The following is a 72,089-nucleotide window of genomic DNA, read 5'->3' as shown; positions in this document are numbered from 1 at the left end:
TTATATGAGTGTCATATACTTTCTCATGTGGCTATTAGTATGACTATTAGTCCTTAGACCTGAAGTCACCATGGATCCCTACATAAGGAGTTATGTACTTTAGTTTCGTCAAACGTCACCCGTAACAGGGTGGACTATAAACGCGATTACTGGGTATATAACAAATTATGCAGAGGGATATGAGTGATGTAGATGGGATCTATCCCTCCTATATGATGGGAGAGACATCGATATTCTTGATAGAGTGAGACCACGAAGTGTATGGTCATACCCAAATGAGTCAATATGAGATATTGAGCTCATTTGATTGAGTGAGTCTACTCGGAGTTCAAGATTTAGATTGGTCAGAGGATGACACGGTCTATGCCTCACATTGATCAATCTAGATGTCTAGGATAGAAGGACACTTGTCATATATTGTGAGGAGTCACAATTAATAGTCATAAGGTGATGTTGGATCTCAACATTTCTTGTAACTTGGGTAGCAATGATGTATTGCTAGATGCCGCTCATTGCTTATGTTTCTAAAGGAGTTTAGAAACATTGCCAACGTTACAAGAACCTATTGGGTCACACACAAAGAACATGTGCATGGAGATTAGGTTCATATGATGAACCAATAGGATTAGATTCATATGATGAATCAAAGATTTGATTCAAATTAGACTTATTGAGTTAGACTCAATTAGATTCAATTGTTGAATGAGTCTAATTTAAATTTGATTCATGAGTCAATTTATATTAATGAATTGAGATTCATTAAATTAAAATTGACTTGAATCAAATCTTGGATTTAACTCAACTAGGAAGAGCATTGGTCAAGTTTGACTTGACCAAATAGAGGTTGACACATCAAGTTTTGACTTGATGAATTGACACATCATGAGGATGACTCATCCTACATGGCATGCCACATCATCCCCTTATATAATGGTGTGCCACCTCATGGAGGTTACACACCATTAATCCTCTTAATGTGGCCGGCCACATTAATGTGGGGGTTACACATGTGGTGGCCGGCCACACTAAGAGAGGAGAGGGTTTCATTTGGTGGCAATTGAATGGTGTTCAATGTTTCTTCTTCCTTGGGTGCTTCTCCCTCTCTCTAGCTTGCTGATGGTCGTGGCTTCATGGTGGAGAAGAAGTGAGAGTTGATTCCAAGCAACTAGGTGGTGTGAAGGTCACAAAAGGAGAGTACCTAGAGGAGTGTATGAGTTCCTTTTTCCCTTCTCTCCTTTCTCACCTTTTAGATCCAATCCGAGAGCCCTAGAAAGTGCTAGCACACTTGTGGGTTCTCCTCTCCATCTTTGAGTGGTAGAAGACCACTCCTTGTTCGTGTGGATACCGCTAGAGGACCGTTCGCTTGACGGTCTCAAGATCCGGCTACCTTTGGACGTTGCAGGATTGCGAAGGGCACGCATCAAGGGTAAATGTTTTTCCCTCATAGATCTAAGAGTCGATCGTGTTTTAAACTCGTACTCGTATTTTTCGTTCGGTTTTACCTTGCACGAGATCCGTGGCTTGGGCGATTCGGGGTTTCCGCGACGCGAAAAGCGATTTTCGCGGCCCGAAAAACCCAACACCCAACTTGGTATTTCTCTAGGTTTTCCTAACTTGTGCCAATAAAGATTAAAGTCGATATAATTTTTTTTTAAATATGGCACAATTTACTCTTCAAGGAGTAAATGATAAATCCATTTCATTTTCAAGGATTCACAAAACCTTGAAAATGTTCCTTGAGTGTCAATTTCCTCATAGTTGGGTTAACTACCCTTCTAATCGGAGTTGACACTCTCTAACCCATCTATGGGGTAGAGAAGATGCTCCTAGGAACCCAATACCTATTATAGCTCATTGGGTTCACTAAATATTCACTAGGGATAACTTCCCTACAACCCTCCTAATGACCCTCTTAGGCTTTAAAGTCTTGGCCATTTGGGACTCATCAAGATCAACTCTAGGAGTGACTCCCCTTGTGACCTTGGTGTTGGTCTTCCTAGCCTTAGGTTTTGTTCCATAATCGAATGGAACATTATGATAGGTGGGCTTGACCATTTGGGACTTAGGTTTGTGACCCAAACCTTTCTTGTCCTTGGGCTTTGAAATTTGACCCTTAGACCCTAGAGTTGACTTCTCTAAATTCTTTAGGGCCTTTTCTAGAGTGTCAAGTCTTGACCTCAAGACTTGATTTTCTTTCTCTAAAACCTCAAGTTTTAATTTATCATTCTTTCTTGAGGTGTTCCTAGGCATATGTCTAGTTGTCTTGGGGTTTCTACCTAGGTTCTCCTTAGCCTTAGATGAGTTAGTCCTAGGGTTGGCTTTCCTAGTGTTATCCTTATCTAGGTTAACATGTTTGGCACCTAAGCATGTATATTGATTCCTATAATTAACATGCTTATCATTCTTGACAATAGCAATAAGGCTACTAGCATGTATCCTACTAGAATTGCAAGAATGTGCCTTAGACATTACCTTAGGGTTTGCCCTAGCTCCCCCTATACATATGCTCGATCTCTTGTCCTTGTGAGATTGCCTCCCCCTCGGACATTGGCTCCGATAGTGTCCCCTTTGCTTGCATTGGAAGCACACCACGTGCTCCTTGCTCTTGCGTATCGGGACTCCGGCTTCCTTGATCTTTGGCACCGGTGGAGTCTTTCTAATCCTCTTTAGACACTTACTCTTGTAGTGCCCAAATTCCCTACACTCAAAGCACATTATGTGTAATTTGCTAGAAACTAAATGGCTTGAATTACCTAGAGGTGAGGATGGATGAACGCTCTCTCCTTCATCCCTTCCGGAGGTAGAAGCTTCTTCTTGCTCCGAACTTGAAGAAGAACTCTCCTCCTCTTCTTCTTTAGATGTTGAGTGGCCCTCAACTTCTAAATCCACATCTTCATGAAGTGAGCTACTTAGCTCACTTGACTCCTCTTCATGACTTGAAGTGGAGCTCCCCTCATGGAACTTGACCAAATTGTTCCACAATTCCTTGGCATTGTTGTAACTATCTATCTTACATAAAATGTCATTAGGTAAAGAAAATTCAATGATTTTCGTTACCTCATCATTGATGGTTGATTGGTGGATTTGCTCCTTGGTCCACTCCTTCTTCTCTAGGGTTTCTCCTTTCTTGTCCATCGGAGACTTGAAACCTAATTGAACACAACTCCAATTTTCAAGGTTAGTCATAAGAAAATACCTCATTCTTACCTTCCAATACGCGAAGTCGCAGCACTCGTAGAATGGTGGAAACGTGATGTCTTCTCCGAGTCGATCCATTCTCTAGCTTGTGCTCCCCCGGGTGTTAATCCGACGAAGAGCAACCTTGCTCTGATACCACTTGTTAGGATCGATGATCGCGGCTAGAGAGGGGGGTGTGAATAGCCGCCCCAAATTTTCGCGTTTCTTTCTACAATTAGGGTTAGCGCAGCGGAAATAAAACGAATAGAAACGAAGGGGAAAGAAGACAAACCTCAAACAAACCGATGTAACGAGGTTCAGAGATAAACTCCTACTCCTCGGCATGTCCGTAAGGTGGACGAAGCCTATCAATCCGTCGGTGGATGAGTCCCCGGAGAACCGGCTAATAGATGCTCCTTGTGGGTGGAGAAACCTCGCCACAATACTTGTAACAACAAGAAAGGAGTACAAGGAAAGCAAGAAGCAAATACAAACAACAATATGAATGCAACACTCGCTTGCCTTCTCTGTCGACCTGAGGCGATGAAGCAGCAACTTCACAACCCAACTGCAGCAGCTGATCGACGACTGGAAGCTCACGCGAAGCTTCGGAAACGAGCTCAACAAAGCTCAGAACCTCAGAGCACAGAAGCAGAAGCTTCAATCCAAGGAAGAAGAAGAAGTAGAAACCAATGTAGAAGCTCTCAGCCTCCTTTTATACCTGCGGAGAAAGAAGCACAGAATCTAGCCGTTGCGTCGCAACGGCTAGTGCCTTGATCGGTCTGTGGACCGATCAGGGAACCTACTGATCGGTCCACAGACCGATCAGGGAACTTCCTGATCGGTCCGGGGGACCGATCAGGCTTTGTGCTGATCGGTCCCCAGACCGATCAGCCCCTCTTACGCCTCGCTCCTGTTCGGCTTCTGATCGACTCCTGATCGGTCACCAGACCGATCAGTTATCACACAGTATGCTACTGATGTGTTACTGATCGGTCACCAGACCGATCAGAATATTCGCAGTATCACTGGATCGATCACCAGATCGATCCAGCTCATGGTTTTCGCCCAAACCAAGTCCAAACCAACATCCGGTCAATCTTGACCTGTTGGTACTGTGCCCTAAGCATCCGATCACCCTTGACTTGCTAGGACTCCCCGCAAGTGTCAGGTCAATCCCTTTGACCCACTTAGACTTTTCTCTCCGTACCAAGTATCCGGTCAATCCTATGACCTACTTGGACTTCCCATCACCAGATGTCCGATCACCCTTGATCCATCTGGATTTTCCCTTGCCCGGCTTCACTCACCAGGACTTTCACCTAGCTTCACTCACTAGGGTTTTCACCTGGCTTCACTCACCAGGATTTCCAATCTGCCTGGCTTCACTCACCAGGATTTCCCAACTGCCTAGCTTCACTCACCAGGACTTTTTCCAACTGCCTGGCTTCACTCACCAGGACTTTCTAACTGCCTGGCTTCACTCACCAGGACTTTCCCGTCTGCCTGGCTTCACTCACCAGGACTTTCTAGATCCGGTCCAGAGAACGAGCTACCGAGCCCTCTCTGACCACAGTCCAGAGAACGAGCTTCCGAGCCCTCTCCGACTTCCCATGTGCCAAGCTTCCATACTTGGACTTCTCCGTGTCAAGTCTCCATACTTGGACTTTTCCCATGCCAAGCTCCCTGCTTGGATTTTTCCGAGTCAGGTCAACTCACCTCGGGTCAACCAGGTCAACCTTGACCACAGGTTGCACCCACAATCTCCCAAGCTTGTATCCTTGTCAAACATAACTCGTCAAACATCAAAACACAACTCGAGTCAAGTCAACTCGAGTCTTGTCAACCAGGTCAACCTTGACCTAAGGTTGCACCAACAACCACCCCCTAGAACCTAAGGTTACCACCCCTAGGGTTTTCCACCTACCTAACTGCAGTTAGGACTTTTGCCTAAATACACTTAGGACTTTCCTGCAATCTTATCAAACTTTTTAGATAACAAGACAACCTAACTTTGAACCCTTTGACATAATCAAAACACAGGTTCGACTATCAGATGCTTCCTGCATCAAAAATCTCTCCCTTTTTGATTATGACAAAACGGTTCAAAGTTAAGTAAAACATAAAAATAAAATTAAGGAATTTAAGCATAAGTATCATGAGCATAAATAATAAAAACTTTGTGCTCCCCCTTACTTGTGTTTCCCCTTTTATAAAAATTATGTTTAAATTCTTAACTTTCTTAACTCTGACTTCTCTCTCCCCCTTTGACATAAATCAAAAAGCATACTAACACTACAACAAAAAAGCTAATAGACAACGCTTTTAAAGCGTTGTCTTTGTGCCTGAAAAAGCGTTATTAAAGGCACTGTTGTTAAAAGTCTGCTCAACGACAACGCTTTTAAAGCGTTGTCATTTGTACCAAAGACAACGCTTTTGCAACGCTTTAAAAGCGTTGTCGTTTTATGCAAAGGCAACGTTTTGCAACGCTTTTAAAGCGTTGTTTTTGGTAGAAAAGACAACGCTTTTGCAACGCTTTAAAAGCGTAGTCATATTTTGCAAAGACAACACTATTACAACGCTTTAAAAGCGTTGTTGTTTTTTTACAAAGACAACACTTTTTACAACGCTTTAAAAGTGTTGTCGTTTTAAAGAAAAAAATTTTAAAAAAAATTATTTAAAAATCATTATTTTTATATTTACGAAACTATTATTTTTCTTTTACCATGTCTAGATTCGAATTTTACATATAATCAACTCAGTTAATGATTTCAAACTCATCAAAATAATAGAAATCTGACGTTGAAGTAATATTAGTATTTAATTACATGAGAAGCTAGTAAATATCAAAATTAACACTAATTCTGTTTTAAAGTATATAGTGATATTCACATATAAAACAAAAGAGCACAAAAAATCTGTTTTGAACAGCAACAATCTATTTACTGAATACTGAAGTAGCCAACAATCTGTTTACTCAAAATAGTACAGTAGTTACTGAATCCAGACGCTTAGTGTACTGATCAATTATTGAATCCAGACGCTCCTTAGTGTACTGATCTCGACTGTCTTGTATCCACCTACAAAAGTAGCAATAATATGTTTCAAGTCCATACATGAGCATTACTGATGGCTCTCAAAAGAAACAAAACAATCATCATGACTTTCTACCTACCAAACACACGCAATATCTTAATGAAGATTTTCTGTAGCTATTTTGTGCAGTTAGTGCTTCCCATTTAATTATTCAAGTATAATATGGTTTCATGGAAATTCTATTCCATCAAAAGAATCCCCTCTAAGAGCTTCTGATTCTAATGAAAATCCCTCTCTTCCTAATGTTTCTGTTAGTCTAAATGCCCATAGAACCATCAAAGAAAATATGCAAAGCAACATTAAGAAACAATAGACACGTAAAGTACATAGAAAGAGTGCTAAAATAAACATGTAGATTGTTAAAAAGATAAAACAAAAATGCTACTATTCAGAATAAACTAATAAATGATATAATAAGAGAAACTATGTTAAGTAGAATAACAGTGCTAATAGATAACAAACAAATTTTGTGATTAGACAAGTTGAAATATCAGAGTTGAAGGGGTGAGGGATAGCACGAGATAAAAGAAACTCCAGTTAACATAGTAAAAAATGAATTACGATACATTGACATGACGAAGAGTCATGAAAACACATTAACAATCAGACAATTCCTTCCAAAACAACTAGTTAGGAATCAAACAATCAAGACAGTGAAAACAAGGTAATTTCAGCCTTTATGTTCTTGACATACTTTAAATCACCAAATAATATTACTCTCCTCACGCAATCCTCAATTAATTTGAAGCTAAAATAAGAGAGATTTTGAGAAACATAAAGAAAATAATAATGTGGAACCGAGAGCCATCTAGTTACCAGTCACCAATATTGAAGGTTCAGACTATCAGGGAGACTTCTGTGACCAACCTAAAAGCGTTCACAATGATGCATTTACTCAGAAACAAAATGGACCACTAAGGCTGCATTTCCAAAAATTTTTAGATGTCAGTTGAAGTGCCTGCAAGTATTTACCAATGGGTCATATGGCTATTACTCTTTAGTGATAATGAGCATTGGACAACACAAGTCAGTACTGTCAGACATGCTAGTATGAGACCATATTTCAAAATATGGCACCAAAGCATCAGAGGTAAGGCAATTTTCATACTTTATGTTCAACACATCATTCAACCATTACTAAAGTAATTATTTTCGCATCCATTTGCAGGTAACAAGAGAGTAACTAAGGTCTCACCAAACCAATTGCAGATCAAGATGTCCAAAATAATACTGTCCCACCAGCACTCATTGAAATTTGGCAACATGTGGCGAAAAGTAAACTGCAATTGTTAGCAAATGAACTAAAAAAAACATTATTTAAGTAATTTTTGCAAAAAAAAGAAAAAAAAAAAGAAAAAAGAGGTAAAACAATGAAATTGAACCTCCATCAATTCGAAGCCAATTGACAACACCCACAGAAGGGGCTGGTTTCGTATCATTATTGCCTTACCCCGCCATCCAAAAATATGAGCAAGAACAAACTCATCAAATAATGTATTCTGCAATAAACTAACACAAATTAGTGATGACAAGATCTAAAAAGGTATAGGTTCCTTGAAAGATCCAAGCAATATAAACTGAATGACAAAAGGTTGATGAATGAAGGAATCATACATAAACATTGATAAACCTGTTTTTTGGATTCTCTGGGACATAAATACGGCAATCAGCTCCATATGATCTTTCAGGTAATTCTGGAATGCACAAACAAAGATTCTGTTAATTTCTTTATCTATGAATATGCTATTTTCTGGAGGAAACCATAAAGCACCTAAATCAAGTGTTTACCAACTCCCAGAGCAGGATGGAGATATTTCATAAACTGCCTAGCATCATCACGATTCTGGAAATGAGAAAAAGAAACCAGAGGAACATTTGTCAAATTCACAGCAGAATTATTAGATGACTTTATTGATTATTTGAGGTCTAGATTCTACCAAAATCACAATAACAGATGAAACAACAAAAACCTCAGCAGCAAAAAGTTTGAAGTACGAATCTTCTATATGTGAATTTTCATGAGAAATTAAAGCTGATGAAGTATCCAGCATCACATACTATTAGAATTATTACTCTTGGCTCAAATTTTATCCTATTTGAATCAATGGCAACAATTACTAAAGCACAATAAATAGGAAAATGGTTTCCAAAAACAACAAATGGAAAAGAATGAAACTGAATCAGATGCGCTTGATAATCATTCTAATTAAAAGATAGAAACACACAAACCTGGAAAAGCAAAAATGTTAGGGCAACAAGGTACACAACAGCCATTCCATGAACTAAGCACCAAATTGCAGGATGTGGCCTTATAAGAACCCTGAATAAAATAGAGTTTCATGCTTACAGGTGCATAAATGTTAGGGCAACAAACTGCAGTTTCATACTTACAGGTGCATAAATATTATGCGGATACCACACTTGCACATGAAAATTTTCATGGATACAGAGAAAACTAAAACCCAGAACTATGACCTAAATCCCAAATAAAATAATAAAATCACGAAAACTGGAAGCCTCCTCCAAATAAAATTTCGTGATGCGGCAATCCCTTGGACACAAGAAACCCAAAATCCAGCCAAAAAAGCTTGAAAAAGTGTTCCCTTTAACGAGGAACAGCGCGAAGGGGAGTGGAGAAAAGCGAAGACGCGAGGAATTGGGCATAAAGCAAACTATACCGTTGCGCAAGCCTATGCTGGATTCCTCGGTGTTGATGTTGTAGAGGATGCCCTCGTATATGATCTCGCTCTTGGAGGTCAAGCTTATGAGGCTCCCGATGTAGGAGTCCGCCGACGCCCCGGATCTGGAGGCCAGAGAGGAGTTTGCCGGAGAGAGTTGGATGGAGAAGGTGCGTGAGATGAGGAATTGGGAGAAGGGTTCGGGATAAAAAAAATGATCGGAAGATCGAAGTTGGGAGAAGGGTTCGGGTTTTCTCCTCCTTACCTAGATCCAACGGTTTGTATTAATCAAGATTTAGATGAGATTTTAAACATAGACAACACTTTTTATAAAACGTTGTTGTAGACACTAAAAATCAGTCTAATAGACAACGCTTTTTACGAAGCATTGTCTTTGACCCTTAAAAATCACTAATAGACAACGGTTTTTAGAAAAGCGATGTCTATTAATAAGAAAATAATGAAATAGACAACGCTTTTCACTAAAACGTTGTTAAAAAAAAATAGACAACGCTTTTTATAAAAAGCGTTGTCTTTTAAGTGTTGTAGAATCCCAATTTTCTTGTAGTGTAAGTAGAGAGAGGGTTGTAAAAAAAATTAATTCTTTTTAACTTCAAGCTCCCCCTGAAGGGTAGCACTCAGCGAAATTTAGCTTTGAAAATAATTTCTTTTAAAAAACTTAGCTAAAGTAGAGATTTTTTTTTTTTTTGAAAATACTTAACTATTTAAAAAACTTAGATAAACGTAAGATTTGAAACTGTCATAGTTTTTCCAAAAAAAACTTAGCTAAATTTTTATATTTGAAAAAACTTAGATTAAAAAATACTTTGATAAATTTAGTACTTTGCTTTCAAAACTTAGCTTTTAAAAAGACTTTGATAGATTTAGTACTTAGCTTTCAAAACTTAGCTTTTAAAAAACTTTGATAAATTTAGTACTTAGCTTTCAAAACTTAGCTTTTAAAAATATTTTATCGTAAAAATACTTAGCTAAGTAAATGATTTTTTTATTCCAAAAATAGTTTAAAAATAAACTTTTTTTCAGAAATATTTGAATCCCTTTTTTTTTTAAAGAAAACTTTAAGAAAAAAAAAACTTAACATGACTCCCTTCATTCCCCCTTGATTAATGCCTTAAAATTTTTGAGGATCCTAGAGTCTAAGCATGTAAATAAATAAAAAAAAGTTATTATTTTCCTGATTTTTCATCTCACCTATTCTAGGTTATCAAACATGTTTAGCTTATGAGTGTTTGAGAGATGAAGTTAACTTTATTTAAAAACTATTGAAATATAAGTTTGAATTTTCAATGAGTTTGAATTTCAAGTTTTAAAATATGAGTAAACATTTAAAATTTTAAAGATTTTGAAAATAAATTAAAAGTTAATTATGTTTAAAATTATAATCTTACATATTAAATATGATTTTAAAATTAATTAGCATTTAGAAATAATTAAGATTTTGAAAATCTAAGAATTAATAATTTTAAATTTAATTATGATTTAAAGATTAATAATCAAATACTTTTATTAAAATTAATTATGATTTTGAAATTATAATTTTGAAATTAATCATAATTTAAAAATAATTATAATTTAATTATGATTTAAAAATAATTAACATTTTGAAATTAAGATTAACATTTTAAAATTAATATTAACATTTTGAAATTAATTAATTTGGGTATGATTAACTATTTTAAACCTAGGTCCATCTCATCATTTTCTAGATTTTCAATCACGGGGCCTTAATAGATTTGTGAGATGATTAATTTAATTTTTAATTTAAATTATCATCTAAAGATTAATATACATTTGAGTTAGACTCAAGTTTTATAGTTAGTCAATTAAATAACTATTTCAATGATTGACTTCCAAGCTGTGGCGAGATACTAGGTCTTCTTGGATATGAGATCATCCGCCACTTCTAGACAAAGTCTTTCAAATAAATTAGATATCTAATTTTCTTTTTGAAACCCCTAGGTCTAACTAGTCAAGTGTGAATCAAGCCTAGGTCCTTATCTAACCATTCTGGATTATACAATTAATAATCATGATCGACATTTATCAATTTAGCATATGCATGGTCATGGTAATTTGCATGGATCAACCAAGTCAAGCAATTTTTAGTTAAGTTAACAAGTTTAAGTAAACTTTTGAATTTTAATTTGATTTAGTTTAGATCTAAGTTAATTGAATTTAAGGTTAGATTAGATTTTAGTTTATTTTATAATTAAAAGGTACTTGATTATAACTTGGTTTGTAGGGTTTATGTTTTACCTTAGACTTGTAACCCAAGTCTAGATCTTGTGGATTAGTTAAAATATTAATAATCTTTTCTAACTTATATATTTTACCTTTTAAAATATTACTTTGTTTCTCTAATTTTCTAAAAGTTAATTTCTTATGTTTATTAAATAATTTTGAGTTATTCTTATTTAGATTTGAATCAAATTTATTCATTGCATTATTAGCATGCATATCTAATTTTCTAGATAAATTTGTACTAGAGTAAGCAGAATTAGTAAGGGGACAAACATGCATTGCAAAAATTGGATTTTCATGTAATGTAAATTTACTTACCTTGATTTCTCCCCTTGGATTTTTGGGTATTCTTTATGGACATTTACTTTTGCAGTGACACATTCATTTGCACTGGAGCATTCAATTTGCTTCTTCCCTTTCCGGATTAATTTCTCCTTCTTCTTCGATTGTGCCGGCCGAATATTACGAGTAGGGCACTTGTTTCTATAGTGCCCCTTCTCCCTACACTTAAAATAGGTTATGTGAAATTTACAATTTTACCTTTTAGATCCATGATAGGATTCTCCCTCTTGACTGCTGCCATCTCGAATTCAGACTCAGATTCAACTATCTCTTCTTTGGCCATCAGTGCTATGAAATTGGTCTGATCCGATTCTTTTGAGTCTAGTTCGAAGGTTAACTCTGGAGATTCATACTCTGATTCAAACTCAGGTTTGACTTGGTCTTCTGGTTCTGAAGGAATCTCATGAACCCTCTTTGCATGGGCCAATCTTTGGCCAAGAGCAAAGTGCCACCTCCACGCTCACCCATCACTTTGATGCCATCACCATTGGAGAGAGGGAGTGGCCGATCTCTCTGTCACACATTCATCACGTGCCCTAGAAATTGTTCACCTACCATACCTTACGATCGTGTCTTGTATGGTGTTCGACTCAACTACACCATTGTCGTTCGATGATCTAGGGCACCCGATCGGACTTGAAACTTGGAGAGAAGGATGAACATCAAAGCATTGTCTTCTCTGCGGATTCGAGGAGGAGAGCACAAGTTCTACATAGTGACCTCTAGGATCTCCATCGATCAACAGTGGTTCCGAGTGGGGAACTCCTTTTTCTACACTGTTGCATTAGGAGCCCTTCACCAGGTGGCCGTAGATAAAATTAAGGTAAGCTATGATGGTTTTGGAGTGATTAAGATTATGTGAATTGGTTTGGAATGTGTGCAGTTATTAGATCAGCTATTGTAGCTCTAGCTCTATTTCCAGCAGTAGCTTCTTAGGATCTTCCTTCAGGGGCTATGGGTTTAAGTGGTTTCCTCTTTATCGTAGCAACCTCTGGTTTCTTTATCGAGTGACTACAGTTCTGGATTGAGATAAGATATGTATTGAATTGGATTAATACTGAATTAAATCCATTTTTTTGTTTTGCTTCATTAAATCGATTCCAGTTCTGAAATTAGAAGTGTTAATTATGAGCAAAGGATTGGTTCATTTATGGAATTGAGGTTATTAGTCTGTGTAGCTTGGTTAATGAGTGATTAATGGTTTTAAGACATGGATTAAATGATGGTGTTAAATAGAATTATTAACTGATTGGATTTGGTAAGTGATTCATGATAGTTATTTGATTTAATGATTGTTATTTGGAGCATAGAATTGATTACCAAATGTGGCGGTTTAATTTTTGGATTAGAGATGATTTATTTATAAATCTAATCTAATGAGGAGAATGGATGTGAAGGAAAAAGGGGATTAATTGAAGTTAATCATTAATTAGAGTTAATTAATGATCGTATTTTAACTGGGTTACCTTAAATAGGTTTGGAGATTTGATTTAGCTATTTAATTCATATGTAATTAGCTAAATTTATATTTTATGTAATTGCAGGACTTTGATTCGATATGCGTGTCTTGACGTCGGATTGGTTTATTATGATCGATAGATAAAGGCAAGTATTTCTTAAACTTAGTGTATGGTTGTTTTTGATTGATGGATTAGGTTGCTTTACCTTAAATCTATCCATATTATTATCCTGCTTGATACTTCTGCTTGATCTTATAGATGATCTATTTATTTCATATACAGTCTTGACTTTTGAATATCTATACTCTGTTGTGTACACACATTTAGAGTATATACCATAGGGGATGACTTGTTGACTGAGTTATCATGCTGATTATGCATATGATATTGGTGTACACATGATTGGTATGTGTTGCAAGAGTTTATGAGGTTGATTGTTCATTTGCATGTGTGTGCGCATGTGTCTGGTTATACAATTGGAGGAAATATGTCGATAGTACCGATGTTGGTGATCATATGTGTTAGGTGTGATATTAAAGGTATCATGTTGATTATACCTATGTTGTAGGGTGTGTATGTGTATGGTGTGTATGTGTTTAGAGGTGGTTCTTATTGTTTATGTGGTTTAGTAGATACTAGTTGGATTTAACTATACCTATAAATATAGGTGTTAGATGGATCATTGTATTGGAGGTATTTATGATGATTAGGAGGTTGCCTTGATGATGATCATTTCAGTATCATAATTATTACATCATGTTCATCATTACACTATATGCTGACGACCATTTGCTCCCTTATCGTATAAGATAGTCGCCAGTCATATATATATATGCATGTTGATGTCCACTTGCTCTCCTTTAGTATGAGCTAGTCATCAGATATGTTAGTTGCCCATTCGACCACTGTGAGAGAGTGGTATCTAGGAGTGGAGCTAGTCCTGTCGTGCTCACTTGGCCACTCAGTGTTATACACTGCTAGTCTCGGTCACTCATGAGTAGTGGTATCTGGAGGGTACAGTAGTCAAGGGGCTAGAGATATGAGTAGTCAGAGACCCTAATGCTATGTAGCTAGATAGCTACTTAGCAAACTGTCCATCTCGATCGCTATATAGTGGTATCTAGAGGGTAGTACTGTCACACCCCTAGAGGAGTCTCTACCGATAAAATTTTGATAGCATCTCCCCTGTACCGATGACAATATGAAGCAATATACATACACAAACAGGATAATAATATATTCATCAGCCCACACGGTTGGAACACACATAACCACGTAGTTTATATAATACAGTCTACTCGGCTGGAACAAAACAACAACACCTACGCAGTTTAAAACACTAACAGCCCACATGGCTACACTGAAAACATAGCGGAATAACGGAAAGAAAACCCACAAATGCCAAGTCCACAAAACAAGTATCAAAATATAGTTAGTTCTTATAGCACCAAATCCAACGAATACGAAAAGCAAGTAAAGAGAAACAAAACCAAAATCATTCCTCGGATATGACACAGGACTGGCAGACAACATCTCTTCAAGCATCCATGACTCATCTACCTGCTACCTGGCGAAAGGAAAACTAATTTGTGGGGTGGTGAGTATTGGGGCTCAGCGGGTAAAGGAAAGATAGTGCAAGAACTTAATATCCAAATAGAGAGTACCAACAGTATATAGTCACATAAAGAAAATAGCAGATACTAAAATAAAATCATAATAAATGTTCATACCTGAAATCATATCCTAAGCTAGGTAATAGAAGGTCAGGGGTGGCATGAATCTGCTACAGTACTGCTTATAACTACAGAGGTAATAAGTGAGAGGTATCCACTTTACCAATAAATAAACTAGAGTCTAAACCCCTACAACGAGTGTATATCTCAACATAGCAAGCATGACAGTGAACAACAATAAGTGAACAACAACAGTAAGCGACGGCAGCATAAGTATACCACAACAACATAAGTAAGCAATAACAACATATGTAAACAGCAGCAGCTAAAATAAGTATAATAACAACGTATGCATGGATGGTCACACCCGCCCACCACTCTGCACCATGACCCCTGTATGGTCGAGAGGCTGGGTCAGTGACAGACTGTACACCACTCCAACTACCACTCTCTCAAGTGGCTGAGGGGACAGTTGCATAGTAGCTAACTAGCTATGTCTGCGACGGGGGTCCCTACTGCTCGCAACTCCAGCTATCACTACCTATGAGTGACCGAGTGGAAGCACGACAGGACAAGCAACATCAACTCCAGCTACTACTCTCTCGAGTGATCGAGGATGCAACCCTGGTCAACGACTCTCTCGACCACAAGGGGGAATTTGTCGTTGACATGCACGTCATGATATAATGCGCCAAATGCAACAGTCATCATACAAATATAAGCAAAAATTAGGTATGCTACATGAAGCTAGTATGCTCAATATGATACATAAATAAACAATAGTCATTATACCAATATAAGCAAAAATTAGGTATGCTACATGAAGCCAGCATACTCAATATAGTACATAAATAAACAACAGTCAAATCATACAACCATGGTATCTAGTATCTGCTACCTATCATGAACAATGAGAGACTGTATAGATATGGAAACGAGTTTCTCAAAGATCGCGTGGAAGTATCAAAGGCAGGAAAATAAGAGTGGAGTCAAGGTAAAAATGGTTTCTATCCAAAGATAGCTCATGCACCAAGTTCAAAGAACTACATAATCAAGGTAAGAAGTACCCACCTTTAATATGTAGTTCGAGCTAAACAATCCCCACGTCGGAGTGCTCATCTCGAAATAACATCCTGCAAATCATATACTATACAATTTAGCTAATTTCATAAGCAAAAACTAACCAAACCCAAACCCAACTTCATTAGGAAAAAACCCTAATCGAAACAATCATTAATTAACCCTAATTAATGATAATCCAATAATCCTCAATCAAACGATTGTTTCATCTTCCAATCCAAATTCCTATTTAGTAATTCATATATAGATGGACCTAACATCGAAATCAACTCAACAATACAAGAATAACATCTTGACTTCAAATAGACAAATCAAATCAGAAATTCCAAATCTGACCCGAAATTCCAACATCGGGAACCCATCACAGCTTCAAACTCGTCTCATAATTTCCCAAATCCGTTCATGAAATTTCCAACATTCTTCATAAAACTACCACCACTTAATCCATCCCTGAATCAAAACTATTAAGAGGAGACAACACCAGGCACCGAGAACAAAACAAGATCCCTCTATTGCGGAGCAACAGATCAAAAAAATGTTGTGCTAGAACAAAACATGTCACACCCCAGGTAGTCCCTGCCAGAGAAAATTTCGACAGCATCTCCATTGTACGGGTGACAATATAAAATTTCCTACAATGCCCTCAGGGCCACATATACCTCGACCAACACGGTCGGAACAATAATAATATATAACAGTACAAATATAGCAAACATCCACGCAGTTTAATAGTAACAGCAAAACGTAAGCAGAGATAAGGAAATCATCGCAAAAATCCAACTCAACTACACCCATAAAACACAAATCCGATATTCTACTCAACTATACTCATAAAACACAAATCTGATATCCTATTCAACTACACTCATAAAACACAAAACTCCAGCATACATCCGAATTAAAACCCATTGTCAAATAACAAAATGTACAAGATCCAAATGTCAAGCTATAAGTCTGAAAATCATAGTCTAACACAATAAGAAAAACCCAAACGGTGTGACCTCATCGCGACGCGCAATGGTGGGGGACTAGCGACTGGAACCTCCTGAACAGCCTCAACCTAAAAATAGAAATAACGGGGTGTGAGCCTAACACTCAGCGAATACCTAGTTGATATGCATAGTAAACTATAACAAATAGTAATAACTATGTGTACAGTCTCCTGATATAACATATAGAAAGTGCAAAACTGTAAGATAAGGAGTAACTATACTAACCAGAACCTAGGTATAGGGATATCAAGGCCGTCAGTCCCAAAGTATCATAAATCGTGTATGCATGTCAAACAATGCATCCATCCAATATGCAACATATAAAGTGCAACAAACACAAGCAATAAGTGCAAATAATGCATATGATGCCAATAACATGTCCTGGTCACCCCTGACGCCAGTCACCATCTCACACACGATGGTAAGACCAAATGGGTAGGGCTGTGACAACCATGCACTCTTTTATCACTGCTCCTAATGAGTGACCGAGTGAGCGTGATGCTGTCGGAGTACACCTATCCTCCTACCCCAAATCATAAGTGGGGGAGCTTAATGCTCTCATCTCCCTGAGACAATTCAGTGGAGGGACCCCTGACGTGCTACCACGCTACGTCACATTACCTATGAGTGGACCAGCGGAGCACTGACAGAGCCAGCACTACACCCTATCTGATATACCACTAATCCGTGAGTGGTGGTGTGTGCAGATCCATGTAACTGGCGATGCGCTCAACAATAATGGAACCGACTATCGCGCAGCAATGCAATCATGCGAGATGGTGCATGACACTAAGCTTAGAAATATCCTGATCCTATCTACCTCCATAAAAACATGTACCATATACGTGGATCAAATAATATGATCCATGTACACATGTCAAGTATGGTATCTAACCAATCTGGTATATCATAAACCATGACATGTCACTACCTCCATAACATAAATAATAAACAGGGCATGAACGACAAACAAGTAACAAAAAAATCATGCTCGGAAACAAATAGTGACATGCCGATGTAGATATAAACATAATTATTGCTACTTGCTAAAATCTACTAAACATATCAACAAGACATATCAACATAGATAGGTTAAGGTACCCGCCTCAAATAGAAGGTCCAATCAAGCAATCCAAAGTCGAGACGCCCGTCTCGAATCAGAGTCCTGCGTCAAACAATATATAAATATTTAATTTAGCTAAAATCATAAGAATTGCTAAATAAAATCCCTAAGACTAATTTAGGGTAAAACCCTAATCAGTACAAACATCAATCTACCAAATTAAATCTAACGGTTAATTAGGGTTAGTTACCTAATCCCTAATCACCTATTAGATTAGAAATCCAAGCCTAAATTAATCTACACATAAACAACTAATTATAACCTTTAATTTAAAACATGATCTACCACATGTTCTAAACTAAATTCAATTCAAACATAATTCAACACATAACCCTAATTCAAATCTAACATCACAAGATTCCCACCCAACACATAATCTACAACATGTATCAACTATTAAAATAATCAAATTACACTATGATCTACAACTATGATAAAAAACCCAATACCTTACCTTAATTCCTAGCACTGTTGTTGCTGGATGGATTTACTGCCGGAACCAGAAAGTCCACAGAATAGCCTTTCCTGTTAGAATCCTTCGGATAAAGAAGAAAAGATCAGAATTCAACACAATAATGTATCACCAACTCAAGTTTAATTCGACCTCCTTACCACATATCTGTGTCAACAGTGCAAGGACCAACGGTGGCAGCGATCGAGCAGCAACAATCGGACAGAAGAGAATGCAGACAAGAAGATACAAGATTGATAGGGGAAGCTAGTGGTTAAGCCACGGAAGGGGGGGGGGACCTCTTGTCCAGAAAACTGATCACCACTGCTTTGTTCGAAACCCGACAGCAAGAGGAAATCTAGGGCACGGGAACAGGAAATCTCCAGCGATGGTCGACGCTGCTCCGTGCGGCGATGACCATGAATCATGAACTAGAGCACGACGCGAAGAGGAAACCGGTTGGTGTTGGCAAGATTGGGGCAGAGGCGAAGAGGAGCTTTGAGGTCACGGAAGCCAAAGGGGAAGAGGAAGAGAAAAGGTTGCAAAAACCCTTGGCCACGACTTTTGTACCGGAGGGAGGAGAAACGGCGGGGAAGGGTCGCGCGTCGATTTGGGGAAGAAGAGGCGTCGCGAAGAGGAAGAGAAGAGGTCGATCGGGTTGGGGGAGATGGCGTCGGGAGAAAAAGGGGAAGAAGAAAGGGCTCGCGGTGGGGAAAAAAGAAAATAAAGAAAAAGGAAAACAAAAGGAAAAATCAAACTTTTCCTCACTAAAATGGGGTAGCCTAAACAGGCTTTCCCGATGCCCATTATTTATCCCCGTAAACTCATCCATACGGTCTTTGAAAAATTCCTAGAAAATTTCTAAGAATTCCGAAAAATTCCCTTATGGTTATTCGCCTTTTTTCGGTATTTTACATTCTCCCCTACTAATAAAAATTTGGTCTCCAAATTTTCGTTATCTACGATCAACAAATACTAATAGCAGATAAAGAATATAAATGTTGAACGGTAAATTAACCCACATTCCTCAAGTGAAAAGGTGGGGGTATCAAGCTCGGATCATATCCTCGAGCTCCCAGGTAGCCTCCTTGTCCGAATGATGCCACCATCCGACTTTAACCAGTCGGATAGTCTTGTCTCACAACTGGCACTCTTTTCGGTCCAAGATCCGTACCGGAACCTCCTCGTAGGTGGCGTCAGGCTGAAGGGAAACAGTATATCAGACAACACATGAGCTGGGTCTGCTATGTATCTCCTTAGCATAGATACACGAAATACGTCATGCACGCCTACTAGAGCCGGTGGTAGCGCCAGGCGATAATCTACTGCTCCAATCCTCTCCAGGATTTGGAAAGGGTCAATGTATCGTGGAGCTAGCTTACCTCTGAGGCCAAATCTCTTCACCCCTTTCGTGGGTGAAACTCGCAGAAAAACATGGTCGCCAGTAGAGAACTCCAGGGGTCTACATCTCCGATCAGCATAACTCTTCTAGCGATCCTGTGCCTCAGACATCCTCCATCTGATAGTACGGACCAACTCTGCCTCCTACTGAGCTCTATGAGGTCCTAACAACTGGGCCTCCCCAACCTCCTCCCAGAGGGTGGGTGTCTAACATGGCCTACCATATAACGCTTCAAACGGTGCCATCTGGATAGCCGAATGAAAGCTGTTGTTGTAGGCAAACTCTACCAATGGCAAATGGTCCTCCCAACTGCCTTCGAAATCCAATACACAAGACCTCAGCAAGTCCTCTAGAGTTTGAATGGTCTGCTCTGACTGTCCATCTATCTGCGGATGGAAAGCTGTACTGAAATAAAGCTAAGTGCCCAAGGCTTGCTGCAGACTCTGCCAGAATCGAGACGTGAACCGAAGTTCTCTATCCGAAATAATACTCAAATGAACACCATGTAATCTGATGATTTCCCGGCAATACCGATCTGCCAATCGATCCAGGGAATTAGTCTTCCGAATTGCTATGAAGTGTGTGGATTTGGTTAATCGATCAACGATTGCCCAAATCGCATCATGGCCTCATCGTGTCCTAGACAAACCCACCACAAAGTCCATGGTAATGTGTTCCCATTTCCACTCAGGAATAGGAATCCGCTGAAGTAACCCGGCAGGTCTTTGGTGCTCAGCCTTCACCTGCTAACAGACAAGACATCTAGCTATGAATTCTGCGATATCTTTCTTCATACCGTTCCACCAGTAGGAACGCCTCAAATCTCGATACATGCGTGTCCCTCCTGGGTGGATCACAAATCGAGAGCAATGAGCCTCTTGAAGTAGCTCCTGTAAGACCGGGTGCGACTGAGGTATGCATAATATGCCTCAGAAGTATATAATACCCTCCTCATCTCAAGTAAACTCGGTCTGCTGCCCGGAAGCTATCTGGCTGCCAATGAACTGAAAATGCTGATCACCGGCCTGGGCCTCTCGGATCCTCATCCTGATCGACGACTGAGCAACCATGATAACAAGAATACCCTACTCTGTCTGCCCTTACTCCTCAAGGCCTAACTTAGAGAAACCCGGAATCAAGTCCGTGACTGAAGCTTGGAAGCAAGCCAAAGTCCCTCTGGACTTCTTGCTGAGTGCATCGACAACCACATTAGATTTCCCCGGGTGATAGCTAATGGTACAATCGTACTCCTTCAAGAACTCCATCCATATCCTTTGTCAGAGATTAAGTTCCTTCTGGGTGAAAATATATTTGAGACTCTTATGATCTGTAAGAATCTCAAAGGTAATGTCGTACTGATGATGCCGCCAAATATTCAAAGCAAAGATGATAGAGGCTAACTCCAAATCATGTACAGGATAGTTCTTCTCATGCTCCTTCAATTGACGAGACACATAGGAGACTACTCTGGCGTGCTGCATCAGAACAGTACCCAAACACTGAAGAGATGCATCAGATCCAGTCCTCTCCATAGGGCAAAAACCGAACTAGAACCGACACTAATCTCCGCTTCAGCTCCTGGAAGCTGGTCTCGCAGGCTTCTACCCATGTGAACTTCAAATATAGATGTTTCCGTCGAAACATCTCTAGAAGTATGTGAAGGGGGTGTATGTGATTCTCCTCGGATCAGAAATAGATTACAACATTGTCAACAAAGAAAATGAAAACCGATTCAAACAACCTATGAATACCGAAATCCTCGAGTCCATGAAAACATCTAGGGCTTTGTAAGCCTAAATGGTAAAACCTAGAACTCATAATGCCCGTACAACAGTCATACTCAACTATAAGATCCCTGACAACAAGTCTGAAATCTGATCACTAGCTACAAATCACCAAAGAAATACATCATCGAATGTGAGAGCAACGCTCTATTACAAGAAATACTACATATGTGGGAGCAACGCTCTACCACCATCAATGCAACCTATATGGGAGCAACGCTCCTCTACAAGCAATCTACAATATGTGGGAGCAACGCTCCACCACAACAATCCAAAACATGTGGGAGCAACACTCCACCACAACAATCCATAATATGTGGGAGCAATGCTCCACCACAACAATCCATAACATGTGGGAGTAACACTCCACCACAAACAATCCATAATATATGGGAGCAATGCTCCACCACAACAATCCATAACATGTGGGAGTAACACTCCACCACAAACAATCCATAATACTGCTGGAGCATTAGTAAGCCCAAATGGCATTACCAAAAACTTATAATGGCCGGAATGTGATCACCCTCATCTGGCAATCAACAGTGGCATGATATGCTGACAAACAATCCAGGCCAAGAATAATATCAAAGTCGACCATTTCTAATACTAAAAGATCTATCGTAAGTATCATGTTGCCAAAGTCTAATGGGCAACCTCTGATCTCCTGAGTGATGTCCAATGTATCACCGGACGGTAGGGAGATGGTCAGTCGCTGCGGTCTAAGAGTAGGTAGTCTACCTATGCCCCTGATAAAGGCACGGGAAATAAAAGAATGTAAGCTACCAGTATCTATCAGCATATCAGCGGATAATGCATAAAGTAAAATCATACCGCGGAAAATGGATCCGTCGGCCCGCTGTGCATCCTCTCTGGTAACCACATGAATATGTACAGTCTCTGCCGGTGGTGGAGGTGGTAGTGCTGCCAAAGGCTACTGTGCCTGAGTCTGAGCCTGCCACTACGACGGTGTAGGGTACTGAGCCAGAGACGGATAGGTAGGTTGCGACTGATACTGGACCAGTGGCTGGGGTTGTGACTGGTACTGGACTAGTGGACGTGGCTGATACTGGCCTTGAGTCAGATACCGTGGTCCCTGAATAAAGGTCTATGGTACTATGAGGGCACCAGAGTGCTCTTGTCCATGCATGCCAAATGCAGCTACTGCAGGGGAAGCTGCCCTCTGTTGACGATGTGAGGATTAGGCTCTCCGCCCTCCATGAAAAGCTCCTGTCTGAATGGCCTGTCCTCCATGACCAGACACTCTGGAAGCCATATGTTGAGCCTTTAGCAGACAATCTCTACTCTAGTGCCCAGGCAGTTTGCAATAATAGCAAACCGACTGTCCCAGGGAGTAGGCTGTGGTGACATGGTCTCTGGACCCACATCTGGTGTAGTGAGTGTCGCTGGCGGGTTGTTTCCGGTTCTGCTGAGAAGACCAGGAATGTCCTGATGAAGATCGCCCTGACTTTTGAGGCTGACCAGATGCCCCAAAAGTACCCTGATCTGGTCGACTGCGACCACTCTACTATTGTCCAGTCGCTTGTGCCTGCTGGATCTGGCCTGATGTCTGACCCATCTGCTTCCTTCTCCTGTCCGGAAACGCTCTCTGCTGAGTTGATTCAATCATGAGGGCTCTATCCAACATCTCTAAATAAGATGAACTCCCAAAATCGACAAGCTTTACTTGCAGATGCCCATCCAATCCCTGGACAAACTATAGCATGCAGGATCTTTCCTCAGTAGCCAATTCTGGACAAAGTCTGGCCAACCGATTAAATTCGGCATTGTACTCTGTCACGGTGCGATTGTTCTGCCGAAGGTTCAGAAAATCCTGTCGACGAGTCGTCTGATATGCTTGTGACAAGTAGCGGCTCTCAAAAGCCTCTCTGAATCTGGCCTAGGTATTGTTTAGCTCGCCTATGATGGAACACTGCGTAATCCACCAGGTATCGGCCTCATCCCGTAAATGGAAAGCAGTCAACTCTGCTTTCTCCCACTCATAGCAAGCCATGTAGAAGAAGGTCCGCTCCATGGTCTCTATCCAGGACTAAGCTACACTCATATCAGTCTCTCCTCGGAAGAGTGTGAATCGACTCTTCATCGACTCTGCTAGTGTTGGGACCTGGGCCTGTGCCGCAACAATATCAGTGTGGTGAGTAGGGACGGCTGCAGGAATTGGCGGAACCATTGGAGCTGGTGCTACAGGTAGTACCGCTGGATAGACCGGGGGAGGTACTCCCGGTGCTACTGCATAAGCCGGAGTAGGTGTCGCTGGTGGCACTGCAGGGTTAACATAGGTGCCCGTGGCTGGAGGTACGGTGGGAGGTACCGAATGTGGAGCAACTACTGCTGTCAGTGTGAGTGTCGGGTGTGTAGTAGGCACCGGTGGCGGTGGTACCATAAATACGGTAGGGGTGGGTACAGCGGGTGTCGCCGAGGTAGGTACCTATAAAGGAGCCATCGGGGTCTGGGAGCCCGACGCGCCCGCAACATCATCAAAAGTCTATCCCTGACCGACAGGCTCAACCCCAGTAGGGATCTCTGGAGAGTCCACTGCAGAGATTCCAAAGTCCTCTTACGTGGCCTTCCAGCACCACGTCTCGGCACGGAAGAACGTGCACCTCACCTCATATATGTTGAATTATAACACACAAATATTACTACAAGTATCACACTATAAAATTAAACATCATACCTATATACCGTCTGGAGATGTTCAGTCGCTGTCCAGTCCCCCTTTATGACCTCAGAATCTTGTGTGAGAAAATTGACAGAAACCCGTACAAATCCAAAACAGAATTCCAAAACATACATATAATGGAAATCCGTACAAATCTGAAAGTACTAGTTTGACTCACAAACCTCGCTCTGATACCAAAAATATTGTCACGCCCCAGGTAGTCCCTACCAGAGAAAATTTCGACAACATCTCCCCTGTACGGGTGACAATATAAAATTTTCTACAATGCCCTCAGGGCCACATATACCTCGGCCAACACGGCCGGAACAATAATAATATATAACAGTACAAATATAGCAAACATCCACGCAGTTTAATAGTAACAACTAAACATAAGCAGAGATAAGGATATCATCGTAAAAATCCTACTCAACTACACCCATAAAACACAAATCCGATATCCTACTCAACTACACTCATAAAACACAAACCTGATATCCTATTCAACTACACCAATGAAACACAAAACTCCAGCATACATCCGAATGTAAACCCATCATCAAATAACAAAACGTACAAGATCCAAATGTCAAGCTATAAGTCTGAAAAACATAGTCTAACACAATAAGAAAAACCCAAACGGTGCGAACTCATCGCGACACACAGTGGTGGGGGACTAGTGACTGGAACCTCCTGAACAACTTCAAACTGAAAATAGAAATAAAAGGGTGTGAGTCCAACACTCAGCGAATACCTAGTTGATATGCATAGTAAACTATAACAAATAACAATAACTATGCGTACAGTCTCCTGATATAACATATAGAAAGTGCAAAACTGTAAGATAAGGAGTAACTGTACTAACCAAAACCTGGGTATAGGGATATCAAGGCCGTCAGACCCAAATTATCATAAATCCTATATGCATGTCAAACAATGCATCCATCCAATATGCAGCATATAAAGTGCAACAAACACACACAATAAGTACAAATAATGCATATGATGCCAATAACATGTCCTGGTCATCCCTAAAGCCAGTCAGCCATCTCACACATAAAGGTAAGACCGAGTGGGTAGGGCTGTGACAACTGTGCACTTTGTCATCACTGCTCCTGATGAGTGACCGAGTAGACGGGATGCTGTCGGAGTATACCTATCCTCCTACCCCAAATCATAAGTGGGGGAGCTCAATGCTCTTATCTCCCTGAGACAATCCAATGAAGGGCCCCCTAACGTGCTAACACGCTACGTCACGCTACCCATGAGTGGACCAATGGAGCACTAACAGAGCCAGCACGACACCCTGTCTGATATACCACTAACCCGTGAGTGGTGGTGTGTGCAGATCCATGTAACTGGTGATGCGCTCAACAATAATGGAGCCAACTATCGCGCAGAAATGCAATCATGCGAGATGGTGCATGACACTAAGCATATAAATATCCTGATCCTATCTACCTCCATAAAAACATGTACCATATACGTGCATCAAATAATATGATCCAGGTACACATGTCAGCTATCGTATCTAACCAGTCCGGTATATCATAAAGCATGGCATGCCACTACTTCCATAACATAAATAATAAATAGGGCATGAACGCTAAACAAGTAACAAACAAATCATGCTCGGAAACAAATAGTGACATGCCGATGCAGATATAAACATAATTATTGCTACTTACTAAAATCTACTAAACATATCAACAAGACATATCAAAATAGATAGGTCAAGATACTCGTCTCAAATAGAAGGTCTAATCAAGCAATCCAAAGTCGAGACGCTCATCTCGAATCAGAGTCCTGCGTCAAACAATATATAAATATTTTATTTAGCTAAAATCATAAGAATTGCTAAATAAAATCCCTAAGACTAATTTAGGGTAAAACCCTAATCAGCACAAACATTAATCTACCTAATTAAATCTAACGGTTAATTAGGGTTAGTTACCTAATCCCTATTCTCCTATTAGATTAGAAATCCAAGCCTAAATTAATCTACCCATAAACAACTAATTATAACCTTTAATTTAAAACATGATCTACCACATGTTCTAAACTAAATTCAATTCAAACATAATTCAACACATAACCCTAATTCAAATCTATCATCACAAGATTCCCACCCAACACATAATCTACAACATGTATCAACTATTAAAATAATCAAATTACACTATGATCTACAACTAAGATCAAAAACCTAATACCTTACCTTAATTCCTAGCACTGTTGTTGCTGGATGGATTTGCTGCCGGAACCAGAAAGTCCACAGAATAGCCTTTCCTGTTAGAATCCTTTGGATCAAGAAGAAAAGATCAGAATTCAACACAATAATGTATCACCAACTCAAGTTTAATTCGACCTCCTTACCACATATCTGTGTCAATAGTGCAAGGACCAACGGTGGCAACGATCGAGCAGCAACAATCGGACAGAAGAGAACGCAGACAAGAAGATGCAAGATTGACAGGGGAAGCTAGTGGTTAAGCCACGGAAGGAAGGGGACCTCTTGTCCAGAAAATCGATCACCACTGCTTTGTTCGAAACCCGACAGCAAGAGGAAATCTAGGGCACGGGAACAGGAAATCTCCAGCGATGGTCGACGCTGCTCCGTGTGGCGATGACCATGAATCAGGAACTAGGGCACGGCGTGAAGAGGGAATCGGTTAGTGTTGGCAAGATAGGGGCAGAGGCGAAGAGGAGCTTCGACGTCACGGAAGCCAAAGGGGAAGAGGAAGAGAAAGGGTTGCAAAAACCCTTGGCCACAGCTTTTGTACCGGAGGGAGGGGAAACGACGGGGAAGGGCGGCACGTCGGTTTGGGGAAGAAGAGGTGTCGCGAAGATGAAGAGAGGAGATCGATCGGGTTGGGGGAGATGGCGTCGGGAGAAAAAGGGGAAGAAGAAAGGGCTTGCAGTGGGGAAAAAAGAAAATAAAGAAAAAGGAAAATAAAAGGAAAAATCAAACTTTTCCTCGATAAAATGGGATAGCCTAAACAGGCTTTCCCGAGGCCCATTATTTATCCCCGTAAACTCGTCCATACGGTCTCCGAAAATTTCTCAGAAAATTTCTAAAAAATCTGGGAAATTCCCTTATGGTTATTTGCCCTTTTTCGGTATTTTACAAAACATCCTTGGGTTCATTTTACAAATCTACAAGAAGTTCTCCAACCATCAAAACCAAACCGCAATCAAAATCCCTTGAGAGACAACATGAGGAATCAACAACCGAGTCTGCCAACACTAAATCCATTTTGAAGAATCAAAACCCAAACAAAGGAGCAAAGAAGTCCACTGAACCCAAGCAAAATCCTTCGAACCCCATTTGGAAATCAAGCGGAAACCTTGCATGGATACAAAATCAGAGACCCTGATGTTATGTAGCTATATAGTTATTTAGCAAATTGCCCATCTTGATCATTATATAGTGGTATCTAGAGGGTAGTGCAGTTGTCACAGACCCAAGCTTCTCGGCCATACAGGGGTCGTTGTGTCTAGAGGGGTGGCGGGGGTGACCATGTGGCATGCATGCGCATTTTTCATATGATGCGCGGTACATCTGTGGAGATATATTTACATACATGTCTAGTATATACTAGCTACATGTGATTGTGGTATGTTGCACTTGTTTGAACTATAATTGTTGCATATGGTTTCCATACTTCATACATGTTATTTATTATATATGTATATGTTGTCGGTTATATTGCTCAGGTGTTATGAGCAGATCTGTTGCTGATCCCCGGTGAGTTTACTGATCATTATACCGTATGTATAAATTTCAGATTGGGTATATGCATTTATTATATCATTTTTTATCTTGACCTTATGTGTTAGATCCAGGTTAGGTATGTATGTTTATTATGTCATGGGTGGTCATGATCTTATACATTAGATCCAGATTGGGTATGTTTATTCATTATGCTAGTTATGTTTAGATGCATTGATTATGTCAGTATGATCATGTTCTTATTTCCCTATTGAGATTGTATACTTTGACCTCCATGTTTTATATAGACCGTGCACTATCTTATCTATTATGTGATGAGTGACCCGCACTCACCATCACATTTGTGTATTATCTTTTGCCTCAGGTAGTAGGTAGTGATTATAGGCTTGGAGTATCTTGTCTGCCGATCCCATGTCATATCAGAGAATAGTCTTTACTTTGCTTTATTCTTTTATACTTTTCGTTGGATTTATATTCTTGGCATTATAATAATTTTATTATGTATTTTGTGTTTGTCCTTGTGGCTACTTTTGATGTTTCTGATGGTTGTTGTGTAAAAGCTTAGCCGACCAGTAGTGTGTCATTTTGATTTATGGGTTTATCATTCATTTTCTACTATGTTTTTAGTACAATCATGTGGGTTGTTTATTATACAACTGCATGGTTGTGATCATTTTGTTCTAGCCGAGTGGGCTGTGTATATAACTGCGTGATTGTGTATGTTCCAACTATGTGGGTTATTGATTATAGCTTGTGAGGAGCCTTGTGGCATTGCATATATGATTCATTTGTCACTATTATAGGAGAGATATTATCTATTTGTCGGGTAAGGACTCCTTTGGGGTGTGACAATTTATTGGTATCAGAGCCACAGGTTTATGAGGCTTATTTCCTATGTTTTGTATTTTGTTTTCTCAATGTGACTTTTCGAGTTTTGGGACCAGTCAATGACAGGACATCTCCAAGCTATAGGAGGTTAGTTTGTATCACTATTATCATGCATTTTTATTAGTATATATGTATAGTTGTCTATGATAGTTATCATATATGTTGGTACTCTTCTGTTAGTACTTGTCTAGTGGTTTGTATCATGTATTACATATGTGGGTCAGCTACTGTTCAGGTCTACCATACCACTGGTATTATTAGTTTCTGTTACTAGTAGTTGGTTGAGAATTAGAGTCACATACCATTCTCTGCTATTATTAGCTAGGTAGTGGATAATATCTGCATACTTATGTTAACTCAGTCAGTAGAGTACCAATTTACCTTAGTTGGTTTAATCAGTAGAGGACTGATTTACTTTTGTTGGTTCCAACTTACTCTATTTCATAGAGATTCTAACCTTTGGGTTACTTATATTTGGCTAGATAACCTGGAAGATATGTTTGAGTACATGACTTGTACAGATGTAGAAAAGACTGAATTAGCCGTATACCATTGTCGGCTCGACCAGTTTTAGAGCATCGATGTATCGTATTCTATGGGAACTTTGACCATGGACTATCTGTATCTCATTGGATAATTTAGAAGGTACATTTAGATAGATGCCCCCCTCACTGATGTGGAAAAGTGTAGAGTTACCTGCTTAACACTTATGTGATACAATCATAATCTGTCATATAAATTGGAGAGTACATTCAAATATATGATTTGTACTGACGTGAAATAGATGATGTTAGTTGTGTATCCTATACGTGACCAGGCACCACATGAAGGAAGATGCAAAAGATGAATTTTGAGATCAAGGCACCACTTGATGATTACTTTAAGGTGTTTTGAGAGAGAGTACTTTTCTGCCTCCTTTGGTAGCATGATGGTTTATAGGGTGATGGTCAGTCGACTTGCCAAACGTTGTTTCATGGGAGATCCTGACTCATGGACCGATTAGATATAGTTAGATATCCTCGATGTACATAGTGATATATGACCCGCAATGATGCGGAGAAGGTAGTGTTAGTTGATTAACACCTAGGAAGTTCCACCATCACTGAGTAGAAATATCATATGATGATTTTATGAGTAAAGTGTCGATTAACAATTATTTTGACCAACTATTTAATGATAGTGCTCCTCTACTCTTGTATTCATTGCTCATCACTAGAGGTTACTAAACCTCAGGTGGAGTTATCCTAGTATGATGGGTTATAAGACAGTGGTTAGATGACTCAGCTAGCATTGTCTTCATCAAGTAGCTCAAGACCTTAACTACATGATTTTTTTACTCAACGTCTTGAAGTTTGTATTTCAGATAAGAGGGTTTGACCTTTGGTCGACATTTATCGAAGGATATTTATGGACATGACTATGAGAGTTGTGGAGATACCCTCTTGATCGGTAGACTCTCAGTCAGGAGGTTGAGTGAACCTTTGGACTTTGGATTGTCATTCCTTTACTGTGAATATTTGAGTATCTGAAAGGATGAAATTTGACATACTCTTTAGACATTTTTAGATAAGATTAGTAGAGTTTTTATACTCACATCTTATGGATTGATCGTATCTCTACCATTTGGAGAGTTGTTGATTATCGATCAGGAAGTCAAGGGATATCCCTTGGACTTCAGTAGTCATATACCTTTGGTAGGATGTGTAGGATCAAAAGAGTGCGATAGAGGGGGGGTGAATATCACACTTTTAAAACTTTTCTTTTACTCATTTAAAACAAAGTCGTGTAGTGGAAAAGTAGAGAACAAGTTCAGTTACTTGGTTCGGAGCCTAGGTCGACTTCTACTCCAAGGTCCGTGATCCTTGATCGCACCGATGGCCAATCTACTAAATCTCTTCTTTCTGAAAACCTCGGAAAGAAGCAGTGCATACAAGAAGATGAGTAAGATAGTAACAACCTACTATCTTACTTGAATTAAGTACAATGCAAGTAAAAGAAAGTTATACAGATAATATATAAAATTTGAGGCTCAGTCGACACTTCTTGAAGCAGTAGATGAGTAGTTGTAGCACGAATCACAACTTGCACAGAGATGAACTTTGAACCCAACCAGAATGCATTACTCTGCCTTGGACCTCGAGCTCTCTTTTATAAGAATCATCGATGTTCGGTCAACCAAACCAGCTCCCTTCCAACTTTGCTGAGATCTGATGTTGATTCGATCTTCGGCATTTACTATCATTAAAGTGTTTGGTCGATCGATCACCTTTTTTGATCGATCAAACAGAGAATTTCCCTATTCGCCGAGATTCTCACTTAATATTGCATTGATGAGGTATTGTTTGGTCGACCGATCTGCTGGTTCGGTTGACCGATCATCTTAGCTTCCTTCTCTGCTTCTAACAGAACTGATCTATGCCACATTGTTAGGGTTCGGTCGACCAATCCTTTAGTTCGGTCTATCGATCAAGCTCTGATTGGATTTCTCTTTAGTTTGGTCTGAACTTGTGTCTGGTTCGGTCGATTGATCCTCCTGTTCGGTCGATCGATCAGGCTAAACCTGCAAAACAGAGTTAAATAGTATATTCCTGCAAAGCAAAGATTAGTACAACAATATAAAATGCATGAGTAATAATAATAGACAATTCAACTGTCTTGATTTCAACATGGAAACATTCCCGATTTCTTCAATTGGATCAATGACCTTAGATTGTTCCCTTCAGGAACACGACCTCACTGTCGCTCCTCCAGTTGTTTACCTCAACCTACCTGCCAATCTTTGATCCTCCAGATCTGTTTGGACTTTTCACTTAGCCTTGATCAGCTCGCTAGGTTTTTCTCTCGATCTTTTGTCCTCCAGACCTCTCGATCTCACTACCAAGTATCAGGTCCTCTCGACCCACTTGGTCTTTCCACCTGGGTTCCATGATCTGCTAAGACTTCTCCTGCCTTGCCTCCAACTAGGTCTTTTCCAGTTGAGTAAACAGCCTGCACACTTAGTCAACTCATTAGATCACAACAAGACTTAATTTGAACCTTTGACAACATCAAAACTTAGGTTTGATTCTGGTGCAACTTGCACCAACAATCTCCCCCTTTTTGATGTTTGGCAACTAAGGTTCAAAGTTAAGTTAAAATATACAAAAATAAATAAGCAAGCACTTCAACTCTCCCCCTAAGTTAAATATCTCCCCCTAAATTCACTATCTCTCCCCCTTTGACACACATCAAAAATAAGGGAAACAATCACACATGAGTATAGTTTGATTTTGACAATTTATAAAGGCAAAATATAAGAGAAACCTTTTTAAAAAATACATTTGAAATATTCGCAAAATAAATTTTCAAAAGAAGAAAACAATTGTGAGTATTTGAAAAGATTAAGTAAAGGTAAGACTCGAAAAAAAAAATCATAAAGTAAAATTTGAAAGAAATGGTTAAAAAATATGAAAGGTTTAGGAAAGTGTAAATTTTGAAAAATTTTAACAAGAAAATTTTGAAGAAGATTATTATATAGGTAAAATTTTTAAATTTTGAAAAAAAAAATATTAGGGAGAAATTTAAAAAAAATACTAAGGAATAATTTTGAAAAACTGTAAAGAAATTAATTTGAAAACTATAGATAAAATATTGGAAAATTTTAGAAGTAAATAATTTTCAAAATATTTTGTAAAAATAAAAGGAAAGGTTTTGAAAGTTTAGTGTGAAGCTCCCCCTAAAACGATAATTTCCTAAAAGTCCAAGCATGGTTTAAAAATTAAAAAAATGTCCTTATGATGAAATGTCCAATCTTTGTACAAAGCTAACTACCACAAGATAGTAGCTATTGATTCGGGTTGGTCAATTTGAGCATTTGGGACTAACTAGGTTGTTACTAACTAGAAAACTCAAATTGATCAATGTATGTTATTTAAAACCCAGATTTATAGCGATGCACTGACATAAGCATCTGAAATCTTAGGCTAAGTCCTAAGTATCTCACCCATTCTAAGTTGTACAAACAAGGGATCCTACTTTGCTTATGAGATGCTGGTTGCTAAAACTATAGGATCATGTAATTCTATGGGAAAGACCTAGGCTACTCCAAACAGATAAAAGATTTGAAATAGTTTTTGAAAACAAAATTTTGAAAGGGGAAATTTTACAAAAATAATTTTTAAAAACTACTAAGTAATATTTTCAAAAACATGTGAAAAAGAAAACTATTCTATAAAAGACATTCCTAATTGTATTCTTAAGTCACTAATTCAGCTTCAGGTAAAGGTTTTGTAAATAAGTCGACTAGGTTATATTTTGAGTCAATATAGTTCAGTTCAATATATCCTTTAGAGACATGATCCCTAATGAAATGATGTTTAACTTCTATGTGTTTAGTTCTAGAGTGATATATTGGATTTTTTGTTAGATTTATAAAACTTATCAATATAAGTTTTCACATTTTTATAATCTAGATTAAAGTCTTTTAAGGTATGGTACATCCATAGCAATTGAGCTATACATTCGCCTATTGTATTCAGCTTCAGTAGTATATAAGGCAACACAATGTTGCTTTCTACTAAACCAACTAACTAAAGAAGGTTCTAGCAGTTGACATTCTCCACTTGTACTCTTACATCCGGTATAATCTGAATTAGAATAGCCAATTAATTCAAAATGTGAAGATCTAGGGTACCACATTCCTACATTAATGATTCCTTTTAGATATTTCATTATTCTTTTAACACATGACAGATGGGACTCTTTGGCGCATGTTTGATAGCAAGCACACATACTTACTGTAAATAGTATGTCTGGTCTGTTTGTAGTTAAGTATAATAGGCTACCTATCATACTTCTATAATATCTTAAATCATCCGATTTACCATTTGGGTCACTATCTAGATTAATGTTACTAACCATAGGTGTTTTTAGTGCTTTTGAGTTTTCCAAACCAAATTTTCTAAGTAGATCATTTGTGTATTTAGTTTGATGCACATAGTTGCCTTTTTAGTTTGTTTAATTTGAAGTCCTAGGAAGTAATTTAACTCTCCAACTAAACTCATTTCAAATTCAATTTCCATTAAAGTTATAAATTCTTTTAAGAATCTTGAATTCGTTGATCCAAACACTATATCGTCGACACAAACCTGGGCTATGAAAATATCAGAATTAAGGGTTTTTATAAAAAGTGTAGGGTCGATTTGACCCTCCTTAAATCCTTTTAAATTTAGAAAGCTAGATAATCTTTTATACCAAACCCTAGGTGCTTATTTTAATCCGTAAAGTGCCTTTTTGAGCTTAAAGACATAGTTAGGGTTTTCTAGATCTTCAAAACCTGGTGGTTGACTTACATATACTTCTTCTTTAATATGTCCATTTAGGAATATGGATTTAACATCCATTTGATATAATTTGAATCATTTGTATGCTGCATAGGCTAGTAACATCCTAATTGATGCAACTCTAGCTACCGGGGCATAAGTCTCGTCGTAATCTAGTCCTTCGACTTGACTAAACCTTTTGGCAACTAGTCAGGCTTTATTCCTTATAATTTCTCCTTGATCGTTTAACTTATTCCTAAATACCCATTTGGTGTCAATAATTGTTTTTCCTTTTGGTGGAGGTACTAGATCCCAAACCTGATTCCTTCCAAATTGGCCTAATTCTTCTTGCATTGCAATTATCCAGTCGAATTCTGACAATGTATCATTTATAGTTTTAGGTTCAATTTTAGATATTAGTGCGATTTGACTTAAGTTCCTAAAGGTTGATCTGGTTTGAACCCTTAATTCGGGATTACCTATGATTTGTTCAATTGGATGATTAGGGTTTGACTTTATTGTATGTGAGTTAGATTTTTCAGGCTGTTTAGTTTGTGTTATTTGTTGTTCTTCTTATTGATTTGTAGAACTATGTTGATTATTAGTTATGATATTATTTATATTTTCATCAAAAGTTACATTTATGGTTTCTTCAATTGTTAAGGTAGATTTATTGTTAACTCTATAGGCTCTACTTGTAGATGAATAATCAATAAAAATTCCTTGTTGAGTTTTTGAGGTGAATTTCCCTAAGTAATCTTTAAGGTTTAAAATATGTGCATTACATCCAAATACTTTAAAATATTCTATGTTTAGAATTTTATTAAAATAAATCTCATAAGATGTTTTATTCAGAAATTTATTAATTATAGTTCTATTTTGGACATAACAAGCTGTATTAATAGCTTCAGCTTAAAAATATTTAGGTACATTATATTCATTTAACATTGTTCTAACAGTTTCTTGTAAAGTTCTATTTTTACGTTCTACTAGACCATTTTGTTAGGAATCTTTGGGCATGAAAATTCATGATGATAACCGTTTTCTAAGCAAAAGTTAGTAAAATTTTGATTCTTGAATTCTCCTCCATTATCACTCTCATTTTCTTAATTTTTATTTCTTTTTCATTTTATATTTGTTTACTGAAATTATTAAATATTTCAAAAGTTTCATATTTATGAGTTAGGAATTTAACCCAAGTGTATTTAAAATAGTCATCTATTATTACTAAACAATAAAGACTTCCATTTAGTGATTTTATTCCATGAGAGTCGAATAAGTCTAAATATAATAATTCAAGTATTTTTGTAGTATCCGAAACCACTTAATTAATTAATGGGATTTATTGGGTTAAATTATAATTTAATTAGAATTTGAATTTATCTAATTAAGGAGATGTATTGGATTAATTGTAATTTAATTAGATTTTGAAGTTATTTAATTAAGGATATTTATTTGAGTAACTGGAATTTAATTAGAATTCATATTTTATTAAGAATTATAAATTTAAATAGATGAGTTAGTTAGGATTAATCAAGTTAACCTTTAATTATGGAATTTGGATTAATCAGATTAAGAAAATAATAGGATATATTAAATATAATATAGAATATATAATTAAACAAGAATAAAAAAAGAAATACAAGACTAAAAATTTATGTAGCGTGTATTGTATATAGAAATAAAGTATAAATAATATATATAATATAAACCTTATAATTTAAATAAGAATAAAAATATATATATAGATAGATATATAAGATTAATATATTATGTAGGTAACGTGTAACAAATATAGTGTAAATAATGATTAAGAAATTTTAATCATATAATATATGAATTATGATCCGGCAGTAAGGACGGGGGACCCCCTTTGTGGGGAGCCAATGACACGTGAAGGTCAGAAGTCAAAAGGGTCAGCATGAGGTCCATCCGATCGGAGAAGGGTCGGGTCAACCAGCCGAACGGGTCCGGGAGGAATCAAAGACAACCCGACGGGGAGTCGGGTTTCCGACTCTCATGTTGAACAAGGTCGCCGGGCCGAGCGGGTAGCACGCTCGGCCGAGGCGTAAAGCATCAATGTTGTGAAGGAACAGTCTCAGCCGAGCACGCAATGGAGTGAAATCTTCTCGGTCGGACCGACACCTACGCCCGGTCGGACCGATGCCTGCCGAGCAGATGGACGCTCGGCTCGGGGAAAAAAGAGACAAGGACAAGGGGACATTGGGGAACATCTTCTGACAACAGGCATGTTCGACGACCAAGCCATACGCAGAATCCTACGACGGAAGGTTTTGCTGTCCCATCAGAGAGGTGCTCGGACTGTAGCAGTATGGTGTCAGGCATGCTCCTCTGGTAAGCCCATACTAAGGTATGGTAAAGGACACGTGTACACCTCGATAGGTGTGCATAAGCCTCCTCACATCTCTATATAAGAGCCCTCAGACTTCGCCGGAGGTACGCGATCTCTCATCTTTGGAGCCACTTCATCGTTTTCCTCTTGCCTGACTTGAGCGTCGGAGGGTCATCGCCGGGAACCCCTTCCCGGCTCGACTTCCTTGTAGGTTCGCTGGAGATTCATTCAGCCAGTCGAAGACAGCGGAGAGAACCACGTCCTCAGCATCCGTCTACTCAGCGTTCGAACAGGATCAAATTGGCGTCGTCTGTGAGAACGCACTTGCATCCGAGCGGAATAGATGGACGAAGCTGGACGACCTCACACCGTGATGCTCTCTGATAACCATGATTTTACTGCATTATTTTGATTCATATATGCATGGTTTGATGTTGATTTCATAGGTTAAAATCATGGTTACATCATATTTTGTGCATTGTGTGTATTTTTGGACTTAATTGCAAATTACTTTATTTTTATATTATTTGATGCTAATATTTGATTCTTATTTTGTAGGCATCAAAGGATCTTGAATTTGGATCTATTTGGACCGAAATTGGGCTCGAATCGGAGTTCAAACAAGAAGATCAAGCTTTGGAACATTATGGGCCGTTCATCAAGAATAGGACAGATCTGGACCATCCGTTGAAGATCTGGCCGATCCAACCTAATGGGAAGCAGATCTAAGCCATTGATGAAGATCCATAAGTTTTGATCCAGATCTGAGTTCATCCAGCCATTGATCCAGCCGGATTAATCTGGGCCGTTCATTGAAGATCAGCAGATCTGGGCCATCCAGTGATGATCTGATCGATCCGACTTACGGGAGGGTAGATCCAGACCCTAGATCAACATCAGTACCTTCGGATCAGATTTTGGATGACTTTTCACCGTTGATTTAGCCCGGAATCATCTCAACCGTCCATTCCAGATCCAGATCTGATTCAAAACAGAAGCTACAGTGTTCTTTCTTCTTCGTCGACTCCTCCACGCGTAGCTTCGTCCCATGACGCATTTCTTCCGGATTTCGGCCCCTTTCTCTTCTCCGATCATTCTTCTGAGCTTCAACCTCGGTGAAGGACGTCCCATCAGCTTCATCCCGATTCTCTGGAACCGATTTGGGTGTTCCCTCCGGCGCAATCTCCATTTCTTCGATGCCTCTGTTCACCTCAGATTTGGAGGTGTTCTTCCAAATCTAAGCTCCGATTCCCATCAGCAACGCTCGGCGGTGGTCCTCCGGCGTTCCTGAGCTTCATCCGACCACAATTCGCATTCCGTAGCTCCCATTCCAGATTCAGAGGTCAAGGATGGCAGATTTCCAGATTTTCGGCACTTGAGTGGGTTTAGGGTTGTTCTTAGCTCGCCGGGGGTGGTCCGTCGGTGTAGTTGAGCACTCCTTGAGCTGATACGCCATTGAGATGTTCCATTAAGGTCCAAAGTTGGGTGGTCTCGACTTTGGCACTATTGTGTGACGGCAAGAGTGTGAAACTTGTGGAATTGGTTGTGAGTTGGATTGGTTAGGATTTATTTCATTTTGTTATTGTTTTTACAGCTTAGATTGGATTCATTAATTGTTTGTTATGTTTTTAGCAGTAATTTAGTATTTCATTACTTAATTGAAGCTTAGTTTAAGTTAATTTGATGCTTGGTTACTTGTTTAGTGTTTAAATTCTAAGCTAGGGTTTACATCTTGCTTTAGATTAGATTTACTTGAGTCTTGTTATTTCAATCTTAGTTTGATGTGTGTTAATGATTTAATTATAATGTAGGGTGACAATGCATTATGGTTTGATTGTTGGCACACAAGTAGATTTCATTTGTTTAGGTTTCACTCTTGTTTTAGATTAATTTCTTTACCGTTGTGTTTTTCCTCTGTTAGATTTAGATTTAAAGCTTTTAAACCCCCAACTCCATTTTTATATCGAAAACCCCAAAAAAATAGGAATAAAAGACAATCCTAAATTACATTCTACCGTTGGTTCCTCGGATCGATCCTGGGTTCGTTACTACAACATTATTGTTTAATTAAGGGGTTCAGTGGAATATTAAATTGTTAATTTGATAAGCCTATTTGTGACATTTAATATAGATTTTAGGCTTATCAAATTTTGGCGCCGTTGCCGGGGAAATTGAAATATGCAATGTTTAGTAATTTTAGGATTGTTTTGATTGCTTTCATGATTATATATTCATGTGTTGATTTTATTTGTTCCTGAGTCTTCTGATTTTATTTGCTAGTGTTTCAGTATAAGAACAGGAAATTCATGTGACCATGGATCCATATCATCAGTATTTTGGAGATGGGATGGAGAATTATTTTTATCAGACTCAGTCCTATCAGTCCTACCTACCTATGGAGCAGCGGAATAGGTATGAGGATGCACAAGAACAAATTGAAGAATCAATGTGGAAATGCAATGAAGTTATGCAACAAATGAGAGAGCATCAAGAGCAACAATTTGCAAGGATACAGAATATTCAGAGTCAGTTAGATCAGATTGCATCATCCATTAATCAGTTACAAGCACAGAACTCCAGTGGAGAGATGGAGAGTAGTGATTTTGTCAGGCCTGACCCTATTCCCATTTATTCACAAGATTTATCTAATTTTATTTGTGATGATGATGTAGTTGTTAAAATTTTTGATTCTACTGATGTTGTTGCTTTAGATGATGTGAGTGATGCAGGTCTTGTTGTAGAAGATAATTTATGTGTAGGGGATTGCTTACTGGAAGCAATACCCCAAGGATCACCTGAATTTGAAGATGTAAGTGTAGGGACTTGTGCTATGGAGCCAAGCACCCAAGAATCACTGCATGAAGATGTACATACACCAGAACTAGAGTCTGAGCCATTAGTTGAAGAGATAGAGGTAACAAACACCACTCCAGGTACCTCTCAAGATGACAAGATGAGTATTTTGTGTAATTTTTCAGAGAATTTTATTGAGGTACCAATTGTTGATTTTATTAGTTGTGATTTATTTCTTGATATATATTCTACCCACACTAATATTCTCATATTTTCTTTTTACCCCACATGCGTGTGGGAGGTGTTTATTTTTATTGATGTAGTAGGAGAACATGAGCTTCCAGAGTGGGTGCTAAAACTGAACCGCCTCAGACCTCCAGAAAAAGCTTTCGAAGGAAAAATGATTAATAAGAAGAATTCGAGTGGAACCATGATTACTCCACTTCCGGGGTGGATTCTACTTCTAGACCTTCTTCAACCACCGGGAATTAAAGGGGAGTTGGTTCCAATATTGTTTTCTTTTGCATTTAAATTCATACTTTGTGTTTAGTTTTTCTTTAATAAATTCGTTATACGTTTCTTTGGTTTCATACTTGGCATTTGCACTTTGTTTTTACACTTTGCATTTTACTTTCATACTTTGCATTTTGTTTAGTACCTAGCATGTCATTTGAATAAAAGTTTCCATGGGAATTGTTTAGGAATACTTTTAAGATGGTAAAAGTTGTTTTAAATTTGACCATCAATTTTAGGTCATTTGACATGATTGGATGCCTTTCTTACATGATATTGGTTAAAATGGTGGTGGATTCTATTTTGATTAATTGAGCTTGATTGCATAAAAATACCTAGTGAGGTCCACTTTAAGCCTATACTCTATTATTTTCTTTGTGTGGCATGTACTTACAACAATTGAAACTCTAGAACTTGCTTGGCTTCTTTTCAAAGTCACAATAGCATATGGATGCATGAAAAGGAAGGATAATTTTCATTGAACTCTTTTCTTTTGTCTATTTCAAATCCTAATTCATTTTTCCCATTTCTTTTCCAACAATTTTCTTGAAACATTCTCATCTAGCATTTTAATCTTTGAACATCTTTGCTTGTCATGTTTCTATTGAGAGTTTTGTTTGAATTCTTGGTGAGTTTGATTGATAAGATGGACAAAGATTTAAGTGTGTGGGATTACATATGCTCAAAGTTCATGGAGATTAGGAGTTTTGAGATTAATATGTTAGATTGAATATGCTAAGTACAATGCAGGATAGGAAGCTAACAATTTAGTTGAGAGGCATAATTTGGTTGGTTTGTTGGAATGATACATTAATGGAAAGTTTTTAGCATCAATTGGTTGGTGGGAAATTCTGATTTATCAATATCAATAAACCTCAAGAGAAGCCCTACATGTCTATTGTCAATTGGTGCCGTTTCCTTTTCAATTCTTGTATGATTAGAAGCTGGAAACTGTTGTGTATCAGATGATGTATCAAAATACATTAGCAATTTTCATTTCTGCAGAATTCAGAGCAGTAGATTGGAAGCTGCAGAGTTTTCGAAGCTGTACAATTCTGCACATGGATGCTTCATTAGCCTTGTTTCAATTCTGTAGTTAAGCAATAGAAATACAATCTTTAAGTTGTTTGAACAGCAAATGTCATCTGCATAGGAAGAAATTGGAAGTGGAAGCTATAAACAGGAATTGATAGTAATTCAGAGATTCATAACTTGGCATCTGAACCCTGTTTTGTGCTAACTTTTCTTGGTGTTTTTGTTTAGAATACTAATTGAATTCCAGTCCTATCAATTCAATGGTACTTTGTAAAATCTACAGAAATGAGATTTGTGATTGTGAAAAGTTCAATTGTTGTTGAGGAAGTTTTGAAATGTAATTGAGAGTTTAGAATTCATGTGAAATTAAAAACCTCTCAACTGAGGTAGTTCTAATTTTCTCAGTTACATGAAGCTCATATTCTATTGGCTCATAATTTAGACATCTCATGCTAGCTCTAGACATCAGCAGATAGAAATCAATTCCTATCACTCTAGTACTAATTGATACCTTATAGTGAACCTAATTTGAATGACTTAAGCTTGAAATTTATAAGATTCCAAAGTTGGGAACTCAAGCTGTTAAATAAACAGAATCAAGAGCTTAAATTCAATTTTGAAAATCTTGGACAGTTTCAATGATTGGAATTCAAGAAGGGAAGGGAGAGTTTCGATTACTATGTGCCTAGTTCCTTATGGGGCTTAGTGATCAATGAAAAGGCCAAGTGAGCTATTGCTATGTGCCACTTTTGTGCCAACTTTCTCTTTAAATTCTCAAATTATTGAGAAATTCAAGTAAAGGTATTGCATTTTCAGTAACAAAGGTGTTCCCTTCTTTCTTGGTCTTCTACAATTGATTTGTACAGATTTTCGATTTCAAAAACTGCTAGAAGCCCAAAATCGTGAGTTGCTGAAATGGTATTTTTGAGCTGTTTGAAATCTGAGCTTGAGGAATTAGGAGTCGAATTTAAATTGGTGTGAACCATTTCATTCAAGAAATAGTCCCTATTGTAATCAAAGATCTGAAAAAGGAGTAATGAAGGCAATGCCAGAAATTTGGTACAAGAACAGTGGTAATTGTAAACAGAAATGCAGATTTCTGTAAGACTTAAATCTGAGATGCAATCTTTGATTTTGGATTTTGAAGATTTTTACAAGAATAAATGAAGGATGCATATAAGGGTTCTGATCCAAAACAGAAATGAAGGCATTATAGAAGCTGAAATCATTCAATTAATTGAAGTTGTACCAGATCTGCTTGAGATTGATCTGAAACAAAGTTTCAGAATTTTTATATTCTTCAATGAAGGATCTCAAGCTTTGAAGCATGAAGAACTAAGCTCGGTAAAATAGTTCAGTTGGCTTTGGAATGATGAAAGCTTCAATTCAAAGCAAAGCTGATGAGTACAACTTCAGCAGTTGATACAAAGCAAAGCTGTTGTATTTTGTGCAAGTTGTGGATGTTACTTCACTACATGTTCCTTATTCCATGCTAATACTTCCATGATTTGAATTGAGATCACAACAAATGAAAACTAATGAGGATGACTGTTGGAAAAAAAAAATAAAAACAGAAATCAGAAAACAGATTTTGGTTATAGCTTTTCATGGTAAAAATCAGAAATCAGAAAACTTTTCATGGCTGATTTCTTCCGTTCACTTATTCGCAAGGCCTCGTGGATGGTGACTTCTTCCGTTCACTTATTCGAAAGCCGCCCCGAGACTATGATCATATGTTACACCGGGCCAATGAGTACATTAATGTGGAGGAAGCACAGGCAGCCCGAAGAAAAGAAGCTCCAACTGAGCGGCTAGCCCCTGCCGAGCAGAAGCCGCTCACTGGCAACCAACCGCCCAGAGGACCGCGAACCGAAGCAATCCGCCCTCACCACGCAAGGTCCCACGCCATCCAAGAGGTAGCCGTCGAGCGGCCCAAACCAAAAAAGAAGGTATGGACCCCCATGTTTTGCTCGTTCCACCGGACTGACACGCATAACACACGAGATTGCCGAAGCCTTCCCCTGATCACCCACCCCGCTCCCCGGAGTGGTCGTCGTCGATCGCCATCATCCGACAAGCGACAACGACACCATGAAGCCGATCGGTAGATATCCAAAAAGTCTCCCAAGCGGTATCATCCTCAGGGGCACGAGGACAATCCCCGGGTATCTAAGGAGCGGCCTAGGCCGTCCGCCCGGGAGGAAGAAAATAGAAGCAACACGTCCCGGGTGAAATCAACATCATCTCTAGCGGACCGACCGGAGGCGACTCCAATAAAGCGAGGAAGGCGAGTGTCAGGCAGCTCAAGATCCATGCGGTCGGCTACAGTCAAGAACGGGCGAGCGGGCCCGAAATCAGCTTCGGGCCCAGGGACCTTGAGGGAGTCGAAGTGCCACATGACGACGCCCTCATCATCAAAGCGGTAATAGCTAACTATACTATTCACCACATTTTCATCGATACAGGCAGCTCGGTCAATATTATATTTAAAAAGGCTTTCGACCAACTGCAAATTGATCGAGCTGAGTTGCTGCCCATGACAACCCCCCTCTACGGGTTTATGGGCAATGAAGTTCTACAGGTCGGACTGGTCCGACTGGCTATTTCGCTGGGAGAAGAGCCGCTCAGAAGGATGCGGACTGCCAACTTCGTCGTGGTCGACTCTCCCTCAGCATACAATGTTATCCTGGGGAGACCAGCGCTCAGTGAGTTCCGAGCGGCCGTCTCCACCTTCTACCAGAAAATTAAGTTCCCGGTTGAAGATAAAGTTGGAGAAGTGCGAGGAGACCAGCTGGCGGCTCGGCAATGCTACGTCGAAATGGTCCGAGCCGAAGCTAATTCCGCGCGGAAGACGTCACGGATCGAGGTGAACGCCAAACCGAAAAACCACCCTCTTTGGTTTATGAAGAAAAAGAGGAGGTGCAGATCCACCCGACCCGATCGGAGGCCACCACATTCATTGCGGCCGATCTGGAGGCAAGCCAGAAAAAGGAGGTGATCAAGTGTCTCCAGAGAAATTGTGACGTCTTCATTTGGTCGACGCATGAGTTGCCAGGAATTTTACCAAGTATAGCACAGCATGAGCTTCACATCCGACCGGACGCTCGGCCGGTGAAGCAAAGGAAGAGGGACTTTAGCACCGAACAAAACGCCATTATCCGAGCGGAGGTCGAGAAGCTCCTGGAAGCCGACCATATAAGGGAGGTCCAGTTCCTGAGCTGGCTCGCAAATGTAGTGCTAGTCTCCAAGCCGGGCAACAAGTGGAGGGTTTGCATCGATTTCTGGGATCTCAACAAGGCATGCCCAAAGGATTTCTACCCTCTGCCCCGGATTGATCAACTGGTGGACTCCACAGCCGGGTGCGAGCTGATATGCATGCTAGACGCCTATCAGGGCTACCATCAGGTGCCGCTCGCCCGAGAAGATCAAGAGAAGGTCAGCTTCGTCACAGCCGACGACACTTACTGTTACAATGTAATGCCGTTCAGACTGAAGAACGCGGGAGCAACCTACCAGCGCTTAATGAACAAGGTATTAAGGAGCAGATCGGACGCAATTTAGAAGTGTACGTGGATGTATTCTCATCAAGTCTGTCCGAGCGGCTGATCTTTTTACGGACATGGAGGAGACCTTCCGAACACTGAGGAAGTATGGAGTCAAGCTGAACCCTCAAAAATATTTGTTCGGAGCAAAAGACAGGCGTTTCTTGGGCTATATAGTGACCGAGCGGGGCATAGAGGCAAATCCCTGCAAGGTAAAAGCGTTGCAAGATATGCCGCCCCCAAGAAATCTGAGGGAAGTACAGCACCTGACCGGGCGGATAATTGCATTATCAAGATTCATCTCTAAGACTGTCGACTGGAGTCTCCCTTTTTTCAAGATCCTACGCAAAGCTACTAAGTTTCATTGGGACGAGGAATACGATCGGGCTTTTGAGGAGTTGAAGACATACCTGAACTCCTTGCCCATGTTAGCCAAGCCAGCTGTAGGTGAGCCACTCTGTATTTATTTATCTTCAACCGAGCAGGCAGTAGGCTCGGCATTAGTGAGGACGAGCGGTGAAGAACAACCCGTGTACTTCTTGAGCCATATTCTAAAAGATACTGAATCTCGCTACACTGGGCTCGAGAAGCTGGCTTTTGCTTTGGTCCTCGCCGCTCGGTGACTTCGTCCTTATTTCCTGGCACACACAATCGTCGTCCGTACAAATAGCCCATTGGGAAGAGTGCTGCTGAATCCAGAAGCGTCCGGACGGCTCATCAAATGGACAAGGAGTTGAGTGAATTTGACATTCAGTATCAACCCCGTTCGGCGATAAAGGCGCAGTCCTTAGCAGATTTTGTTACCGAAGTGCAAAATCCTGAACCCGAAGCTATCTGGAAAATATTTGTGGATGGATCGTCCACTCAGCGCGGGAGCGGAATTGGTGTGCTATTACTCTCCCCCCAAGAAGAACGGATGCACCTATCCGTCCGGCTGGACTACAAAGCCACAAATAATGAAGCGGAGTATGAGGCCCTCATAGTCGGCTTGCAGGCAGCCCGGCATGTAGGAGCTGGTCGGGTGACACTCCATTCAGACTCCCAGCTGGCCGCCCAGCAGCTCTCGGGCACTTTTGAGATTAACAACGCTCGGCTCAAGCTCTACGCTGAGGCCTTCGAAAAGCTCAAGGTCCACTTTAGAGAAGTCATTATCCAGAAGATACCCCGAGCAGAGAACCAAACGACAGATGAGTTAGCCAAGCTCGCAAGTTCAATATCACCGGTCATCATCCATCAGCCAATTGAGCAAGTATCCTTGGTGGCGCACATTGACCGGATGGAGGGCCTCGCATTCCCGAGCGATTGGAGGACAACCATCATAGAGTTTCTGCGCTCGGATGCGACACCGTCCGATCGGGAGGAAGCCGAGCTATTGAGGAGGAGTGCCGGTCGGTTCACACTCGTTGGAGACCAACTCTACAAGAAAGCTTTCTCCCGCCCACTTTTGAAGTGTGTGAGCTCGGAGGAGGCGGAGTACATCCTCCAGGAAGTGCACCAAGGATCGTGCGGAGGACATCCGGGCTGGTGATCGCTGGCTAGGAAGATCCTGCTGGCCGGGTACTTCTGGCCAACCCTGCAAGCAGACGTCGCTCGGACCATCGCGACGTGCCTCTCCTGCCAAAAGTACCACAACGTCTCCCACCGACCGGCGGAGGAGATGATAGCATCTACAGTGTCCTATCCGTTCGATCAGTGGGGAATGGATATCGTAGGTCCGTTCCCTATGGCGACCGGTCAGCGGAAGTTTCTTCTAGTGGTGGTCGACTACTTTTCCAAATGGGTGGAGGCCGAGCCACTGGCCAAGATCACCGAGAAGATGGTCAAAAGGTTTATCTGGCAGCATATAATTTGTCGGTTCGGCATTCCTCGCCGGCTCATATCTGATAATGGGCGACAGTTCGCCGGGAAGCAGCTCGAAGAATGGTGCAAAAGTTATGGCATCGAACAACACTTTACTTCCGTGGCGTATCCCCAGAGCAACGGCCAAGCTGAAGTAACCAACCGAGAAATCCTCAGAATTCTTCGGGCTCGACTTAACCACATAGGAGGAAGCTGGGTGGACGGGCTACCGGGCGTCCTATGGGCTATCCACACGACCCCAAAGGAGGGAACCGGCGTCACGCCATTCCATTTAGTATACGGTGGCGAAGCAGTTATCCCAATTGAAGTCGGCGTAGAGTCCGTCCGGATCCAGAATTATGATGATGACAATGCCGAGCGGAGGAAGATGGAGTTAGACCTGATTGACGAAGAGCGAGCCAAGGCGTCCGTTCGGCTGATGGTGTACCGGCAGAGAATTAAGTAGAACTATAACCGGCGCGTGATCCCTAGAGCATTCCAGGTCGGCGACCTAGTGTGGAAGAAAGTAAAGCCGGTCGGGGACGTTAGCAAGCTGGAGGCTCCTTGGGCGGGCCCCTTCAAAGTCATCGAAAAGCTCCGCTCGGGTGCCTATTATCTGGAGGATGAAGACGGACGACAATTGGATTGACCATGGAGCGCGAACCACCTCCAGCCTTACCGGGCGGGGTGAAAGGTACGCCAATGTAATGTATGCTGTATACTTTCCGTTCGGCTGTATACTTGAAATGCAGGAGTAAAAAATTGGAAAATTAGCGCAAGTACAGGGCATCGTCAGCCGAATCGGAAGACTATCGAGCTCCGATGTTAAATATCAAGAGTCGGACCGGCGACTATAAACCCTCCGGCCAGAAGACCGTCGAGCTCCGACGTTAAATATCGAGAGTCACACCGGCGACTATAAACCCTCCGGCCGGAAGACCGTCGAGCTCCGATGTTAAATATTGAGAGTAGCACCGGCGACTATAAACCCTCCGGATGGAAGACCGTTGAGCTTCGATGTTAAATATCGAGAGTCGCACCGGCGACTATAAACCCTCCGGTCGGAAGACCGTCGAGCTCCGACGTTAAATATCGAGAGTCGGATCGGCGACTATAAACCCTCCGGCCGGAAGACCGTCGAGCTCCGACGTTAAATATCGAGAGTCGCACCGGTGACTATAAACCCTCCGGCCGGAAGACCGTCGAGCTCCGACATTAAATATCGAGAGTCGCACTGGCGACTATAAACCTTCCGGCCAGAAGACCGTCGAGCTCTGACGTTAAATATCGAGAGTCGCACCGGCGACTATAAACCCTCTGGCCTGAAGACCGTCGAGCTTTGACGTTAAATATCGAGAGTCGGACCGGCGACTATAAACCCTCCGACCGGAAGACCGTCGAGCTCCGACGTTAAATATCGAGAGTCGCACCGGCGACTATAAACCCTCCGGCCGGAAGACCGTCGAGCTCCGACGTTAAATATCGAGAGTCGCACTGGCGACTATAAACCCTCCGGCCAGAAGACCATCGAGCTCCGACGTTAAATATCGAGAGTCAAACCGGCGACTATAAACCCTCCTGCCGGAAGACCGTCGAGCTCCGACGTTAAATATCGAGTCGCACCGGCGACTATAAACCCTCCGGCCGGATGATCGTCGAGCTCCGACGTTAAATATCGAGAGTCGGACCGGCGACTATAAACCCTCCAGTCGAAAGACCGTCGAGCTTCGACGTTAAATATCGAGTCGCACCGGTGACTATAAACCCTCTGGCCAGAAAACCGTCGAGCTCTGACATTAAATATCGAGAGTCACACCGGCGACTATAAACCCTTCGGCCGGAAGACCGTCGAGCTCCGACGTTAAATATCGAGAGTCGGACCGGCGACTATAAACCCTCCGGCCGGAAGACCATCGAGCTCTGACGTTAAATATCAAGAGTCGGACCGACGACTATAAACCCTCTGGCCGGAAGACCGTCGAGCTCCGACGTTAAATATCGAGAGTCGCACCGGCGACTATAAATCCTCCGGCCGGAAGACCGTCGAGCTCCGACTTTAAATATCGAGAGTCGCACTGGCGACTATAAACCCTCCAGCCAGAAGTCCGTCGAGCTCCGACGTTAAATATCGAGAGTCGCACCGGCGACTATAAACCCTTTGGCCGGAACGAAAGACGCTTGAAGAGGAGCGGCAAGGGAAAGTAGTGACAAGTCATATGCCACCTATGCCTGCTCGGGAGGCCTAGTTGGCCGAGTTGTGTATCATAGGCCCCGACCAATCACCTACAAGCATGCAAAGTAAAAACGAAGTTGCACAACACAGATAAATTTTTCATTGAAATCAGAGGAATCAAGGCCGAGCGGCCGAATTACAAAAAGGGAAGTTTGTGGCCGAACGGGCGAATTACATAAAGACTTCTATTCTAGAAAATCATAAAGGTCCTTAGGGATGGTGCTAAGGAGCGCCGCATAGTCTTGGGCTGGGATGCTAGCGGAGTCAGGGAGCTGACCCTTGGACTTCAGATAGTCCGTCGTGGCGGTGAGGGCAAGCTCAAAGGCAGTGTACATCCGTTCACAAACTTTCTCCGAGAATTCGATCGAACGGATGTAATTTATCCTCAAGGCGGCGACCCGGCCTGGCTCAGCCTCCTGGTATTCCTTGAGGGCCGCTCGGGAAGCATCGGCGGCAGCCTGGTGTTCTTTCAAGGCAGCCTCAAGCTTCGTCACCTCATCCGATCGAGCCGCCTTCTCGCCGGCCAGCTGATCCATCAGCTCCTTAACCCGTTGCTCCAGGCCCCGCGCCTCGACGTTTTTCTTCTCCAAGTCGGTGATGGCCGTTTTCTTCCGATCGGTTGCCAGGCTTATTTTCCAGTCCAGTGATTTGACCTGTCGTTCGAGTTCGACCAGAGTATGGGCCTGGTCGGCCGTCTTCTTTTGCTCAGCCGCCAACAGATCTTGGGTCTTCTTGAGCTCTTTCTGCAGCTCGGCGTATGAAGGACCCTGGGCGGGGCGTCGCCCGAACTCCTTAGCCTCTTTAACTCTTCGTCCACCATGGCTAGACGATTGGAGACAGCGATCTCCTCTACCCATCTCTGACATAAATAAAATCATTAATAGCCGAACGGAGAAAGCGCGTAGAAGACCAAAGAAAACATAGTTACCCCAGTGGCCTGCTGCATGTGGCTATTGGCCAGATTGCCGAGTGGAATCATCGTGACACGTGCCCGAGCGTCGGCCCACATCTCGGCTAGGGGCCCCTTCATGGTGATCATGTGCTCAGGCGCGGTTGGCCGATCGGACTCAGGCATCAACTCTTCGGTGGGGAGATGCAGGGAGACCCTGATGGTACGGCGCCGACCGGGAGTCGTCTAAGCGGAAGCTGGGGAAGGATTGGAGGCCGGTGCAGAGAACTGGGACAAAATTGTCGAGCATTGGACTCGGCAGGGAGACGGCAGAAGGGTGCTGACAGGTATGGCCTCGAGGGGGTCCGCGGACGCATCCAGTTGGGATGGGGTCCGATCGGACGAGATCGCCTCCACCGCTAGGGCTTTGCCGCGAGAATCGGCGGTGGTCCATTCGGACGGCTGGACCGCGGAAGTGGCCGATCGAAGTGGTGTCTCCGTTCGGCGCCTCTTTTGTTGGAGAGGGCGCTCTTCCTCCTGAGCGGAGCCTTCCTCTTGAACTATTGGTCCCCTGCTGGGCGTGGCGCCTCTTGCCACATCCCGGGGAGAGGCTTGAGCGGCCGACTCCTCGTGGGTCTCGCTCTCCCCTTCGTGTGAGCCGACCGGCTCAATGCCACGCAACTCCATCTCCTTGGCAGCTGCGGCCTCAAGTGCCGCCGCTTTCCTCTTCAAAATCCCGGCCATCACGGACTCCATGACAATGTCCGCTGCAAAGGAAAAAGGAGAAAATCAGTTAGCAATCAAGGCGAATGCACAAGTAAAATTCTTACCGAAGCTGCTCGGGAGGGGAGTCCGGATCGGACTCAGACCAAATATGTACATCACCCCTTCGGGTAAGAATTTGTTGATGTTGAACTTCAGACCGGCTAGCATGTTGGCAGCATGAAGATAGTCCGGTCGGGTCTTGAACCTCTTTTGCTCAGGGGAGGTTGGCGGTCCGACCTGTCGCTGGGTTCGGAAGGAGGCCCGTTCGGGAAGACGAAGATAGAAGTAGTACTCTTTCCAATGTTTATTGGAAGAGGGCAGTTTATTAAAGAAGACTAAATTGGGCTGAGCCTGGAACATGTAAGTACCCAGCTTGGACTGTTTAGGATAATAAAAATAGTAGAAGACCTCCGGTCGGAGGAGAATGTTGTGGATTCTGAACAAGACAACAATGCCACATAAAAGGCGGAAGATGTTAGGGACTAAGCTTCCGAGCGGAATGCCGAAAAAATTATAGACTTCTACGATAAAGGGATGGAGTGGAAATCACAGATCGGCTATGAACTAGTCACGGAAAACACAGATAGCTCCGCGCGGCAGTTTGTGAGGCCGAGCGGAGGGGGAGGGTAAGATAAGTTCAAAGTCAGAGGGGATGTAAAAATTGTCCATCAGAATATCGGCGTCACGCCAATCGAAGCGCGACTCCATGGTGGTATACCATGGGCCGAGGGCTGGGTCTTGAGGTTGAGAAGAGCTGGCCATAAGCCGAGCGGGAAAAGGAGCAAGAGATGGACGAAAGGGCAAAAAGCTTAAGAGAGGGGACCAAATCGTAACCAGGAGACGAGAACGCGAAGAGAAGAAGAGAGCACGAGGAAAAACAAGAAATGAAAAGAAGATCGCAGAAGGACCTTACGGAAGCAGACGAAGATCGAAGGAAGAATGCAAGAGGTTGCCGGAAGAAGTAGCAGCAGGATCACCGGAGCAGGAATGGCAGGGAAAACTTCTATGCACGCGAAAGCATAAATGCAGTGGAGGAAGAAGGCGAAAGCTTTATAGGGTTGGGCCCGAACGGCCTTAGCCGTCGAATGCAGGTCGCAAAAACCAAGGACCCTATCGGGCCGTCCATTTCAAACTGCCTTGGTCTCGTCGCCCGCGACGCAGCCGCCGTACGATGATGGCAGCAGCGCCACGTGGCATTCGGCCATTGGAGTGCCTTTAATGAATGCCTTCACGAGGCACAGAGCGTATGCCCGGCCTTAATGTCGAAGATTGGCACAAATTTCGAAGAGATCCGAGGAATGTTGCCGTTGACTAAGGTCATAGCTACCCCCGTGGGGTCGAGCGGAGGATAGTTTCACAGAGATGCCGCTCGGCATGACTGGCGGTCCAGTCAGTCGGACTAATCGCCTCCTTCGACTAGACTTGAAGGGGAGGCAAGTGATCCGACAGTAAGGACGGGGGACCCCTTTGTGGGGAGCCAATGACACGTGAAGGTCAGAAGTCAAAAGGGTCAGCATGAGGTCCATCCGATTGGAGAAGGGTCGGGTCAACCGGCCGAACGGGTCCGGGCGGAATCAAAGACAACCCGACGGGGAGTCGGGTTTCCGACGCTCATGGTGAACAGGGTCGCCGGGCCGAGCGGGTAGCACGCTCGGCCGAGGCGTAAAGCATCAATGCTATGAAGGAACAGTCTCAGCCGAGCACGCGATGGAGTGAAATCTTCCCGGTCGGACCGACACCTACGCCCGGTCGGACCGATGCCTGCCGAGCGGATGGACGCTCGGCTCTGGGAAAAAAGAGACAAGGACAAGGGGACATTGGGGAACATCTTCTGACAACAGGCATGTTCGACGACCAAGCCATACGCAGAATTCTACGACGGAAGGTTCTGCTGTCCCATCAGAGAGGTGCTCGGACTGTAGCAGTATGGTGTCAGGCATGCTCCTTTGGTAAGCCCATACTAAGGTATGGTAAAGGACACGTGTACACCTCGATAGGTGTGCATAAGCCTCCCCACAGCTCTATATAAGAGCCCTCAGACTTCGCCGGAGGTATGCGATCTCTCATCTTTGGAGCCACTTCATCGTTTTCCTCTTGCCTGACTTGAGCGTCGGAGGGTCGTCACTGGGAACCCCTTCCCGGCTCGACTCCCTTGCAGGTTCGCCGGAGATTCGTTCAGCCAGTCGAAGACAGCGGAGAGCGCCACATCCCCAGCGTCCGTCTACTCAGCGTTCGGACAGGATCAAATTATATATCTATATTATATATATGGATATCCATATAAAATTATATTAAATTGACGACTTAGTTTTTATATAAAAATCTATGTAACCATGGATATATATAGGAAATATAAAGTATATAGTATAAATAATGGAAATAGGAAAATTATAAGATATATATAGGAGATTTTAGTTGAAGATATGGATATATCTTCAACGTGAAATTATATATATATGGATATGTATAGGAGATTTGATTCAATATCAAATTAATGAGTAATATAAATAATATTATATATATAATATAAATTTAATGAAACATGTATATTTAGAAAACTATAATATTTAATTATTATGTATATGTATATATATATATATATGTGGAAATATATAATTTGATTCAATATCAAATTAATGATTATTTAGAAACTATATATATATCACATATATATGGTAATATATTTAATTCATATTATAGTTTCTTAATACTATATATATATATATATATGGATATATGTAAATATGAAATTAGTATATGAATATAAATATGTATAAAATTAATGCAATTAATGACTTAGCATATAAGAAGGAAGACAAGGTCCTAAGCTCTCACTTCTATTTAAACCTTACCCTCAAAAGCCTCACTTGGGATGTTGCCACCGACCCTAAGAATGTTTCCTATCCCCTTTTTGTTTCTCCACCGGTGCTAGAGCTTCAATAGAAGACAAGGATTTAGGAGCTAAATACTTAAGGCATGTTCCCTAACTTGTAATGCTTTAGTTAGTTGCTATGGTTTGTGACTTCGGGTACCATGGGTTGAGGTAAGATGCTCTAGTTTAAATTCTCTTCTTATGTTTTTAAAGGTCTGCGTAGATGGAGTATTTTGGATTTTTGGAGGAGGGTAGTTCCCTCACTAAATTATAATGGTTACCTATCATGATCTCGCTTTAGGAAGGTTGTGCATGTTCTTCCCATCTTATGAATTTATTGGTTCCTATAAACTATAATGTTAGGTTCCTAGGTAGGTGTATTGAACTGGGGTTTTGTTAGTTACCATTATATTCCTCCTTGATAATATTAGATTTCATGTACTAGATTGGATTTAAGATGTTATGACCATAACCATGTTTTGAATTGCTCTATGGTGTATGCTAGGTTCGGTTTAAGATGTTAGGACCATAACCATGTTTAGGATTTCATTTTTGTATACATTAATCTGATTTTGGTTTAGGATGCATGAAACAAAACATGCTTAGATAACTTCATGGTCAAAATAGGCTTCGGATTACAAGGTTTAAATTGCTATGAAATCAATTATGTATGACACTAATTATAGGGACAGGAATGATTCATAACTATGCATGTAATGGATTAAAAAAAATATAAATAAATAAAGACAAGTATACACATCTCACAAACTCTAGCACACCAATTATATGGAACTCTAGCACACCAATTATATGGATGGATGTGTTTTATGACTGATCCTGTCTGAAAGCTTGCGAGATGGAGCACTGGATGGCGAGAGATGATGATAGATTCTGATACTGGTGAATAAGAGAGGATCCGAGAAAACCACAGCGGACCTCGCAAACACCTGAAAACTGGATGATCGATCTAAGAAAACCAAAGCGGATCGTATAAATGATATCTTACCGAAAAGAGCTCCGGCGAGATGGTTGCGGGGATTAGCGGAAGCTCTTTAGTCTGATGAATGAGATGATCTAGTCTCTCTGCACACACTGAGACCAACCGACAAAGCGTTAGTGACCTAAGACCGAGGTGGGAATCCCTGGCTAGGCCCTCCGACACTCAAGTTAGTCTCCGACGAGAAGTAGACGAAGAAGAAGAAAACTATCTGAAGAATTAGGGTTTGATTGGATGTAATGCCTATGTTTGCGTACCTGGCCAGTGGAAAGGATTCCCCTTTTTATTCCACCTCATCTAACCTTCACAATCTTGAGGTGGACTCTGGCTTGTTAAAGTTTGTTAAGAGATGACGTAAGCCAAAACTGCAATAGTAATAGTTTAAGGAATCTTTTTCTTACCCCAGATGTACCTTCTTTGTCGTTTAGCATACCTACGAAGAATTCTAGAAGACATTTACCACCAAATTGATTAAGTGGCCATATGATTGTATATTATTATGATTCACCTGTTACATATGCTTGGTCAGTCATATAAGCTTATTTGGCACATATATGGAATATATTCTGTCCATACTAGTTTTAGTTCTATATTTGATTGGCTACTTATACCCGACCAAGACTTCATTATAAATATGCCAAAAAACTATGTAAGGTTGAAGACCTTTATGCTCGATTTACTTTTCATACTCGACCTGTTTATTAGAGTTGGGCGATCATAGCCTGTTGACCGAGATTGATCGCTCAAACGTGTGAAGATGCCTTTGCCCTTTAACCCTTCCTCTGTTCGATCGTATGCTGTTAAACGCTTCTACGCTCGACCGGTCTATTCGGCCGACCCTACCGTATCAACCAAGACTAATCAGTCGGGTGTATATAGGCCTTTTAAGATATCTTAATGCTAAGTGTTTCTACTTTCGATCGATCTCTTATACTCGATCGGTCTTGGTTTACCAAACTCATATGCTCGGCTGGTCTTTTGAGCATGTCCAACCCTACATCATTGACTAAAATCATTCAATTGAGTCTGTAGAGGCAACTTTAACCGATGACCCTTCCTTCCATCAGCCATAGGTCAAGAGCTACATAAGATCAAATGTATCTGTGTTCGTTCGCCCTATAGAACCTGGTCCACCTTTACCCGCCAGGCTTATAAGTTTGATCGGTATATTACGTTCATTCGATCTCTGTCTATTATGTAGAAAGTCAGGAACTTTTACATTCGACCGCCTCTCTATGTGGGGTTGGTCATATGTATCCAGGTGAATACCCATGCTCGACCAGTCTTTGCTTGCAAAACTCATGTATTTGAGCGACCCTGCTATGTCCTGGACCACCCAAGTTTAGACTTTCTTTACATCGGATCGATCCTCTATATCCGGCCAACCATATCTACTGGGTAGGTTTTTTTCTGGTCGATCTTACACGCTTGGTCGACTTTATCTGCTCGGCCGGTTTTACATTCTTGGTCGGTTTGTCATACCCGACCTATCCCTGTTTGTCATGCATGGAGCGACCCACCTTTGTCGGGTCTAAACTTTTCTGGACGACCTCTCCTCTTGTCTTTTCTAGCCTCCCTTATCCCCACTTCTCCCATTCTCCTCTCAAAAAAGAGGTCCTCCTATCACAACCCATATCACTAGCCTCCCCTTCAAGTCTAGTCGAAGGAGGTGTAGCCAACTGACTAGACCTAAGTTTATTTCTGATCTCCTACTACCTTCTATGGCAGCTTTGCAGTAACTTTTTCAGCGATCTTGTGACATCTTTTACAATGATCCCGTGACTTCTTTTATAGTGACCCCATGACTTCTTTTATAGTGATCCTGTGACCCCTTTTGGCATGTTAAATAGAGCTGCACTCTTGCTTCCTTCCACACCCATCTTCCTTTCTCTTGGCTTCATTTTCTTCTATAGGCTTATAGAAACTTATGGCCTAAGATCCTTCCTTCTGGGATCAATTGTTGTGGGAGAGAGGAAAAACTCTGGATGCAGCATCGCAGGCTCTAGACCGATATCGTTCCCCGCACCGGGAACTAGAGATGTTACCATCGGTGCCCCTGTCTCAAGTTCATTCCGAGACTTCTTCAAGGGACAAAGTTCCACGGGATCTAGAACACAAGACTAAAGAGTTAAATGATTTGAAGGCTCATCATGCTTCGGAGATAGCTGTCCTAACCAAAAAGATTCATGCAGATAATTTGCTAATATCATAGCAACAACAAGAGTTAGATCGACTTCAAGCTAGGGTGGATATTCTGCAAGCTGAGTTAGATCAACTTACACTGAAGGTGGACCCTTCAGTCACATATTTAAGGGGATAAGCCGCCCTGATCGTCTGAAGAATAGGACAACTTTCTCCTATGTAGCCAAGTTGTCATTCTCCTCTTCATCATCCTTCGGTATGACATCTATAGATGGTCAGTACCAGGCAAAATATTCCCTCTCCCCCTGCTTGGTCGTGAACAACTCAAGTGGGGTTGATATACTTATGATGGTCTCATAACTATGTTTGTAAAATTATCGTTGATAATGCTAAAGCATGATGTTTAAGATGGATGTGCAATGTGATGTGCTTGGTTATACCTAGAATGAAAAAAGGGGTAATTTTCTTATATGAAACTAAATGATCCTTTGATATCTGTCCTGTTTAAGAAATCGGGCGGGCCTAAGAATTATCCAGGTATTTTGATTCTTTCCCATATTGTAACTGAGTAGTAATCCCCTTCATTTATTACACCTAGGAATTTAAATGCCTTTTCGATACCTTCTGCTCGCTGATTGGCCCTTCAATGGTAAGAGAAGATCAATAATGTGCGACACGACAGCGTTGATATGAGTATGATTTAGCTAGCTACGCCTAACATAAATGCTTAATTGTGGTTTCCTGGCACGTGTAGGCTGACTTCTCTTTCTCATCGTAATAAGCCGCACGTTCCGGCAGTATCGCCCTATCGCGTCTTTTCTATATGATATCCACGACCCCTTTGATGAACACTTTTCACATCCAATGGCAGTTCTTATCCCTTAATACTTTCAAAAAACCCTAAACTCTTCGCTTCTTCGTCTTCTTCCCTACGCTTTTTGCTGACAGTGCTATCTGGGTTTTTTGTATTCTCAACTGGTCTCCCTCCCTTTCCTGTCTCTCTGCGTTGCTCCTCCTTCTCCAAATCTGAGTAAGTCGTTTTCCTTGTATTGCTCTATGGCTGAAGAGTCCTTTTTGGTTTGGTATGTTCAGATTCGATATGTCTTTCACAAATCGGATAGGTCTACTCTTCGTTCTTTGTATGAGATCCCCAAGACCTAACGTATTGTCATTCCTGATGCTAACGCCTGTCCACACCTTCGTCCTAAGAATTGTGTTGCCTTCTTCAGAGACCAACTAGTGGCAGGCATGTGTTTTCCTATTCCCCCTTTTTTGATAGAACTTAATTAGCTAGTATTTCGACATTCCATTACAACAATTTGCCCCCCAATGCTTTTCGTTATATCTGTGGTTTGTACATGTTTTTTCGTATTCACGACATCCCTCTGACCCCTCAAAATTTCTTCATATTTTCATATCCTAAGAAATCCGATCTTGGTGTCTTCCTTTTTCAATCAAGGCTTAAAATGACCTTCTTTGAGAAGATGCCCTCTTCCATCAAGGGATGGAAATCCTGTTTCTTCTTTGTAGAACTTCCAGGACTTATCCCTTGCTCTTCTTCGTGGAAATCATCTTTACCCGCTCTCCCTGACGTAAAGGAATTACATAGACACCCCTCCTTTGCTACTTACTTTGGCAAGCTATCGGGCTTTCGCTTATTCATTCACAAGTGGATTCATGATGACCTCCTCTATCTCTTCGGGTTAAGTCCTGTTAGTATAGAGCTTCACGATTCCCTTGGTAAGCACCCATTCATCTATTTCAATCCCCTTTTTACTAACTAAGACACTTTTCCTTTTCTGTAGTGGACTCTCTGTACGCTGCTACAATTGATGATCAATTGTGTCTATCAGAGGAACTGATTGTTGCTAAGGAGCAAGAACTTCTTGCTGCCTTGGGTCAGCCGTCTTCGTCAACAGCTCCTACTGGCACGAATGGCATTTCTAGTTCCCAAGATGTGGCTTTAGAAGGAGCTTTCGTTGATCCTCCTTCCATGGATGAGCCTATCCCTCTACCGGCTGTGGAGCAATCCCCTGAGGCGATCCCTGTTAAGAAAAAACGTAAACTGACTCTTGCTCCAGCTCCGAAGTAGAAATCTGCTCATGTGGATTTTCCTACTTCAGACGTTGTTCCTTCTTCTCTTGATCTCCCTCTCTCAGCTCTTTATCCATCCATTGTTCCTTCTGCATCTACCACTCCACATAATCCTAGTGGCAGTTCTTCACCCCCCTTCTTTATGACCTTTCCCGATCATATGCATCTGCCTCCTCACAACGTGCCTTATATCATTTACTATCCTCCTTCGCTTCAAACTTCTTTGTCCTCTACTTCCTCTATTGCTGATACTCAACCCATACTCTTGGGAGGGTCTCTTACTACAGCTAGGGAGGAAGTACGCCACATGATCGAAAGCCTCGGGTATTCTGAAGTGGCTGATAATTTTTCCCTGGAGGAGACGAAGGTGTCTCTATTTTCCTTCACAATTTTATTTTTACCCCACATCTCTTTAATGCTCTGTGTTGTGCAACACTGGATATATAATTTGAGTATGTCCCATCTGATGCACACTCTGATTCAAGAGAATGAAGCTATGAAAAAATGGGTTTCTAAGTTATCTCCTGATCAGGTGGATGAGAAGTTAAAGAGTATGTCCTCCCAATTGGAGGAAACAATCCAGTTGCTTAGGACAGAGACCGAGTAGTCACACCAATACAAAACCGACCTGGAAAGTCTTCAATCCCAGCTTCAATCAGCCAATGCTCGAGGTATTGATCTATCCTCCAAATTAGAAGAATGGACATTGGAGATTTCTCGCCTGTCTTCTCAATTACAATCAGTGCGGGATGCACATGCCACAGAATTGGCTAGTCAATTATCTGCTCTGAACCTCAAAGAAACTGCCCTTAAGACTGCTCAAGAAGAACTAGCAAACTACAAAGCCAATGAAGACGCCCGTTTTGAGGAGCGCAGAAAGGCCTATCTTCAATCCTCCGATTTCATTACCCCAATCACCAACTTTTTCATAAATTCTATCAAATTCATGATAAAAGAGGTGGTGGAACAACTGAAAGAACTGAAGTTATTGGTAGCTGACCCTCCTTCTAACTTTCTTGATATAAGGAGAATAGTGATAAATCGTCCCCCGGATTTCTTTCCCCAGCTATTGTAGCCTCTGCTCTATTGTAGCCTTAACGTTTCACCAACTTTCTCTTAATTGAAGAGTTTTGTATAAATTATTATTTTAGACTTGTTATGGTCTAATTGGCCATTATTTTTGGATGTCTTCTTTGTTGGTTGGTCCTAGGAAGATCGTACCGGTTCCACTGTATAAAAATTTGTACAAGTCTTGAACCTTTCCTAAAAACCTATTGTGTTCTTTAAAAATTAAATTCTGAATCGCAAACGGAACTTAACATTATTGATTCCAAATTTAACTTATCTGTTCTTAATGGTTTAGACTTGGATCGCAAACGATGCTTAACATTATTGATCCAAATCCACCTATGTTATAAATTTAATTAAATATTAATTTCTAAAATTGGCTTCCAGAACTGCATGGCAAGGCACTAGTCCTTCTTGGGTATGGGATCATCCACCACCGCCGAGATAAAGCCTTTTAAAGAAATCTAATATTTAATTTCCTTATATAACTCTAGGTTTAACAAATAGGAACAATCGAATCACAAATTCAAAAAACAAAACAAAAGAAACACAACTTTGAATATCTAATCCAAAAATCTAGAATCTCTAGCCTCTTGTGTTTGGAATTTATATAAAGGAAAACTAGTATGATGCGGAAAATAATTACTAGTTATACCTTTCTTTGTATGCAATGACCTCTTGATCTTCTACCGTATTCCTCTGCTTATCTTGGACGTTGTGTGGGTAACAATCTACCGAGATGAGAACCACCCAAACCCTTTTTCTTCCTTCTTGCAAGTTTTGGCCAAGCACTTCACTTTAGGATGAAGAGTTTTGGCTGTTGGGACTTTCAGGCTGCAAAAACCACTTTTTGCGTTGCGGAAACCCCGAAGTCTTGCCACCAGATCCGTACGAAGATTAAAATAAATTCATGTACTTGTTTCTATTCTAGATCTACTTTAGATCTACATGGTAGAGATTTTATACCTTTGATGCAAAGCCCTTCGCTTATCCTACTCGTCCAAGGTTGTCGGATCTCGAGAGTGTCAAGTGAACACTCCTCTATATGTATCCACACGAACAACGAGATGGAGAAAACACACTAGAGTGTGCTAGCACTCTTTGTGGCTCACGGCAATGGAGGAAGAGGGAGAGTAGAGAGGAAGAGATGAGGACGAAGAAGGAGTGAATGAGCACACAATCGCATTCACTTGCAATCAAGTGGCCGACCACTTCATGGAGAGGTTATAAACCTCCATGGGATACCAAGAGTCATGGCTCTTGGTCTCCCTCATGAGGTGGCATTTGGTCAAGTCAATCTTGACCAAATGATGTGGCTTTGATGATGTGTAACACCATCATTGGTTGGCCCTATGCCAAGTCACAATGACATGACATTTGGTCAAGTCAAAGTTAAGTCAAACTTGACTCTTCATCTTCCCTCTCATGTCAAGTCAAACTTTACTTAAATTCTCCCATGGTTGATCAAATTCAACCTTTGGTTCAAGTCAATTTAATTTAGTGAACCTCTATCCATTAAATTAAATTGATTCAATGAGTCATAATCTAAATTAGACTCATTCAATACATGAATCAAATTGAGCCCAACTCAATTAGTATAATTTGGATTACTCTTAATCTAATTTGGTTCATCATATGAACCTAATTCTCTTGGTTCATCATATGAACCTATTCTCCATCTAATTGCCCTTTGTGTGTGACCCTATAGGTTCTTGTAACGTTGGCAATGCTCATAAACCCATTTAGAAGCATAAGTAATGAGTGGTATCTAGCAACACATCATTACTACCCAAGTTACAAAAATGTTGAGATCCAACACCACCTTGTGACTACTAATTGTGACCCTTCACAATATATGATAATATCATTCTATCCTTGACATCTAGATTGATAAATTTGAGGCATAGAACGTGTCATCCTCTAATCAATCTAAATCTTGAACTCCAAGTAGACTCACTCTAATCAAATGAGCTCAATATCTCATATTGACTCATTTGGGCATGGCCATGCACTTAGTGGTCTCACTCTATCAAGAATAATGATGTCGCTCCCATCATATAGGAGGGATAGATCCCATCTACATCACTCACATCCCTCCACATAATTTGTTACATACCCAGTAATCGCCTTTATAGTCCACCCAGTTACGGGTGACGTTTGATGAAGCCAAAGTATGCAACTCTTTATGTAGGGAACCATGGTGACTTCAGGTCCAAGGACTAATAGTCATACTAATAGTCACATGAGAATGTATATAACACTTATATAATGATCCATGATACTTTCTCATGGCAGGTCATTCAATATACATTCTCCAATGCATACCCATGTGTCAACTTGATATCTCTATATCCATGACTTGTGAGATCAAGTCATCGAGTTGACCTACATGCTAGTCTCGTCACATTAACATTGTCCCTGAATGTTAATACTTGACTAGGAATGATTAAGAGTAGTGTTCTCTATATCATCTCACTATCGATTCAACCAATCGATTGATATATATAAGAACCTTCTACTTAAGGATGCTATTATACTTAGTTATTTGGCACCAATACAAGTAAGTATAATAATCATAAAAGAAATGCCTTTATAAACATATAGGAATATGATATATCGAGTCCATACAATAATCATCATATGATTGGCTCTAGGGCTCAAAATGGAGTTGGGATTTACCTTTTTAAGGTTGAGCTCAGCAGTTCTTAACATGCTCAGCAGCTCGGCCAGGGGTTTATCAATTTCTTTCATGTTGTAGTTCATGACGAATTGACTGTAGCTCTCTGGCAAGGATTGCAAGACCAAGTCAGTGGCCAGCTCTTGGCCAAGTGGGAATCCCAACCTCTGTAGGTTTCTATGTACCCAATCATCTTGAGCACATAGGGTCCTACGGGAGTCCCATCTTGCATCTTGCACTGAAACAGTGCCTTGGAGATCTCGAATCTCTCGTGCCTCGCTTGTCCTTGATATAGTTGATGAAGATGTTCAACCATATCATAAGCACCCATCAACTCGTGTTGCTTCTGAAGCTCAGAGTTCATGGTTGCGAGCATGAGGCATGACACATCTAATGTGTCATCTTGATGCTTCTTGTAAGCATCTTGGTCAACTCGCATGGCAGTAGCAGGTGGTGCCTCAGGAATGGGCTGCTCCAGGATGTACAGTTTTCGTTCTTGTGTGAGAACGATTCTCAGATTCCTGTACCAGTCTAGGAAATTAGCTCCATTGAGCTTGTCCTTATCAAGGACAGAACGCAGACAGAAGGTGTTCATGTTTGTCGACATGGAAATCTACAATAGAAAAATGCAGAAAATAAATATCATATTCCACTAATCATTTAATTAGGCCTTTAATTAAACGATGCTCCCACTGAATTATAGAACTTTTGTAGAATCGAGTCATGGATATGGTCAAACCACACTCACTAGATTCTAACCAACTAGCTATAATTCTTGCGGGACAAGATCCACATCATACTGCACCTTGAGTTAGCTTTGGTTAAATCACTCAAGACTTAGTATAATCGGTAGGTAACTAATTACCAATTACATCTCTATGCAACTCTTGTTTATAGGATCAAGATCCGCATGTATATTAAAGCTTGAGTTAGCTTTGGCTAAATCACCCAAGAGTTAATATAAATGTGATTTTGACCTATCTTCCAACCATTGAAAAATGTCTATAATTAAACCCGATCCAATTGAGTTAATTAGTTTTACTCAATCTAATTGAGTTTGTACTCACCCAAGCTTTGATAGGTGGGACCAAGATTGTCCCTCCGCACCCTACCGAGATAATATGTGTTGCTCTGCTTTGGCAGATTCAACAACAACATGTGATCGAGGTAGTGATGGGTATCAAAACGTGGTAGGCATTTCGAGTTGACGCGATTAAGATCTAATATAATCGTTAATGTGTATCATATACGCGATTAAGATCTAATCTAATCATTAAGATGTATCATATACGCGATTAAGATCTAATCTAATCGTTAAGGCACTAATTAATTACTCTACTCTAGCATGCATCACATACACACAAGAAATTAATTAAATTTTGATTAGGTCATGGCCCTACTACGATCTTATCAAGCCAATGAGAAGATCGGATGGTCAACCTAGGGTCAACAGCTTCTTCAAGCTCCTCCCTTTGACCGCCATGTGTTGCTCGCACCTCCTCGTAACTCCGTTTCGAGTGGACCTTCCACCGCTTCATTTTTGTACATTACAAATTTGAAACTCGAGTTACATTCGAGTCTAAAATCTATTTACAACAAGAATTAAATTAAAAAGGCACGACGCGCAGGTCGCGTATCAAATACAACACACACAATCACACAAAAAATGACACGCATGCCATATTATGAATTATAACACATATTTCCAATCAAATTGGGTTCTTTGGGCCATGACCATCACAAAATTATACATAATTCTAAATTATGTAATTTCCATAAATTTCTATAATTTTATTACTATTTTTATTTTTTTACAATTTTATGAGTTACAACTTCCCGGTGGTCCCGTTTAGCGATTTTCGGGTACAATCGCGGGGCAATGCCCCTTGCGGGGTTAGAGGCAGCACTTATCTTCTAATTATTTTTTTAATTAATTTTTTACAACGTCTATTTTTGAAATAACGACTATTTTTTTACCCATAAATTAGCTTGCAATGTTTCATTTTTTTTCCATCAACAGTAGTAATCCACCTCTGTTTTTATTTTGATACTATCATCGTAATTTTTATCTAAAATGGATGAAAATTACAATAACTCTTTTATGAATTATTTGAATTCTTCAAATATTGAAGGAAGATCGTCTTTTCAAAATTCCACTGTTCGTCCTTCGCAGTACGTTCAAAATTTCTCAAATACTCCATACGTACACAACGTCCTCAAAATGTCCCTCGAGCTCAATTTTATATGTATCCTCATGAATATATTTCGATGATGGACAATCAATTTTTCATGCCGCCCTCTCCTTATGGATTTCATCCTCCAAATGCAGCCACATTCCCTTTAGACGAATCAAGAAAGGTCGGCAGCGACAAGGATCCTGCAATGTCTTCTGTACCAGAGTCTTTGTTTCCGCCACATTCATCGCCTTTTGGGCTAGAAAACATTACCATCGATAAGGATACAGAGACAGATTATGACGATGATGCGAAGAAGAAGAAGATAACTTGGTCACTAGAAGAGGACAAGGTGCTTGCAAGGTCATGGATCTCTGTAAGCACCGATCCAATGATTGGCAATGCATTGAAGGAGGAAGCTTTCTGGAAACGTATCACAGAGGAGAACAACGGACATCGGCCTGCTAGTACTGTGGAGAGACAATTGAAGCAGGTAAAGTCATATTTCTTTAACTTCCAAAGGTTGGTGAGCGAGTTTAGTGGAATCTATAATAAGTGGCATAGTAATCGTGCAAGCGGTTGGAGTGACTATGACATACTAATAAAGGCACACGAAGAGTGGATGAGTAATAAAAAGAACAAGTCTTTACGAACATGTGTGGAGAATTCTTAGAGAATACGAAAAGTATGCTCCACAATCAAGTGACAATCGTTATGGAAAAAAGGTAAGGACATCTGAATCAAGAGCATACACATCATCTTCTAATCCAAGTACGAGTATTGATGTGGAAGACTACGAAGTCCACACTCGTCCAAATGGCCAAAAGGAATCTAAGAGGAAGGGTAAAACCAAATCTACAATATTCGAAGATCTTAAAGAAAAGATGGAGAAAACATTGGAAAAATTTACAGAGTACAATCAACGAAAGTTAGAGACTTTGGATACTGCTAATGAAAATAAGAAATCGGAAGCCTTCCAACGTGAGTATAAAATTCTTATGAAAGATATCGTAGGAATGACGGAGGAGCAGCTTCGTATACATAGTCATGCTTGTCAAATGATTAAAAAGAAATGGGGTATGGTGTAGACTTATATTTTTATTTTGTATGTTATTTTTTAATTGTATTATCTTATGTAATGTTATTTTATCAAATTATGTAATTTAGTTTTCATTCAATTGACTTTTAAATTATTTATTATTGCATGGCCCATGGAATTAATTATATAGTCGTTGTTTTCAAATGACTAGTAAAATAATAATTAGTATTTTATATAGCCGTTATATTTTTTCCCCTTTAAATACAAACTTCAACCCCTCATTTTTATTATCAATTGTACTCATTTCTCTCTAATAATTTTATTGCCTTCATTTTTTTTTCATTCTCTGTTACAATATGTCTGAAGATCCAAATCACTTCAACAGCAATAGGATCAATGAACTCTTTGAAGAAGAGTTGATGGACGATACGGATCAGGAAATGATGCTGTTGATACTTGAACAACAACAAATGCTACTTGAGTTAGCTCAAAGTACTTTCAACGGAAGACATAAAAGAAGGTATTTGGATCGAGATCGTGAAGCCGGACATGCTCGTCTTGTTGATGATTACTTCACTGATGCACCGATATTTCATAGTGAAGTATTCCGGCGGCGATTCCGCATGCGAAGAGAGTTATTCCTTCACATAGTCGAAGCTTTGCAAAATCATTCCGAATATTTCCAGTTGAGGGTCGATGCAACTGACAAAAAAGGTTTATCGCCACTTCAAAAATGTACAGCTGTTATTCCGTCAATTGCCGTATGGAGCCCCTGCCGACCATTATGATGAGTACCTACGAGTTGCTGAAAAAACTTCCATCGAATGCTTGTTCAACTTTTGCCGATGTGTAATTAACGTATTTAGGGCACGATACTTGAGAAGACCCAATGCTACTGACATTCAACGTTTGCTCGAAATGCATGAATAGAGACACGGTTTCCCTGGTATGTTAGGTAGCCTTGATTGTATGCATTGGGAATGGAAAAATTGTCCGGTTGCTTGGAAAGGTCAGTTTACTCGAGGCGATCATGGAGTCCCAACAATTGTTCTTGAAGCAGTTGCATCGGCAAACTTGATATGACATGCTTTTTTTGGGGTCGCAGGATCGCGAAATGATATCAACATGCTTAACGAATCACCTTTATTCAATAATATATTATAAGGAAATGCACCAGAGGTTAATTTTATAATAAATGACACACAATATACAAAAGGATATTATCTAACAGACGGGATCTATCCGCAATGGGCTACTTTCGTCAAGAGCTTTCCCTACCCCCAGGATCCCAAGAGAAAGAAGTTCAAGGAAAGACAGGAGGCTGCAAGAAAAGATGTCGAGCAGGCATTTGGGGTGCTCCAATCTCGTTGGGCAATAGTCAAAGGTCCTTGTCGATTTTGGTACAAGAGTAACTTGAAGGATATCATGCTTACGTGTATAATTTTGCATAACATGATAGTTGAGGACGAGGGGATGCAGTAAGAAATTGGTCAGATGAAGATAGTAATGATCCTCCTGCACAGAGAAATCAAGGTTCGACAGAAGAATTCCGAGAGTACATAAGGAAAAATTACGAGCTACGTGATAATCAAGTGCATCATCAGCTTCGAGCCGACTTAGTTGAGCACATATGGACACACTATGGGAATAAAGAGTAATTTATTAATTTTGAAGCACTTAATTATCTAATGTTTTATTTTATACAATATTTTGTAATACATCATGAAACTCTTAATCTTGCACCATTTCCCTTTATTACGTGATCAATAAATTTTTTTTATTTATTTTTATCAAATTATTGTTTTTACATAAATAAATGTAAAAATTTTAAAATACTAATAAAATTATAAATCAAATTAAAATATTAATTATTATTATATATAGAGTAAATGAAATTATAAATACAGATATGTGAAAAATAAAAATAACTATATTGATAGTGGGGTTATAAAAAGTCATTGGAGAGGTTTATGATAGTGGAAAGAGGTTTTTAAAATGAGTGTGGTTTTTAACTTTTGATATGGCAATGATGTGGTGGAATATAAATCTCCTCAAGAGGTTTACGACTATGGATGTCCTTATGATGTTTTAATTCTATTTTAATATTATATTTATAATTAATATTACATAAAATATGGAATACAAATTAATATTTTTAAAATACAACAAACTACTAGTATTAATTTAAAACTTATAAAAACATAACTTTTATTAAAAGAACGGATGACAAATCAACGAGGATCCTCAAGTTTCACATTGAAATTTGAGAATTATTTTATAATTTCTTTTGGCAGATAGAGAAAATTTTAATATCCTAAAGTGGTGGTTATAGAAGGTTTAAAATTTTCCCATCCTCTTTGTGATCGATCGCCGAATAAATTTTAGTTTGTCTAATATCAATTGTTGATGTGGAGCATACATTTAGTGTCAATGACAGCATATTAGATGAACAACAATCAACTTTGTCTCTTGATTCATTGGAAGTCCAAGTATTACTCGATAATTAGACCAGAGTTAAGAAAAGAAACTAAGGAATGTAACTTTCAGATAACGAAGTCGAAGATTTTGATACCAAAGAAATAAATATAACGAGAACGAGAAATGAAATTGAGTAACAATGTCATTTCTTAATGTAAAAGGATAAAAAATTATAAAAGAACTATGTGAGTTTTTATTCCCCTATACCTTAAGAGTGTAAGTCCTTTTCAAAATAAATTTTAAATTTTTTAATGTCATAATTTTGAACTATGGCAAATCGTGAACTAATAATTTTGAACCGTAAACTATAATCATCTTAAGCAGTTAAGGTTAAGGGTCAACCTGTCAGGAATCATCGAACCGGTTGTTGCAAACCATTGATTCTGAACAATAGTAAGGTCTACTCCTATGCCATGACCTTTTCTTCTTCTTTTTAATCCTCCCTAACCCTAATGTTTTCCCAACCACTTTTTCTCACCCACAAATCTTTTGTTGTAGTCGTTACCATTGTTGCCTCGTCGTCGTCCCTCCTTATGTTGCTATGGCTACCATCGGTTTCACCTCCCACAATGCTATTACTGCCACCTCTTTCCCCATCCCTCCTTTAGGCAGGCCTAGCCACCTTCTGATAGTGATTTGAGTAACAGAGAGTTTTGGGCCCCATCTTAATCGTCATAACTATAGCTCGTCGTTACTGCCAGCGTCGCTATCGTCGTGTCACCAACGCTCCATAGCAACAAGTATGATTAGACCTTTGATTTATGTGAAGTTTTCTTACTTAATCTCTTTTAATTACCTTTGTGCATGATTAAGCATACCATAAGGAGAAAACATGAACTATATTAAAATTTTATTTCACATGCTGATTACTGATATTAAGAATCTTATTGTTGCCACATTAATTATCATATTCATGCCCCAGGGCTATGGTCGAGGGGAAGAGCATCAATTTGTCACTTAAACACTCATGGTTCGATCCCTAATTATAGTGCATTTGTATAGATTTTTCCTCTAAATGGGACGTGTAACCACGAGATGTTGGGATTCTGAAATGATGGGCTCCAAATTGGGGGGGGGGGGTGCAACATTTTATTATATCACACCCGTGGTTTGATGCTCAACTACGACACATTTGTAGGGATTTTTCCTCCAAATGAGGCCTGATTCTATCTGAAAGCTAGGGAGATAACGTTGGCTCTGGTGGATGATTTGTTGACTGACATAAGACTTCTTTAGCTTAGAATGGAACCTTCCTGCAATCCTGTACACAATCAAACGATCCGACAGAACGTTAGTGACCAAAGACCAGGGAAGGGATCCCTAGCAAGGCTCTCTGACCACTACAACAAAAACTGCAAACGACAACGGATATTATCCGTTGTCGTAGGGTCAAACAACCGTTGTAACTGAGGGTACAAAAACTGCAAACTACAACGGATATTATCCGTTGTCGCAGGGTCAAACAACCGTTGTAACTGAGGGTGTTGTAGAATGTATTGCCCTACAACAACGGTTTTGAATCCGTTGTCTTTGTAGACATTTGACAACGGTTTTTATCCGTTGTTGTTTATATGCCCAAAACTTGGCTACGAAGGATACGACAACGTTTTAAAATCGTTGTGGTAGATAATTTCAACAACGGAAATAAATCGTTGTGGTAGACATTTTTTACAACAGATATAAACTGTTGTGGTAGATAATATTTGACACGTTTTGTTTTTTTTAACAATAGTTTTAATATATTTTACAACGGATAAAACCGTTGTCTTTTATCACTTTTTACAAAAAAATTTCGTTGTGGTTTACCTAGTTTTTACAACATTTTTAACTGTTGTCTTTAATGTTCATTAATACCAAACAACCAATCTTATTTTACTATAAGCAAACCACCAATACAAAAATAAATACTTACTACATTAAATCCAAAATAAACATCCATATATAATTCATCTTATAGCCACATATACAAAAATATACAAAATGAGTTGTTACTCATCAAAATACACATGTTTTCCATTACTCTCTATATACATTAAATCACATGTTTTCCATTTGTTGTTCTCCATATGACTTTTAATTTATAAATTAGCAAGGCAAGCTACATCCTAACAAAGCTCACTTCTTGCATAAAAAAAACTCAAGCCTCACGAATTTCCCGACCTGCAAGAGAAAATTTTAACAAAACTTATCAAATTCCAGAATTCCAAAAGGAGAATGTAATTAACCAATCTGTAGTGCATAGAAGGCAAAAACAAACCAAATGAAGGAAACAAAAAGAGGTGTTTATTAGAGAATAATAGTACAGGGAATCTACTAGGAGCAGTGATACCTAGCTTAACATAGTTTACTAAATAATTAGCACTGCATGCAGCTAACATTATTTAAGTGAACTATCATCCAAGATCAATAGAATCCATGCAAAGCGCATTACATCCATTAACATCTTGAAACAAAATATTCATGCAATTTTCTGTATCATTTTCCAGACTACATTACCTTTGAGACCTGGTAGGCACAATATGTTTTTCCATTTTGCAAGTAACAAGTTGCCAGAAGCTGCAAATTGATCTGCAATAAACATACCCATCACAAAAGCATAAGTGAAAGTAAAAAACATGGGTTCAAAATCTTCCAATTAAAACTTGAACCAAAAGAATTGGATCATCATGATGAGCTATGGTAGGGTGAATTGTTTGTAGAGCTAAAACAATTCCACAAATTCCTCCAAATAGAAATCACATACGCATAGCTTTAATAATTACATAGGACACCTAAAAGAACCAAAGTGTCAATCAAATAAGTGTAAATTAAGAGCTATAACATTCACTACATTCCAGCTGGAAAAATATATTTTTCATTCCCATTTCATCAATACAAAGAGAAAATTTAACAAATTTAGCTGCAATGCACGTGCAATTCACGGATAATTTACACTGCTCGTCCAAGCAAAAGTATATAGAGCAAACTATTAAGAAATCAAACTGCAGTATATAAATGTTTTGTATATCAATATACTATGGATCATACACGAAATGCCTTTGTTATTCTACAAGAAACACAATGTTCTCAAAATAAAAAAATTCAAGCACGTTAAACTATCCAAGAGCCTAAACTAGTAAATTCTACAAGAAAAAAAGTGAGATCATACCAGCAAGATGCCACTGATGCTAGACATTCCCAGCTCATAGAAGAAGGAGATTAATGAGATGCGCCTGAGAGTTTCACTACAATATTTGTGGATACTCTAGTTAGAGAAACAGAACAGTGATCCTCTTTCCACTAAGATACCTAATTACAACAAAATTTTGAAATCTAGGCTGCAAAGATATGAAATATAAGAAAACAATAAACTGGAAAAAAGAGGTTCCTTTTGACTGATCTTAAGAAATCAGAGGATGGGCTAACAGGTATACTAAGGAATGAAAATCCAAAACTCCTAAAAATGATTGGTCAACTGGTTAAAAACTTACCTATTACAAAAAACAAAAATAATATCTTTCATTGATTTCCAATGTTCTATGAAGACTTTGAGAAAAATGGCTGAACATGATCTGTTATCACTTTGCCTAGGAGTTGTCCTGACAGTCTCAATTAGAAATACTGTCATGCACAGTGTTGATGAAACCAACAAACAAATTGACACCTACATAACATCAAACAATAAGATGACACATGAAAGAGAGAGTTTTCAGTGTTGATAAGGAGCATATTTTATGCATGTTATCTAGAACATGCCTCAAATATCCACCCTTCAGGTAGAAAGCGGGCGAAGATGTTTCCCAAAACATGTGCAGCAGAGAAAAGCCCAGTAATCCAACCAAATGCTGCAGATCTCTTGCCGACCTCAATCACATCAGCCTAGATTGATGTTGAAATATAAACTTAAGTGATTATATTCATCAATTGGGAAGGCATATCTTAAAAAAAAATCATGAATGACCATTTGAAATTTCCTAAAAAGTGGTTTCAGGAGAAAATTTTGAGACACAGTAAGAAATATTTGTAGAACATATGCTCTTTTACAGCATTTTTTCCATAATCAAAGAGGTGTTGGCAAAGGTTGCAACACAAAAAGCAGAGCTCGTAAACATATTTGCATCAACTTTATGGAGGAGGCTTCATCAATCTCATGTAATACACATTGAAGAGTGTTAAATGTTCATGGAAATCTTTAGCATTTATATGATAATAAATTATAAAATTAAAATGTTGACAGTATATTGTAGGATTAACTGGCAGAACAAGATATGTCAGTGACTCAGTGCTGCTTAAAACTATCCAAAGGACAGGTAATCCACCAAATTTCTTTTAATACTTATGAAAAGGAGGAGAAAGTCTTACTGCATAAGCAATTGATATGCATAATATGCTTCCTTGACTAACTATGTAAGATATTGTGCGAAGTACAAAGTACCAGTAAACAGCTGCCCTGGAATCATCCCAAGCAAGTATGGCTGAAATT

The 72,089-nt window shown here is 40.1% G+C and overlaps 2 protein-coding genes, 2 long non-coding RNA genes and 1 pseudogene across 6 annotated transcripts in view; 2 read left to right on the top strand and 3 right to left on the bottom strand.

Annotated features, from left to right (window-relative positions):
• Positions 1 to 7,400: 7,400 nt before the first annotated feature.
• LOC121972408 (CDP-diacylglycerol--serine O-phosphatidyltransferase 1-like) lies at positions 7,401 to 11,838 on the bottom strand. Its single transcript, XM_042524079.1, has 7 exons — positions 11,754 to 11,838; positions 8,665 to 8,728; positions 8,503 to 8,593; positions 8,062 to 8,116; positions 7,888 to 7,967; positions 7,656 to 7,772; positions 7,401 to 7,553 (listed from the first exon to the last, which is right to left on the bottom strand). The coding sequence occupies exons 1-7, from the start codon at positions 11,836 to 11,838 to the stop codon at positions 7,401 to 7,403; spliced, it is 645 nt and encodes a 214-aa protein (XP_042380013.1).
• A 12,721-nt stretch (positions 11,839 to 24,559) lies between these two features.
• LOC121973309 lies at positions 24,560 to 26,713 on the bottom strand. Of its 2 annotated transcripts, none has more exons than XR_006109500.1 (3): positions 26,580 to 26,713; positions 26,422 to 26,503; positions 24,560 to 24,911 (listed from the first exon to the last, which is right to left on the bottom strand). It is a non-coding gene; the product is annotated as an uncharacterized LOC121973309 (long non-coding RNA). The 2 variants fall into 2 exon arrangements; XR_006109499.1 differs by lacking the exon at positions 24,560 to 24,911 and adding an exon at positions 25,342 to 26,009.
• A 37,494-nt stretch (positions 26,714 to 64,207) lies between these two features.
• On the top strand, positions 64,208 to 65,198 carry LOC121972406. The gene is made up of 2 exons (XM_042524078.1): positions 64,208 to 64,603; positions 64,836 to 65,198. The coding sequence occupies exons 1-2, from the start codon at positions 64,208 to 64,210 to the stop codon at positions 65,196 to 65,198; spliced, it is 759 nt and encodes a 252-aa protein (XP_042380012.1).
• A 469-nt stretch (positions 65,199 to 65,667) lies between these two features.
• LOC121972405 lies at positions 65,668 to 66,807 on the top strand (annotated as a pseudogene).
• A 5,217-nt stretch (positions 66,808 to 72,024) lies between these two features.
• The window catches only part of LOC121973308, a 2,624-nt gene continuing 2,559 nt past the window's right edge, over positions 72,025 to 72,089 (bottom strand). For both annotated transcript variants that reach the window (XR_006109498.1, XR_006109497.1), the window contains exon 3: positions 72,025 to 72,081. This is a non-coding gene — a long non-coding RNA (uncharacterized LOC121973308). The remainder of the gene's footprint in view (positions 72,082 to 72,089) is intronic.

Source organism: Zingiber officinale, chromosome 4A (assembly GCF_018446385.1).
Source record: "Zingiber officinale cultivar Zhangliang chromosome 4A, Zo_v1.1, whole genome shotgun sequence".
NCBI lineage: Eukaryota > Viridiplantae > Streptophyta > Magnoliopsida > Zingiberales > Zingiberaceae > Zingiber > Zingiber officinale.
The sequence above is the reverse complement of the archived record's forward strand: the minus strand, read 5'-3'. Positions and strand labels throughout refer to the sequence as shown.

Bases quoted from the DNA above. Each gene is read 5' to 3' on its own strand.
- LOC121972408 (XM_042524079.1), bottom strand. From the start codon at position 11,838: ATGGCCAAAGAAGAGATAGTTGAATCTGAGTCTGAATTCGAGATGGCA. The intron at 7,968-8,061 runs GTAAACACTTGA...TGTGCATTCCAG, and splicing joins CCATCCTGCTCTGGGAGTTG to AATTACCTGAAAGATCATAT. The intron at 7,773-7,887 runs GTATGATTCCTT...AGTTTATTGCAG, and splicing joins ACAGGTTTATCAATGTTTAT to AATACATTATTTGATGAGTT.
- LOC121972406 (XM_042524078.1), top strand. From the start codon at position 64,208: ATGGACAATCAATTTTTCATGCCGCCCTCTCCTTATGGATTTCATCCT. The intron at 64,604-64,835 runs GTAAAGTCATAT...TATGGAAAAAAG, and splicing joins TGGAGAGACAATTGAAGCAG to GTAAGGACATCTGAATCAAG.